At 45.4% G+C, this 71714-nt stretch overlaps 1 protein-coding gene across 1 annotated transcript; it reads right to left on the bottom strand.

Moving 5' to 3' along the window:
* Window positions 1-34785: 34785 nt before the first annotated feature.
* LOC111146819 (kelch like family member 38) lies at window positions 34786-43818 on the bottom strand. The gene is made up of 4 exons (XM_022502515.1): window positions 43632-43818; window positions 41625-43206; window positions 37510-37615; window positions 34786-36386 (listed from the first exon to the last, which is right to left on the bottom strand). Exons 2-4 carry the CDS (start codon window positions 42975-42977, stop codon window positions 36097-36099), a joined length of 1749 nt encoding a protein of 582 aa, XP_022358223.1. The 5' UTR covers window positions 42978-43206; window positions 43632-43818; the 3' UTR covers window positions 34786-36096.
* Window positions 43819-71714: the final 27896 nt, after the last annotated feature.

Genomic DNA, 71714 nt, shown 5'->3' with positions numbered 1-71714 from the left:
CTCTGGGATCATGACCTGAGCCGAAGGCCGAAGGCTTACCTGACTGAGCCACCCAGGTGCTCCTACCTTATTTTCAAGGGGGAATTTTACCATACAGTTTTGAGCCATATACCTGGTTACATACTTGTTGGGTGATGAATAATGTAACATTAGTCTTGACTTTCAACCCAGATTGGGATACAAGGGTGTCATGATTCTTTACCATGGTCCTGACTCATCTTCTGAATGGTAAATCTAAGTTCTGCCTCTTTTTCCATTTAACCTAACCAGGCACCTGCTTCCCTACCAGAACCTGCTATTCTCCCCTCGCCCTGGGAGCATACCAAGTCAGAAGGAATCATAGTCTCTAAGTCACAGAGGGTGAATGGACTGAGAAGTACAGGGTCTGTCTATCCCATCATGGAAGAGCTGAACATAGAAGCAACAGCAACTTTGTTATATAATGATAGTAATAGTCACCTTTCATTGAGAAGCCACTAGGTAAGCACAGCTTAGCCACTGTGATAAGTATTTTCTATAGATTTGTTCATAGGTTTATGTCTCTCATTTGTCTTCACGGGGAGTTGTGAAGCCTGGTTCTCAGAATTGGGAGAAGCTTTTTCATTGAAGCAGAGCAGATTGCCCAGGACACAACCGAGAATGGTGTTAATATAACATAGGAGAAATAGGAGGCGTGGGGTTGGCCAGGGAGGCTGTAAATATGGTATTGTATTGGAGGAATCTCTGAGAAGCATTCTCTGAGCCATGCAGGATGAAAGGCTCTTCATTTGCTGATTTTGTTGGCATCCTTTGTAGAAGAGGACCTATGCAAAATAATAGAGGGACTCAACTTCATTGTGTAAGGCCTGGTCCAAAGTAGTAGCACTCCTAAGGCCCTTTTAGTACTCAGAGATATGGCTCCCTGTTTCAAGTCTTGGAAGGAAGAATTATGGGAGCTTGGAGTAAATGCAATAATAAATAATATCATGGAATCAATTAGGGATGTCTTGGGCTACTCATGCATTTATTATCTCCCTTAAGAACTCTGGAGGAAGGCATTCCGAAGTTGGTTTTCAGCTCTAGGGTCTCATCAAGGATCTAGGGTCATTTGACATTTTGCTTCTCTATCTTTAGCTTTTGAACATTACCTTCATGCTCACTACTTCATGGTCACAACACGGCTACTATAGATCCAGGCATGACATCTGAATTCAAAGGAGAAAGATGAGAGAAAGAATATGTGTGTGCCTGTGTGGGGTGGGAGCGCTTATGTGTATTATCTCCTGGCCGTCCCCATTATAAGAAAGCAAAAATTTTTCTGGAAGCCTCCCAGATGACTTTTCTTAATTTCTCATTGGCCAGAATTTGTCCATTGGTCAAATGAATATTCCCAGGCCCAGGAGCGTCTGGGAAAGTGAGTATCTGGCAGAGAGGATTAGGATCATCATGACTAGATCAGGTCGCTTTTAATTCATGGTCTGGGGCAGGCACAGGGCTTTCTTGAATAAAACTGTTTTTTCTAAAAATTTTTAATTTTTAAAAGATTTTACTTGTTTATTTATTTATTTATTTATTCATTTAGTTATTTAACAGAGAGCTATAGAGAGAGCATAAGTAGGCAGAGCAGCAGGCAGAGGGAGAGGGAGGGCCAGGCTCTCCAGTGAGCAGGGAGCCCAATGCGGGGCTTAATCCCAGGACCCTGGGATCATGACTTGAGCTGAAGGCAGATGCTTAACTGACTGAGCCACCCAGGCGCCCCAAAACTGGGGTTCTGATAAGGAAGAGAGGCGTCTGTGTGGGGGTATCTTCCATAATAATAGCTAGCATCATCTCATGAAATCCTCACAATGCATCAGCAATTATACCTATCCCTATTTCACAGAAGGAAGCTAAGAGTTCGAAAGGTGGTGATTTTCATCTGAGGTCATGTAGGATATTGGGGTGTCCTTATGGGGTGTCTTCATGCCCTTAAGGGCCAGCCCTTAAACCTCCTCTGCGCTCCTTTTAGTGCCTGTGAAGCAAACTGAAAGTTTGCTGGTTAAATAATGGAATGATGGTATATCCATTTCAGGTAAGAGGGTCACGAATTGGGATCTTGTACTGGGAATATGGGATCAGCATATTTGTTCCACCGGAGAGAGAAGTTGCTTCCCTGGAGGAAGGTTCCTGGACTTCATAGAAATAACTAGATAAGGACTAGCCCCAGGAGGGGATTTCTGGCCATAAGCAGAGGCTCTGAGAGAAGCTCACTGGATCATGGGGTCTATCTGTATCTGCTGCTGTTGATTTCCCCAATGGTCCCTGTGGTGTGAGGGGACATTCTCCAGGTGTGATCTACAACTCCGGAGAATTTCTGTTTAATTTGAAGGAAATTGTCATGTAGGAGAGGAATTGACTTCCTCCGGTTCCTTCCTGAGAAGACAATTAGAATAAATTAGAATTAGAACCAACTTTACAGGATGAGTATTTTATTGGGCAAGAAGTATAGGTTTTTGTCAGAAGAAAGATCTGGTTTTGGATTTTGTTGTTGGGAAGATGAAGTGAAATAACGCACGTGAGGAGCTTAGGACAGTGTGAGAACATAAATGCTCCCTGTCTCGAATCAAATTAAGGTTGTCCAAGTATAGAATTGAACACCAATGAGATTGAGATCTCCTTATTTCCCCAGTACTCAAACATTTAACCCATTATTCAGCATTAAATAAGAGCAACATTGCCACCACCGACAACCAAATCATCCAACATTTATTGAGTACTTACTCTAAGCAACTCTGTCTTTTACTGAGTATTTATTTTGTACCAGGCACCATGCTATGCATTTTACACGAAATTTCTCATTGGATTCTTTATGGCAATTCCAAGAAGTAGATACTATTGTTATCCCTATTATACAGATGAGAAGATTGAGGTTAAAAGGGGCTGAAAAACTTGGCCAAAGTCAGCCGGTGATGGAGGTGGGTTTTTGAGGCCAGATCTGTCTTTTGCCGTGGCTGTGTTATTAACCAGCAGCACACGTGGTTCTCTGAAACGGACCCTTACTTAGATAAGGATCGCAAGAGATAGTGGTTCCCAGGCGTTCCTATGTCTTATCAGTTAATCCTGTCAAACATCAGGGGCCTATCTTGACAGATCCGTAAAGCCCAGTTTCCCCCAGGACTTCCATATCTTTATAGACATTAAAAAATACATTTAAAAGCAGATAAAATACTATGCCTTGTTGGAGTAAACTCTATTGCTATCCCTTTAAAACACGAATGAAAGAATTGCATCAGCAGTTGAAGGTGGTATTAAGAGTGAATGTGAAGTTTGCTCCTGTCTGTGCTCCCTCCTTGCCCAGAAGCCACCCCCCTTGCCTCTTCTCCCCATGTTATATCCAGTTGACAAAGCCCCAACTCTCCTCCGATTCTTTACCTGCATCCAGCATCTGAACCAGGCTAGAGAAAAGCCCTCAGTATGCTGACCAACCTCTTCTTAAATTGAGGACCATAATTTTTAAGAGGGCCCTCTGTCATACACAGCCATTCTACCCTATTTCTCTGGTCAATTTCCATCCCATTCACCCAGAGGGCTACTTTGCCACTTTCACCTCTAATCTCAAACTCTCCCTTTCTCACTCTCACTCCGGTTGAGAAAATAGAAACAATTGCCAAAGAACTTCCTCATCTCTCCACTACCAAACCTATGATATCCTGGCCATTGCCCCCATGTGCTCTGCCTTTGTTCTCTGTGGTCCTTGCTTCTTGGCCAAAGTGCCCCCTTGCACTCACGCATTGACATCTGCCCCCATCACCTTCTCCAGAACTTAGCCTTTCCAACCATTCCCTCTTCCTTCTGGATCACCGTGTTGCTCCCTTCCTTTTGGATGATCTCTTTCATCATAGAAATACACCATAATACATACCATCTTAAAAAAGAAAAAAAAAAGTATCTCCCTTGACTTCTTGTCTATCTCCTGCTACATTTCTGTTCTTCCCTGAAAAGAATTATGGGAATTTTTGTATACCTTCACTGCCTCCATTTCTTCAGTTCTCATTCTCCTTTCTCCCCCATGGGGAAGATAGGTTGTTGCCAAATAAAAGGTGAACGATCATGACAATTTTATATAGTGGGAAGAGCTATGGAGACATGCACTTTATGGAGCTGGGCTAGCTTAACCTGAGTGGTCCCAGAGGCCCCACAAGGCAGTGACTTCCGGCAGTGACCATTCAGTGATGGCAGAGGATGTGTCCAATCATAATCATGCTTGAGAAACGTTTTTGTTAATGGCTCTTTCTTTTTTCTTTTTTAAATGATAAGATATAGTGTGCACAAGTCCTTAAAGTCCCTATACCACACACACACACACCCACACACACACACACACACGCACACGCACACAAAATTTAAATAAACTAATATAAATAATCTTATAAAGCAAACCTTTATGTAACTAAAGGCCAGGTCAAAAAATATGACATTGCCGGCATCCCTGAGTCACCCCATACACCTGCAATGTACTCTTCCCTTTCTAGGGCTAATTGCTCTCTGGGTGTTTTTCATAATAACTTCCTTGGTTTTCTTTCTGAGTCTTATCACTTAGGCATGAACCTTTTAAACAATATAGTTCAGTTTTTCCTGCTTTTAAATTTTATACAAGTCGTGTTGCATTCTTTTGGGTCTTATTTAATCATTCAACATTATGTTTGTGGTGTTTTCCATGTTGTCTCTGATAGTTTGTTCATTTTCATTGCATCCTATCAATACACTGCAGTCTCTTGTCTATTCTACTATATATTTTTTAAAGATTTTATTTATTTATTTGACACAGAGAGAGAGATCAGAAGTAGGCAGGGAGGCAGGCAGAGAGAGAAAAGGAGAAGCAGGCTCCTTGCTGAGCAGAGAGCCCAACACAGGGCTCCATCCCAGGACCCTGAGATCATGACCTGAGCTAAAGGCAGAGGCTTAACCCACTGAACCACCCAGGCGTGGTTCTATTCTGTTATTGATGAACATTGGCTTGTTTTCAGTTTGGGGCCATTATGACCATTCTTGTATATGTTTTATGGTATGTGTTTGCTGGATTTCCTCTATGGCAGATCTTAGAAATGGAATTGCTGCTAGATGATGTATTATTATGTGAATCCACAACTTTGCTAGTAATGCAAACTTTTCTCCCCTCTTTCTGTCTTAAAACTGTTCTTTTAAGAGTATTTTTGATCTTAAAACACTCTCTTCAGGGTCACCAGGCACCTCCACTTTGCCAAATCTACTGGTTGATTCTGAGTCTTCATCTTGACCTGGTAACAGCTTTTGATACAAACACACCCTTCACCTGGACTCTGGCTGATTCTTTTGCCTATTTGCTGGACTGACCTCCTGTTCCCAACCTGTCAAGCCCCATGTGGGAATGCCAGACTAGTGTTGTCCATTCCTCTGCTTATTCAAGGAAGCTAGAGACCTTATGCTTATGTGAAATGTCTCAATTTTTAATGATGGAAATGAATTTACAAAATTTTATAAATACTACTCAGGCCAAACAAAATGTATCTCTTGGCCAAGAGCCTCTTTGAAAGAATTGGAAGAAGGAGACAGAGAAGATGTGGTTGTACAGGTAAGAGGAGAACCAGGAGATTTTAGTTCATGAAAATCAAGGGAATGGGGAGTTTCTAGGAAGAGGCAGTGAGTACTAGTCAAATATGGGAGAGAGGTTGAGTCAGTTAAGGCCTGAAGAATGACCAGTGGATTTCATTGTCAGGAAGACACTGGAGATTGAAGAAAAAATGGGTTCAGGGGCATTTGGGACATGTAGAATCCAGACTGCAGCGTGTTTAGGGGTAAATGGGTATCAGTGTAAGGAAGGCATCAAAATGTTTATGTGAGGATGTTTTTGGCTATAAACAATGAAAAAACTTATTTAAGATGCCTTTAAAAATTAAGGGTACCTGTTAACTCTTATAACAAAAGTCCTAAGAAGGGATCATTTATGGATTGTTAGTTCAATGGCTCCATTTTGTTATCATGGACCCAGATTTTGTCTGCCTTTTGGCTTTGCTTCCATTAGTGCGTGTCAGTCAGTCCAGCGGACATTCACATCATGGACACCAATTTCAGAAAACACATCCATATTCACCAATAGTCACAAGAAGAAATGCAGTATCCCTTCCTTGTGTGTCTTTTTAAGAGCTAACAGATTTTTTTTTTTCCATAAGCCAACCCCTCCCCAGCTGACTTCCCCCTATATCTGATTGGTCAGGATTATGGCATGTGCCCATGGCTAAACTGAAATGGGCAAGGGCCATAAGACACCATTGGACAAATCCTGACTCCTGGCTTGGGCTTGCCTCCCCTGCCATCTGGGTACTATGAGCAGGGGAAAGGGAATATGGCTGTTGTGTAGACGGGTCCTCTCAAGATCCTCAGAGGACCCCCAGGAGTCAGTGCCCTGGTCCAAGGGAATGATTTTCATAGCCAAAGCTGAGCTTGGGTGGAGCTCTCTTGAGGTAGAGCTGGGAATACCCTTTTGTCTACCTCAGCTCACACCATTCATTGTGGTAGGGTGGCCTCCTTCGCCTTCTCATTAGGCTAATTCCTGGAGACCTAGCATAAGCAAATGGACCATTTTATTTCATTTAGAAACTGGCTTTTATAATCCATACTCATATGTGTTTTATCTCCTTGAATTGTCTGGATGGTGGCGGTCTGATTAAAATGTTCTTCCTACTGATTCATTCTTGGTTAGTGGGTGGGTGAAGGGATGGTATGTTTACCACAAAGAAGGTCAAATCCAGCCAAGTAAGATGTGTTTGTTCCTTTCCAAACTTACAAAGGGAAATGAAAAGCTAAGGACGGTTATTTTGGGAGAACCAGTCTCTGAATCCTAGTTCACAAGGAAGAAAAAGGCTTAAAAAAAAAAAAAAAAGAATGAATGAATCAGTCCCAGGTGTTTTCCACATTTTTGAAATTCACTAAATAATTTCTCTGCTACTGACAGGGCCACCCTGACATTTTAGTTTCAAAGCGTCCTTACCTTCCTTAGATTTGGAACTAATCTCCAGTAGCAGTGCTTTTTTCTTTGCTCTCTGACTGGGAACATTTGTTTTAAAATTCACACCTATGAATCCTAGATCACCTGCACCCTGAGCCCAAGGTCATCTGCAATAAGATCACCTGCAACCTGAGCCTCAGATCACCTGTGTCCTGAATCCCAGGTGAAAATGATCACCACAATAAATGTAGTTAACATGCATCACCTTACATAGTGACACAGCCTTTTCGCTGTTGTTGTTGTTGTTGTGATGAGAACTTGTACAGTCTACAATGCTAGCAACTTTCAAATAGGCAGTACTGTATTAAGTGTAGTCTCCATGCTTTAAGTTACATCTCCATGATTTATTTATTTATTTATTTTTAAATTTGGAGAGGCTACCACCCTTTTTTGTCCCAGGAAGGATCACAAGGGTTGTTTTCTTATTTATGTGAATGTAAAGCTGGTGGACACCCTTGGTCCAAAGAGCAGACTGTAGCAAGACAACTTTAGCAAAAGTCATCTTTCCCCTCGAACACAAAGGTCTGGGAGAAGAGGTGAGAGACCTGTTTGAGGAAAGAGTGGGGCCCTTTGGAAAGGAAGGAGCTGACATCCCAGCTTCTGAAGTCTTGAGATGGGAAGTTAGGGAGCTCTTTCAGGGTAGACTGGGACGGCTTTGATCAAACCTTGTGACAGGCAAAGGAAGGGACAATGTGGCTCTTGAAATAAGATTATCTCAAGCAAGGGGGCACCTGGTCTGGGTCTCCAGCTACACACAGGATCTGAGGTTTCGTAGGGGTGGACTAGACCTGCACTGTCTTTGACTGGTGCTGGACGTTTCTCTAGACCAAGCAAGCTGGGTTGGCCTGTGCTTAGGCTTTGGACAACAGTGGTTTAGCAGAAGTATGGAAACCACAGAGAGGCACCTGCTCAGAGGGCAGCCCTGTGGGGTGGGCCGCATCTGAGTGCAGTCCTGTGACAGCACATAAACGCCATCTGTTCAGCTGTGTGGGCCCCGTGGTCCACAGCGACACCGGAAGGAGTGGGAAGTGGAGGGACTAGCTTCAGTTCTCTGCTTGATATGGAAAAAGGAGGGATCCTGCCAGCCAGAGTCTGCCTTCCCCCCCACACCCCAACTCCTTTGGACGACGTCACCAGAGTCATGTCCTGAAGAATGGGATAACAAAGTTTCTGCCAATATTGGCATGTAGGGGACTGAGTTACTAGTTGGAAAAATAAAAGCAAATGAGGGCATTTGATCCCAAGTTGATGAAGCAAGTGGTACTGAATAGAGATGTATGTATTTGTAATTACCTGCTTTTGTGTCTTTTTCCTCCACTAGGCTAAGGGGAAGGAGGAAATCATGTCATTTACATCTCTGAATCCCAGCACTCAGTGTGGTGCTTGTCCCTCAATAGGCACTAAATAAATGTTTGTAGGCCTACGATTGATTAATAAATGGCTACCTTGAGTTTTGCAGATTTAAATTGATATTTTAAGGCTGGGAGTGATAATGTAGGAAGGTCCCACCTGTGTGCCAGGTAATGGTGGGTCCTACAGAAAATATAGAGGTGAACCAGCTCTAGTTCTTGTCAACACAGACTTTCCCTATTGAAGTAGGGTAAGACTTATTGTAACAAATCAAATGAAGCATCATGGAGTACAGCAGGGGCTTACGGAAGCTTCCCGGGTTATTTAGATCAGGGCTTGATAGGATGAACCTAATTTCAACATGTAGCCATGACAGGCATTTCAGACAAGGAAATGGCCAAGCAAAGGCATAAAGATAATATTTTTCAGAAGTATTTAAAGTGAAGGAGGAGGGGCTCCCAGGTGGCTCAGTGGGTTAAGCATCTGCCTTCGCCTCAGGTCATGATCCCAGAGTCCTTGGATCGAGGCCTACATGGGGCTCCCTGCTCAGTGAGGAGTCTGCTTCTCCCTCTCCTTCTGCCTCTGCCTCTCCTCCCAGCTTGTGCTCTCTCTCACTCACTCTCTTTCCAAAATAAATAAAATCTCAAAAAAAAAAACAAAAAACAACCAAACCAAAAAAAAAAAAAAAAAACAAAAAAAACCCCACCAAAATGAAGGCTGAAAGGCAGGGAGCAGAATGCTATCACTGGCTCACTGATAGAGCAGTTGGGAGAAAGACTAGACTATATGTTAGAGAAAGAGGGTGTGTGAATCAAGTTAGGCTAAGTTATGCTGTAGTAACGAATGACACCAAATCTTAGTGACTTTTATAATAACAAAGGTTTTTTTTTTTTTAAGATTATTTATTTATTTATTTGACAGAGATCACAAGTAGGCAGAGAGGCAGGCAGAGAGAGAGGAGGAAGCAGGCTCCCTGCTGAGCAGAGAGCCCGCTGCGGGGTTTGAACCCAGGACCCTGGGATCAGGGCCTGAGCCGAAGGCAGAGGCTTTAACCCACTGAGCCACCCAGCCGCCCCCAGAGGGTTCATTTTTGTTTAAATTTTATTTATTTGAGAGAGAGAGAGAACATGTGAGAGACAGCACAAGCGGGGAAGAGGAGCCTAGAGAGTGGGAGAAGCAGACTCTCTGCTGAGCAGGGAGCCCGATGCTGGCTTGATCCCAGGACCCCGGAATCATGACCTGAGCTAAAGGCAGACACTTAACCGACTGAGCCACCCAGGCGCCCCACCTTTATTTCTCACCCATATTACATATCTACTGTGGATCACCTGGAAGCTTGGGATCTCCTGGATCTCAGGATGACAGAGAAGTCACCACTTTGAGCATAGGAATTCAATGAGGCAGAAGGAAAGTGAACTCTGGAGAGTCTCTTCTGGTAATGTCTGCGGGAACACATCACTTCTGGTTACAACTGATTGTTGTCTGGAATTGGTCACGTGACTCTACTGCCCACAAGGGGGCCAGGAAGTACATTCCTGCCATGAACGCAGAAGGTGGAGAGCCAGAAATACCTGGTAAGCGGCACTAAAGTTTACCCCAGATGGCGAGAGGGACCCCACCTGGGAGGGTAGGATCCTGGGCCCACAGTTCATGCTCCGTTGGTGGGGTGGTAATGGTGGCAGGTTTGTGTGTATTGAGGGGCTATAGTGTATGAGTAAGTATATGTGGGGGGAAAGGGAGGCTTGTCTCTTTTCTTAATTTTTAATTTTTAAAGTTTTCATAGTTTCTTATTATATTTTTGTACCAATAGCTAACCCATACACCTGACTTGGTTTTCCTCATTATGGCCTTTCCTCATTTTGAATTTACACAATATTTTCAGCGTCCCCTCCCTCCCTTCATCCTCCCCACCCTCCCTTTCTGCCTTCCTTCCATTATTTATTCAAACAAACCTTTTATTTTGTAATAATTTTAGATTTACAGGAAAGTTGCAAAGATAGAGAGAATTCCCATATTCCCTTCACCCAGTTTCAGTTTCCCCTGATGTCATCTTCCAATTCTGTGAGACTTCTTTACGCTTTAAGTTTTTTTTTTAATCATTTTTATTTATTTATTTATTTATTTTCAGCATAACAGTATTCATTGTTTTTGTACCACACTTTAAGTTTTAAACCCCTTGAGGACTACTTCCTGCCTGACCTAGTATTTCTCTGGTGTTTCTCAAAGAACTGTGGCTAGTGGTGGTCCCCGCTTGAAGGCTTAAGCGTGTTTTCTGTTGATTGTGGACATGTCTGGGCTTGCCTAGAGGCCAGGAAGGCCAGTCTTCCACAGGTCTGTGAGTAAGAGGGATTGAGGGGCCCTTTGGGAATGAGAGAGAGGGAGGTGGAGGTGGCCAAGCAGTTGGTTTAAAGGCGATGGGTTGGTGTTGGAAGGAAGGAGGCTTCTGAGCTCATCAGGAAGTGTGTGGTTCAAGAGCTGTCTCTCTTTGGTCTTTGGCCAGGGGGAGGCGGGGTGGTTATGTGACAGTCACAGTCGGAGCCTGTGAAGAACAGTGAGTACAAAGGCTGTAGTCCTCCGTGAAGCAGAACTCAGTGGGGTGTGGAAGCGGTGTGGGTGAGAGGACATTTTGCATTTGAGATGCAAAAGGCGGGTGGGGGCGGGGTGGCCTGAGCAGAAGGCCAGACCAACCTGCATCTGGATGGAGCAGGACTTCCAGGGCCATTGCTTTGGCAAGAGACAGACCCTATATGAGAGCTCGGAAGACAATGTTCTCTAGCTCACGTGAGCATGTTCTTGAGGACAGTCTGGGAAAGAGCTGGGCGGAGGCGGTAGGTTTAAGGAGTCACAAAATTCCTCGCCATATTCTGTGTGGTTGTTGTCACTGAGACCCTGTTGTACTCTCAAGGCAGTTGGCTGGGCAAGTATCTGGATGGTGTTTTGGTTGGTTGGGCTCTGGATGCTTGTTAAATGTTGTTGACTCATTGCCCATCACCCTCTCAAGAAAGGGAAAGTCCCCAGAGGTCACGGCCCAAAGAGATGAGTGTTTTCTTAGCCTGGGCTCCTTAAAGATACAAGTCACCCCTTGTGACAGTTGGGCACCTGAAGGCCTATAGTAGACACCAGTGGTCTGACCCCAAGACTCTCTGGCTGGGAAGAGGGGCTTTCATGTGTGAAGGGAACCCCAGACCACCCAAAGGAGGAGCTCAGGAGGTGGGGAGGTTTGATGAACACCACCCTCAGGAACAGAAACAGAGGTCCAGAGATTCCATGGACTTTCGGGGACTATCCCAGAGACGAGTCAGGCTAGGAGCTCAAGAACTGGGTGGAATTCTGTATATTCTAGAAATTATCTGTATTGTTGCTTAGTGAAGCTATGGATTTGTCTTTGGGAGCAGCAAGGGGTTGGGATACAAACCCATTCTCAGGGGAGGGAGAGCCTGTAGGGTTCGCTGTGGAGCAGCAGTGTGAAAGAAAGAAGTCCCTGGCCCTGGGTGGGAAATGCTGGGTCCAGCCAAGAACTGACCTTGAGGCTCTTCCTTCTTTGCTGGCGAATGGCTGTGTTGATCTGCAACGACTCAATGAGAGTCAGAGCCCCAATCTCTGCTCCCAGCCTGTTCATTCTGATTAGTTATGCCATCTTGGTCAAGGGCATCGCCATCTCCTGGTATCACAGACCGGAAAACTGAGTTGCTTTTGGGATATGCCCTTCAGTACTAATAAATTTGTGCTGAGGGCCAAATCTTCTGTGCATTGTTCTGGGTGCTTTATGTTTTTTTTTTTTTTTTTTTTTATTGTTCCTCTATACTAATCTGGTGAGATGGGTGTTATTACTCTTATTTTACAAATGATGAAACTAATGCTAACAGTTTAGGTAGCTGATTCAATCTTAAAACTACCATGTCCGACATCAGAACTCTCGTTGTCTCCACAATCCCTGTGTTGCTTTTTAGTGTTCGCTGTCTTTTCCATTCTATGAGATCAATATTTCTCCAGAATGGGCTCTAGCTACATGCCCCCGAATCACTTAGGCTACCATTAGGAAGGATCGCCAATGGCGTCCAGACCCATGGAATCAGGCTGTGGAAGCAGAGCCCATCCCTTGCCTATGCAGCAAGTTGTGTGAGTGGCTCTGATGTCATTCATGCTTACGTTCCCCTCCTGTGGCCAGTGTCCATCTCTGAGACTGGTTCGACTTCTAGGACCGATTTCAAAGTTTTTGCCACGTGCTCTGTATGCTGCTGTAAGGGAAGAATGAAACAGATGAGTCATGGGTCAGCACTCTGGGGTTGGCCCTATGTGAGGTCACACAGAACAGGAGCGGCAGGGTCCCCCAGACAAGCCACAGGTCCACAGGATGATGGCTTCTGTACCATCTGGAGACCATTTTTGCTAACCATCGTCATCATTTAGTGAAGATGTGGCATGGGCTCCAACTGGGCTTTGGGGATTCTTACAGAGCAAACTTTGGCCCACAGATTGGCTATTGAAGTCAACTGTGGCCATTTATTATTTACTCTCTGTCAGCCATGAGGCAGGTGTAAAGTGGTCACGTGTATTACCTCAAAAGGCTATGAGGTATATATTAATATTTTCTCATTGGGTCGACACAGAAACTGAGGTTTGGAGAAAAAATTAAGTCACTTGTTTAAGTTCAAGTGGCTCATAGGTATTAGAGTCCGAATTCAAATCCAGCCCATGGAACATAATGTTTAGTGGCTGTTTGTGCTTCAGGATACTGGGTCTTGGGATCAGTGAGGTCAACTGCCTCCCGATAGTTCTGGCTCAGCTCTTTGGCGCTTATGTTTTGTTAAGCCTGAGGCTCTGCTCTCTGCTGTGGGGCCCCCACAGGGTGAGACGAGTCCCAGAGACTCACAGTGTAATTAAGAAAACAACTCATTTGCAAGAAGCTGTAATAACTCAAATGGGCTGGCTGGGAGTTTTGCTCTGTGAGTGCGTGTGGGTGAGGGTATGTGTGTGCATATATGTGCATGTGTGTAATGGGAGAGAAGGTATGAGAAGAAGACAGAGCTGTGGGGGAGGAGAAGTGATGTGGTTCCAGGACCTGGTTCAGAGGACACAGGGAACTCTGGGTCCTCCCTGGCTGGTGAGATAAGAGGATTCTGTGTGTGGAGGTGATGTTCGGAGTCAAGTGGCCGCACATTAGAATATCTGGGGAGCTTTTAAAAATACCAGTGCCTGGGCCTTGCCTAAAGACATTGATTTAATTTGGCCAAGCAGGGGACTGGAGATGGACAAGTAGTTTTTAGAAGTCTCCTTTGTGATTCTAATGACTATCTGGACCGAGACGTGGGCAAATGCATGCTCTTCCAGCATCTCCTGGGCTGTCCCCCGTTTTGAATCCAAGCCACAGCTCTTTCAACAGACTTCTTGGTGCTGGGCCTCCTTGTTCTCCCTTTCGTGTGACTGAGCAGTCAGATGATCACGTATATGCCTACAAGGAGAAGCCACCACCTGTTGCTGTAAATCGAGCGCAATTTCATCATCCCTTTGCCCCATGTATTTCCAGTACATCTGGATGGGTAATCTGTTGTTTTCTGCTTTGTAGCAAACTTGCGCAGTCACAAGGGGATGGGTGCTGTGGGACTGCTGGGGCTTTTGCCCTGTAAATATAGGCTGGGTGAGTTTATTTATAGGAAATTATGATGATCACTTTTGATTGTTATTGACCAAGGCAGGTTTTCACATGCCTCATCTGTCCTTAATTTGTTGTTGGGGAAAGACTTACAGATAAATCACTTTTGTAAAGGCCCTAACTGCTTTAGAAAAATTCTAACTGCTTTAGAGAAATTCCCCTATGTGGGGGCTTCTGTGAGGTGGGAGGGAATGGTCAGAAATCGCCCTGGAGCAATTAGAAAGTTGAAGATCTAGGAGAGAAGAGCTATGTTGCTGTATTTGACAATGCATGAAGGTGGTGGTCTTCAATCTTGGCTGTACACTAGAATCTTCCAGAGAGCTTAAAAGTAAAAAACAAAGTCAACAAAAACCCCACATCTCAGGCTGTACCCTGGAACCATTGACTAAGAGTCTTTGGAACATGGGACCTGACATCAATATTTTTTTAAGCCTCAGAAGATTTCGATGTGCAGCCAAGGTTAAGAACCACTGTGTGAGGGGATAAGAGAGGCTTAATAAATAAGAGGGTGACCCAGCAAGCTGCAAGGAAGAGAGAAGAGTAAGAAGTCAAGGTTAGAGACAAGTTACATACAGCAGCTTTGGAATGTAATAACTAAGTCCAGCCAACTCCAAGAACTCAGCTTAGCCTTAAGAAACCGATGGCCAATCTCCAAATATCCTTGCAATCCCCAGTTCACAAGCCATTTGTATCATGAGGCTCAGGGTCCATGTGAGGGCTGATGATGAGAGCAACACCACACTTCTTCTCTACCTCTTGGCCCAGGGAGGAGGGGTGAGGGGATTTCAAGATCACTCTGATTCCCTACGCAGCCAATCATCCCAATGGATAATGGCCAAAGAGTGTTAGGAAAGTGCAGGGGGTGGGGAGGGTGGGATTGCTCTTTGTGGGTATGGCTGAGAGAGCCCTGGCAGAGGGATCAAGGGACACAGACAAAACACAAATCCATCATCCAAGGTCCTAGTGAACAGGTGTGGTCTGTTTGGTCTGTTTGTAAGCAATCACCAGGGACACTTTGAAAAGATGCTTTATTTTGAGATAATTTAGAATGTACAAAAGAGTTGGAAGATTCCCGTACAAAGAACTCCCACACCATTAGCTGGGACTCACTAATTGTTAACTTGTAACCATGTATACTTTATCACTCCCCCTCTCTGTCTAGATGTATACATATTTTTCTGAACCTTTGCCCCTAAACACTTCATTCAGCACCTATTTCTTATGAACAAGGACATTTTCTCACATAACCCCAGAACTGTGGAACTAAACGAAGACCCACCAAATGAGAAAAGCAAAGACTATTCCAAACTGGCTACAGCGAGAGAATTGACCACCATCACTTGAATCTTGGCAGAGACTCAAAGGCAGGCAGAGACACGGGCAAGCTCTACAGTGGAGGAAAGGGAAGGCTTCTGGTGTGTCCTGACTGGAGGCTGTTGGCACGAGGAAGCTGGAGGTGAGCTAACTAGACGTGGGGGGTCCATGTGCTTGGTCAAGAGTGCGTGTTTGACTTCCCCTGGTTGGTCCTAAGTTGGAAGCAGGGACAAAAATCAGGGAAGCTGTCAGTTATGAATCAGGTCCTAGCCATTTGGGGCTGACTGTTACAGAAATTACTGTTAGGTTTCCTGGATCGTCCCTGCAGATACCAATCTGGCTTCTGCAGGTCTGACTTAATAGGGCTGTTTATTGTAGGTAAGGGGTTGGTTTCCTCGGCAGGTTGCTGCCAGCTGTCGGTCAGAGTTTTGTTTTTATCCATGGTCTGGCCACTGTCTATTGGGATATTCAGCCTCACCATATAACGGACAACTTCAGATTTAACTTCGGGGTAAAACGCTGTTATCTAGAAAATGCTCCATATTCAAATTTTGTCAGTTGCCCTCATCCTGTCCCTTATGGCAGTTTCCCCTCCGGATCCAAAGTGCAGCTGACGATGACGTCCCACATTTCGTGGTCATGCCTCCTTAATCCTTTTTAATCTGGAAGAGCTCCTCAGCTCTTTTTTATCTTTCCTGACACCGATTCTTGGGAAGTACCCAGGCCAGTTGTTCGTGGTGGGGAGACCCCTGAAGACACGCGCATATCCCAGCTGACTGTGAAAACTGTCCACAGCCAGGGACCCTCTGGCTGTGGCTCCTTGGCCCTGTTCTAGAGCTCCAGGGATTGTCCGGGTGGACGCAGCTCAGGTAACCGGATCTTCGGCCCTTTAGCGAGGACGTGGAAAGTCACGTCTCCATGCAGGGCAGAAGAGAAGCTTGTAAACAGAGAGTGGTACCCACGGTTATGTCCTTTAACAGCTAATCCTTTGCAAGGCCAAGAGCATTTGTGAAACATGTTTTGGTTCCGTTTGCGGGAATATGTTCTTTCATCAGATCAGCTGCCCACTGCATTTTGCATACATAGACACTGGGTTTCCCTCCTTCTCACCTCTCCCCTCTGTCTCCTCCCTGCTGCAGGTTCTCATCTCTGCAAAGATGCCAGAAACATTTTCCATGCCCCAAAGGGAGAAGGTCAGGGCTGCTGTTCCTGCAGGATGGGGGGGACAGTGGCAGCCGTTTGTCCCAGGCCTGTGTTTTTTAAGAACATCAGAGACACAGAGAAGGTTTTGTTTGGGGCCTGAATAGCTTTGGGGGCAGGTCTGCCACTCTGAAAACATTCACCCCTCAGTCACTCCAAGCTGCTGTCAAAGAGTGATTTCTGGATCTGTCAACAGCCTGGGTCGTAGTTAAAATTCCCTCTATCTTCATCCCTGCGAATACATTGAGCAATAACAAGCTTTTATTTATGGGGAATTGGACTAAAATAAGTGTGCTCTGTGTGGCAGTAAGACCGTGGTCTTTGGTGTTTGGACGTTTGGCTTAACCCTTTCTTTGCCCCCTAGCCGTGTGTCCTTGGGCGAAGTGCTTTGCTTCAGGTTCTTTAGCAGTGAAAGTGGGTGGAAGAAGTTGTTTCAGTGTCCAGTGAGGATTAAATGTCATGAAAAATGACAGCATTTAGCACAGTGGTTGGCAAATAATAGGCACTCATCAGGTTGTTAATCATCACCGTGACTTTGTCAGTAAGCAGAAAGTTAAAACCCGCTTGCTGGAACTCATTTTCCATGGCCATTGTGGAGAGAAAGTTTCGCTGTCACTCAGGTATGAATTTAGATCCTGGCTGTGCCCATCTCCGGCTGGGTGATGTCGAGCAAGGGAAACTTCTTTGAGGCTCAATGTCTCCCCTATGGAATGGGAACAGTGTCTTCTTTGCAAACTGATCACATCTAACAAGAGAACCCAGTACAGTGCCTAGTGCAGAGTGGATGCCAGCAGAGGAAAAAAATGGGAAATGGGGAAATTTAGGTTTTTTTGTGCCTTGTCTGTGATTCCTCTGGAATGGGGGTCCAGAGTCTTATGCTTTTCCCTGATCCAGCAGGGGCTTCCCACCACATTCCTCTCCTTCCTTGAGAAACCCCCATCTTCTAGATCATTCTCTCCTTATCACCCTACTTAAATTACTGGTCTTTTGTGGCATCCTCTAGACCTGTGAGAAAATGGGCAGGCTAAGCCAGGCGGCTCATTTGCGCTAAGGGGTAAGTGGCTAATTGTGGATTAATGTGTCAGTATTTTCCCAGGGAATTTACTTGTATTTTAAACAGAGGCTTTTACTCTTGGAATCCTATCCATTTTAGGATAAGATCATTTTCTGGGATTGTACTCCTCATTTTCCTGTGAAGGTGAAGACCCCACGGTTAACAGCAGAACCAGGGGGCAGAAGCCAGGTCTTCGGATTTCTAGTTTAGATTTCTTCTTGGGGGAACAGGGTCACCATGAGAATCTTGGGCTTCCAGGTAGCTGAGCTGGTAGAGGAGTTTGGTCAGCTGGACTGACACAGGGCCTCCTTCTTCATGATGAGCCAGGGCCAAAGGCTGTGATGTGCCTTGAATGTGAACCACCCACCAAAATGTGCCACAGAATCAGCCAGTAATAGCTTGGGGGGGGGGTGAGTTTCAGATTTCCCCTTTTTAATTTAATTATTGAGGTGGTTTTATTTTCTGGATTAAAAAAAACTTTTGTTCATTTGCACAGGGAAAAATAAATAGATTCTAAGTTACAGGAAAGGTCATTTTTATTCCAAAATCCAAACATATTCAATTACACCCTCATTAAAAAAAGAAATCTCCACTCCCCAGTAACTGAGTTTTTCTCAGGGGCCCCAACGGGGTTCCTGTAACTCCTCTGGGCGTCTAAGCGTGCCTGGCAGACAGAAGGGGCCATGCATTGTTTTATACCATCTCAACTCATGGCCAGAGAGCCTGAAGCTTCAACCGCTGGGTCCCCTGAGGGATTGCTTCTTTGAGGGTCCTGTGAATACAAACCTGAAACCCAAAGGCTGGTAATAAAATCATCTAAAATCATCTATTGGACTATTATTAGTATGGTGGTGAGGTGTGGGAAGGGTCCAGAGGGAATGGAGGTTGGGAAGGGTATGTTTTGATGGAAGGGTTGGGCTCGTTACAAGAAGACTGAGGAAGGAGGAGCGAGCACTTCTAGAGTTTAAGTTATTTCCTGAATGAGCCACTTCTGGGTGGGGAACCTTAGTTTAGGGAACAACCAAGGCATGAAGGGCAATATGGAGAGCGAAGGCAAAGGAAGGAGAGAGGTATTACTAAGAACAGATTTGAGAGAAGTTGCTGAGGTGAATTTCACCTCCTTTCTGAGTGGGCTGGCATTGCCTCCCTACTTGAAGGCTCCAGGCTTATCACTCTGAGACCTTTCAGATGCCTCCTCACACAGTATTTGCTTTTGGGCTGGCTGCGGAAGAGGTGAAGAGTCCACCAACTCAACTTGTAGAGATATTTTCCCCTCTCTTTTTCTTGTTCCCAAATAAACCTCCAAGCAAGAAAGAACACACAGACCTTGACCCGATTCATGTCTAACCAAAGCAGGACTGTGGGAGTCCAGTGCCTATAAATCAGCTTTCCTCTCTGAACGCCTCAAAGAAAATCTTCCCCAAGGCAGTCGCCTCAGTCAGAGTTCACACACACTGACCAGCCCTTTGAAATTCTGTCTGCAGATAATGGCAGTCACAGTTGGCCGGTCTTACTGAGAGAATCCCGTTGGCTGTGATATAACCCAGAAGAATCCCCAAGGTGGCTGATGAGATTTGCCTTCTGGAGGAAGAAATATAATAAGGAATAGACCACATTTAACACTGTAGTTTAAAGAGGGCTTTAATCCTGCAACCCTGGATATTTTGGGATTTTACTTCTAGGAGGAGGATTGTCTTCAAGTTCAGTTTAGAAGTGAACTGGTGGTTAATGGGGACTCAAGCATCATTTCTTCTACTGACTTTTAACTGACATGGACTTTTCTTAACCTTGAGGTCCAGTCAGATTTCAGGCAACAAATAGCTAACCCTGGTTTGTCCAGAGCTCAAGTCAAGGCCAGTTTGGGGACACAGGGTGAGGGGAACTCTAAGTGTATGTGTGTTTTCGTTCTCTAAGTTGTGTATTCAAGTCATCGTTTTAGTCCATGATATCAGAATCACCTGGGACACTTGCTTAAAATATTTGCTTCAAATATTCATAGGTTCTGCCCAGTCTGACTGGTTCAGAAATTTGGGGGAAAGGTGGCAGCTTAGAAATTTACATTTTACACATTTTACACAATTTCTTCATTTGAATCTAAAGTACATCGAAGGTTGCCTTTAGTGAGATTCAGCTCCTAAAATTTCCATTGCCTGTTTATCTCCAACCTAAATTTCAAATTCTTGGGAGCAAAAGACCAATTGTCTTTATGTTTCAGTGATATGTTTCTGAATAACAAATTACCCCAAAATTTATGGCTTAAACAACAATTCTATCTCATGATGTGTGAGTTAGAATTTAAGCAGGGCTCAGCTGGTGGGGTGATATGGTGCTGAAGGATCCACTTCCAGACAGAGCATTCCCATGACTAGTTCATTGTTCCTAGTTGTCAGCTAGGAGTTTAGCCAGATCATCCATGGAGAGACCTCAGTCTCTTTCCTATGGGCTTCTCTGTGGGGGCTTTTTGGCTTCCCCACAATACAGTAGCTGGGTTCCAAGAGCAAATGCTTTGAGGGACAAAGATGGAAGTTGCGAGCTTCTTCTGATATAGCCTTAGATGTCAGAGAGCATCACTCTACCATATACTGTTAGTCAAAAAATTCATAACTACCAACCCAGATTCAAGCATAGACAAAACACACTTCCCCACCTCGATGTGTGGAGTAGTATGTGCGTACAGAGAGGAAAGGAAACAAGGATGGCTATCTTTGAAGACTTTCTGCTGTGCCTTGCTTGGGTCAGTTATCAACTTCTGTACCAATCAGTCATGGACACATGGATGAGGGACATAATACAAATTTAGTCACTGGGGGCTCAACTTGGCATATTGAGGAGGGCACCCATTGAAGGGGAAATTGTTAAAAATCTTGCAGGCACTCGAAGGGATGTCTGATGATTATGAAATCTTACAGATCATCTAGCTTGAGCATTCACTCAAATTAGGAACTGCCTTTGGGCATTGGCTATACAGGAGAGCTAAAGCTCTTCTGACCTTTCCATGAGGCACCCTGTTCCATTTTCAGACAGTTATAGCTATGTAAACTGGATTCTGGTTCTCTGTAATAACCACCAATTATCCATTAGAATAACACTCAACTATGGATTGATTTTCTAGACCGCAAGTTTCCCCACCAGGCTTAAACTCTTTAAGGCCTGAGTGTGTATATTTTGTGTATCCAGTCTTAGTCCCTGGCATACAGTAGGTGCTAAGTAAATGCATGTTGAATGTTCTTAAGTGAATAAATACATTTACTCTTCCTCATCTGCACAGATAGCTAAGTTGGTTTTGATGTGGATCTTGAGTTCCTATCTAATAGTTCATCATTGGTCTCATATTTTCTCCAAGCAAAAGCCAACTGAAATAAGTTATGGTTAAAATGCAGGTGAGAAATCAAGTGAATGCTGTCCTAAACATTAACAATAGAAGCTAAGTTCTTTAAAATCATAGGAGAAATTTTACCATTTTGGAGCCAGGATTGAAACAACCATGAACAAAAGCATTATGTGCTTTGTTGTTGTTTAGTTTAAAGAAAAAGTCAGTAAACTTTGCCTCTCAGTGTCCTGGCTGAAGCCTGCCTGCCGCCTGTTTTGGTAAGTAAAGAATTATTGAAATACAGCCAAGTCTGTTTGTTTTTTTTATTGTCTGTGACTGCTTTTGTGCTCCAACGGCAGAATCAAGAAGTTGTGACAGACTACGTATCCTCTCAAAGTCTAAAATATTTACTATCTGGCCTTTCACAGAAAAAGTTTGCCAACCTACGGTGAAGGGCTTGTCTTGTTCCATTTGGTGTCATGAGAAAATACCATAAACTGGGTGACTAAAAAGCAACAAACATTTATTTCTCATAGTTCTGGAGTCTGATATTTAGGTGCCAGTGTGGTTGGGTTTGGGCTATCTTCCAGGTTACAGATTCCCATTGTAGCTACAGAAGATACAAGAAGACGGAAATTGGACGAGGGAGTGATGTGGGGTCTCTTTTATAAGACAGTCCCATTCATGAAGGTTCCACCCTAGGATCTTATCACCTCCCAAAGGCCTTGCTTTCCAGTATTATCACATTGGGCCTTAGAATTTCAACATGTGAATTCTGGAGGTGGGGGCAGGGACATTCAGACCATTGGAACCTTCAGACCATTGTAGGTCTCTTCTTGATCCCCTTGATCTTGGATCTTGGTTATTTTACTTGGAAATGTTGAAGGAATCTTATCGCCACATTTCTATATTTCTAGATGTTTTTTCCCAACTGAAAAGAACTCTTCCCCAGCTTGTCTATGGTGGGGTCTCCAGTGTTGCTGAACTTTTAGATAAAAACAAAGTAGAAGTTCTTTACTTGAGCAATTAATAAGAATAGATCTTAAACCAGCATAAAGAGCAGAAGACTTTTAATCTAAGAGAATGGGTTTGGGACCCATCAAAGTAAGCCCTGTAGTAGACATTTATTATTATTATTATTTTTAAAGATTTTATTTATTAATTTGACAGAGATCACAAGTAGGCAGAGAGGGAAGCAGAGAAAGGGCTAGGGAAGCAGGCTCCCTGCTAAGCAGAGAGCTGGATGCGGGGATCAATCCCAGGACCTGAGATCATGACCTGAACTGAAGGCAGAGCTTAACCCACTGAACCACCCAGGGGCCCCTGTAGTAGACATTTATTGTTCTTTGGTTGTCTAGGTTGCATTCCTCCTTTCTTTGGGTAATAGCATTTTACTGACTTCTGGGTAATTACTTCTCCCTACTAAGTGCTGTCTTGATTGACTCAAGGTAACTTGCCCTGCCCTACCCAAGGTTAGACATATGACTCAAACTAGGGCTCTTTGACCCAAAGAATGAACTGTCCAAAGAGGGACAGAATGTCAAAATCGACTCATCCTAGTAATGGTGGCCTGCATGACTATCCTTCTCTTCTGTTGCTGAAAAGTCCCGGGGATGCTCTCGTCCCTGCCAGTTTACCAAACTTTCCTTTAATTCTCTGAGCTACCTGTATTTTTTCAATACTTCCCTCTCTAATCAAAGTTAGTCAAATTCTCTTTCTCACAACCAAAGACCCTAAGTAATACAAATAAATAATAATAAGCATATGAAAAAAAGAAATGTTCCAAGAAATACAAATCAAAATAAATATTTATAGCCTGTAAAATTAAAAAGAGACTCAAACAATGATGATATCCAGTTGTATCAAGGATATAGTAAGACAGGAACACACAAATTTCTCTGAGATTGTAATTGATGTTAACTTTCTGGCAATTATTTTTTTATGATATGAGCCAAGAGAATTAAAGAAGTTTATACCTTTTGACCTAGAAATTCTGCCTCTTGGCATTTGTGCCAACAAAAGTACAAGAAATGGAGATATAGATTTATGTAGAAAGCGTTCAGTGTTATTTTTAATAACAAGAGACGGGAATTTACTTAAATATTCAATATATTAGAACGGTCAAGTAAATGAAGGAGGTGGTATTATGTTGTAGTTGAAAGTATGGGCTCTGAAATTGGTCAACCTGGCTTTAAGTCTGGCTTTAAGTCTGACAGTTGTGCAGCCTTGGACAAATTACTTAGACTTTCATCTGTAAAGTGTAAACAAAATGATATATCTAACTGTGGTAGCCAGCCTTCTAAGATGGTCCCCTTGATAGCTGCTTCCTGGTATTTGTGTCCTTGTGTGGTTTCCTCTCGCATTGGAGAGGTTGGCCGGTATAAGCAGTAGGATATTGTGAAAATGATAGAATGTGCTATCTGAGTCCAGGCCATAAAAGCTATGTGGCTTCCATCTTGCTCTCTTTTGGATCACCTGCTATGGGGAAATTTAGTCACCATGTTGGGAGGGCATTGAAGCAACCCTATAGAAAGGTCCATGTGACAAGGATCTGAGGCCTCCTGCCGACAGTCATGTGAGTGAGCTGTCTTGGAAGTGGATCCTTCAGCCTTGTCAAACCTTCAGAAAAAAATATGCTGGATAACTGGCTGACATCTTAATTGCAATTTCATGAGAGACCTGTGGCCAGAACCACTCGACTGAGTCACTCTCAAATCCCTGGCCCACAGAAACTGCATGAAATAGCAAAAGTTTATTGTGTTAAGCCACTAAATTTTGGCATAAATTGTTATCCAGCAATAAATAACAGTTAACTTCGCTGATCCTCAGTTTATTCATTTGCTAAATGGGGACAATACTGCCTGCCCTAGATTTTTGTGCAGAATAAATATGATTAGTGAAAAATTACAGCTCTACCATCCTTACCTGAAGTCTTAGGAGCAAGATACGTTTGGGTATTAAGAATTTTTCAGCTTCTATTAAAGTAATAAGATGCATAATATACTGTATATTTTGAAACACCCCGTTGGGGTCTAATTCAGTACCTCATAATCAAACAATAATATTCTGGTATGAAAAGGTATGAATATGCACCTGAAATGGATAAATAAAGGCTAAAAATAGTCTCATGTCAGTTTTTCCTGTCAGAATTTGCCGCCAAATAAATTTGCTGCCAATATACAAAAGGAGCAAAGAGGCCAAATTGGCTTTCAGAGCTTTTTGGATTTCAGAATTATGGTCAGAGATTGTGGATTTATATGGATTTAATCATCCCAGGTTGAATTCTTTCCGAAAACCAGCTCCTTATCTTATCTAGTTAGTCTCTGGTTATCTTTCTCCATTTATTTAGATTAATGAGGAAGAGACGAATGTGGCCTCCATTACTCTTTGGAAACCCTAAGAGTGGTGGTTGACACACTGAAAAAAATCAGCGTTCCAACCAAAGGATATTTCCCCTTATGAATTTAGTTCTCGTTTCTGGGTGAACACCTGATAGTCATGACCCCAGAGGATACCAGTGAATCATCCAGTCATGGGGTTTAGAGATGATTCAGCAAGATTGAAGTGGTATCAGGAGTGCTTTTGGCTGAAGATCTGGAAGGTACTGATTACACATCCAATTATGCAACTAGTCCTGAGGCTCGCATTGTGGTACAACCTGATTCTCACCCAAACTAAGCATGAAACAGGGCCCTCACCTGGTAGGGCATGAGCTGCTGCCCTGGGAGATTTCAGGCCCTGGGAGTCTAGGGAAATTGTTCCTGCCAAGATGGGTCACCTTCCTGTCTGCAGCAAATGGAAGACGGACTGAGAGCCAGCTCTGTGCATTTTTTACCTTCTCAATAACATTCTCTTTCTCTGAAGCAAAGGTCAGGGGTGCTTTGGGAGAACCAGAAACAATTCACTTCTCTTATCTTCTTCAAGTGTTGTCTACTTTCATACTATAAGGGGGGTACTTCTCTGTGCTGAATCAATTCCTAATGTTCAACATTCAGTAATTAGGGGCTCATTCAAATGCAGTAAAACTTATCCCCTGCCCAGTTCTTGTAGGCAGAATAATGTACTTGAATTAGAGGTCATGAGCTTGGGTTCAAACTGCATTTCTGCTACTGACCGTGAGCCTGGCCAAGTCATTTTATCTTTCTGAGCTTTATTTTTTTTTAATAAAATCTTTTTTTTAATATTTTATTTATTTATTTGACAGAGATCCCAGGTAGGCAGAGAGGCAGGCAGAGAGAGAGGAAGGGAAGCAGGCTCCCTGCTGAGCAGAGAGCCCAATGTGGGGCTTGATCCCAGAACCCTGGGATCATGACCTGAGCTGAAGGCAGAGGCTTTAACCTACTGAGCCACTCAGGCACCCCTGAGCTTTATTTTTATCAATCAAGTGGGGAATGAAAAGGAAGGGACCCCATTAGCTTTAATATTCTATAGTTATCTTTGAGAAGCTTATTCCTTCCATTAACTCTTCATTCATCCAATAAATATTTGCTGAATACTTACTGTATGTACTATTCTAGGCATTGAAGATGCACTGCCTTTGTTGTTAGTTTACATGCTAATATGATAAGGCAGAAAACATATAATTCTTAAAAGAGGGAGTAGAGGTAGTGATAAGTGTTATGAGTAAAATAAAACTAGATAAAGGACTAGAGAGTGAATGTGGGGTGATATGGGAGAGTATCCATGACCATACTAGACAGTGGTCGGGGAAGGATTCTTGAGGGAGGTTGCATTGGAGAAGAAACCTGATAATCACTTGATAATATTTGTTGAATGAATGAATGAACAAGAAGGAGATAGTCATGGGAATATTTGGAGGAGAAACATTCTAGGCAGAGGAAACAGCCAATGTAAAGATCTTGAGTTGGGAATGACCTTAGCACATTTGCAGGCTAGAAAGGAGGTGGTGCTGACGTATAGTGAGGAGAGTGAGTGGGCAGCAAAAAAGCCAAGGTAACTAGGGTCTTGTAGGTCAGGTTTAAAAGTCGGGTTTTATTCTGAGTGCAAAGGGAACCATTGGCAGAGTAACATAACCTGATTTACACTTTAAAAATATCATTCTGCAATGTGATACCACTTTCCACGCACCAGAATGGCAAACAAAAAAGACAGACGATATTGAGTGTTGTTGAGGATATGCAGCAGCTGGAATTCTCATTCTCTGCTGGTGGAAGCAGAGATTGGTATGAATAGTTTGGGAACAGATTGGCCATATCTATAATGCTGAACATAGGCATTGTGACTCTGTGACTCAGCAATTTCATTCCCAGTTACATACTCCACAGATAGGTGTACATATATTCACCAACAGATATGCACAAGATAAGTTCATTACAGCTTCAAATGGGAAACTATACAAATGCTTATCAAGAGTAGAACAGAAATGTGAATTGTGGTATCATAGAGTCAAATATGATAAGCATCAAGCATGGGCAAACTGTAACTACCCATAACCACATGGATGAATTTCACAAAATTAATGTTGAGCAGAAGAAGCTGTATTGAAGAGTTCGAGCTATCCAATCCCATTTACCTGAACTTCATAAACAAGTACAACTAACCTGAGGTGTTGGAAGTCCAAGCAGTGGTTCTGTTGGAGAGTCTAAGGATGAGTAGAAGTGTGAAGGGGCCTTTGGGGTGCTATAATGTCCTGACCTGGATGTTGGTTATATGAGTATATTTGGTGTCTTTATCCAGTCATCCCTTTACCCTTGCTTCCCTGGCTAAATGGATCTTGAGCCCAGAGGGGTAGAATGAAGAATGTAGGAGGATATTTATCAATGGCTGCCATCTTTTCCATCTACAGTTGCAATTTTCTCAGGAGTGTTGGGCAAATGAGATTCATGCATTTTATAGGCAAGGCATTGCTGCTTAGTGACCTGCCCAAGAGTCCTCTCTATAGGGAGAGCTGAACCTCAAATCCAGGTCCTCAGATGTTTTTCATAAGGCCTGCTGCTGTTTCTGGTTCTCCATGTTGCCTCTCCGGATTGGACCAACTGGTCTCTCAGGCCTCCTTCCAACTCCGTGACTCAGAAATGTTACATTTGCATTTGAGAATTTGAATCTAATCTAAGAAAGTACAGTGCTTCAACCATTCTCTTTATTTTTAGAGCCTTTTATCTAATTTTTTTAAAGCAATGTTGTTGATTAAGGGGATAAAAATATTATAAGTGGAAAAAAAAAAGGTGAAGATATCTGTTAAACTCTGAGGGAAGAAATGATAGTTTTCATTGTTAGATTTTTCTCAGTCCCACTGCATGGACATATGGAATTTTATGTGATACATTTTTGCTTTAACCACAAAATTTCATGAATTTTTAGTCATTGAATAATGAAATGAATCATCATTCTAGATGAAAAGGAGGCAATTTTGAGGGCAAAGTATTTCCCTGAAGACATTTTGAGAAACTAAGGCCTTGACCACATTCACCGCAACTGAGCTTTTCTGCGCTCATTGTCCTATGACTTTGGTATGGAAGAGCATGTCATGGTGTCCCCATAGGATGAGAAGCTAGTGGCCATATACCTCAGATCTACTTAGTCTTGTTTTCTATTTACCTACAGCTATAGGTAAAAGCTAAACATTGCTAATAGGCAAGTGAGAGAGTTTTCTTTCTGGCCAGTGGGGCAGCAAAGCGAATAGCATTTACTGAGTGCCTACTGGGTGGGCCCTCCACTACCATTTTGTTATTTAGTCAAGTGGAGGCTGTTTATTCTTCCACATGTAAGGACCTCATAAATATGGAAGTGAAGCTTAAATTTTTTGGTTGTGGGAAACCATCGAAAGGGTTTAAGCAAGAAAGAGATCTGGCCAGGATTATCTTTTGGAAACATAAATCGATCTATTGCTTCCCCAGCCCCTCTAGGATTACCTCTAGCAGGGGACAGTGAGTTAGACAAGGAGACTTTAGAGCCAGGAAGAGTGGTTAGGGGTCCTCTTCTATAGTCTGGTGAGAGATCATTGCATCCCCAGGCAAAACAGCTGTGAAGCTTCCTCACCTCGTCCCTCTCATCCTTTCTTCTGTCATTGTCATTTACAACGCCATTGTAAATTTAAAGTGTCATTGACATTTAAAATGTCATTGTACATTTTGCTTCTACATCTGTTATTATCCCCACCATTCATGGTTGCTACTTTTGCTTTAGACATTTATACGGTTGTCTTGGGTGCTTCCCCCTCGCTAAGCCCTGAGAAGAGGAAAATATCATAATGCCTAAAATATAATTTGGCAACCGTGTCTTAGTGGGGTTGAGTGACTTGCCTAGGATCTTCTTTCACGTGGGAAGATCTGGAGGGTGATTGCTCAGAATTCTGTGTCTCATCATCATGTCCACTGAGGAGATGGGTTAAGGGCAAGTGCCTCTCCACCCCCACCCCCCGCTCCGTCCTCTGGGTTGGACACAGAGATGTGAAGACCTGGAAATTGGGGACATTGTCTGTCATGAGTCCCTAGAGTGAGGGACAGAGGGGAGATGAGGGGTTAACCTGGTCCCAACCTGCCTTGTGAAAGAGTTGGATGGTGGAGGAACCGGCACGGGTAGCAAGACCTTGAATACCTTTATTTCTTCTAACATTCTCAATTTATGTGCGGGGCCATGAAGGACCAGAGACAGGAAGTACAAGATAATAGTAATTTTTGATAAATTATTGAGTGCTGGCTACTTTATGAACATGACCTCTTTCAGTCCTTGTGGCAATCCTATGAGGGAGTATGTTAATTTCCTGGGGCTGCTGTAATAAATCAACACCAATTTGGGGGCCTAAAACACCAGAAATTCATTCTCTCTTAGTTCTGGAGGCCACAGCCACAGTGTTGGCAGGGCTGCCCACCCTCAAGGCTCTAGGGGAAAATCCTTCCCTGCCTCTTCCAGCTTCTGGCAACTTCCCATATTCCTTGGCTTGGGGGCTGCAGAATGTCATCCACTGCCCTGGGCTTCACATAACCTTCTCCTCAACATTCAAATCTCCTTCAGCCTTTCTCCTATACAGACACTTGTCCTTGGATTTAAGGTCTGCCCAGATAATCAAGGATTATCTCATCTTGAGATCCCCTGAGTAGCTACATTTGCAAGGACCCTTTTTCCTGATAAGGCTATATCTTTAGGGGGTGAGGCATGATTCAACCCACTACAGAGTAACAGAATCATCATTTCTAGTTTACCAATAAGGACACAGAGAGGTTGGTTAATAAGGAACAGAAAGGTTGGTTTATTTTCTCTGGGCCACATAGCCAGTGAATTACAGAGCCAGGCTGAAACCCAGACATGTTGGCTCAGACTCTATTCTCATCCACTCACATCTGCCTCACAGGCTCCTCCAGTGACATGAAAGGTCATGTAACAGCCATTGTTAGACGTGTTTTCAGTGGTGGCCTGGGAGTTTTAAAAGTGGTTCTGAAATATGGGTCCCTAAGATCAGACTATAAGCAAGATCGTAGATTCCTGGTGCTTGTACAAACCCCCAGGGCAAGGAACACTCATCTGTGACTCTGGAGGGTGGGAACCCTGGGGCAGTCTTCCCCTTCCTTTGGTTTTGTAATTTCTGCTGATGGCACAGGTGCCCTGTGGGTCAGCCAGGCTAGCAACCATTCTCTCTCTCTTCCTTGCTCCCCTCCTCACCTTTTTCCATGTCCAATTAGTGCCTGTGGATTCCACCTCCTTGTTTCCTGTGTCCTCCCTTCCCTTTACACTTCACTGTTACGTTTGTGGTCATACATCATCATCCCTCCTGGGGATGGGAATAGCTTCCCATCTGAACTCTCCAGACTACCCCAGCTTCTTCTGGTTGCCGGTAGAGTGATTTTCCTACAGCACTCACCTGGATAAGAGCCACTGTGCCCTCCCATGCCAGTCAACCCCTTCCCAATAATTCTCCCCTTCCCCCATGCCATTCCAGAAACTTACCTTCTCTCTCATTTGTGCTCATCCTAAATGCCTGGATAGCCATTCATTCATTCATCCATTCATTCATCCATCCATTCATTCAACAAGTCTTTGTTGATTGTCTTTTCTGTGTCAGGTGCCAGGGAAACAGATGTGAACGGGGCAGCTGTGTTCTCTATTCTTCGGCAACTTCCATTTGTGTGGGAGGGTCAGCTAAATGAACTCAGGAAAGCAAATAAAACAATAAATAATTATGATAAAAGGTATGAAGGGAAGAAACAAAGAGCGAGAGAGAGAGCAATGCAGTGGGTGGGGTGGGGGACCCATTAGGGTGGTCAGGAAGGGTGCTCAGGAGAAGCCAGAGGTTCTTGTGTTAACTGAGCTAGGTAATGCCACTTCAGTGCTTAGTAAACTGGCAAGTCCATTAGCACTCTCAGTTTTGCTCCTCAGATAAGTCAGTTAAATAAATCTATACTCCAAGTAGGGATGAATTCCCTTTTATCCTCAAATACTTGATTAAAGATAAATGTCTCAGAGACTCTGCTAATGAATTCTGTTGTTTTTCTCCTTGATCTTATCTTGAGTGTAGGTATCTCCACATTGCTTCCCTTCCAACCCTCTTGGGAAGGTTCTGATATTTACAGTTGTCCTGAGATAGCCCTCTTGTCTCTGAATGTGTGCAGGGCTGATGGGACCATTGGCGACACTGCAAAGACAGCCCCTGAGTAGGAATAAGGCAGACCTTCCTGTCTGCATCTTTCTAACTTAGAAATGCCTCAGACTCCTGAATCCCTGGCTGTGTCCTCCAAGCACCATTTTTTCTGGACCGCTGGCTTGTTAATGGGAGTGTTGCCGGGGAATTCTGGATTGCAGGCCCTGGAATTCTAATTGAATCAAATCAGTGAAATCGGGAGGAAGAGAGATTTGCGGGTATCTTTAGGGAAAACAAAAACCAAATTCCCCACATGAGGAGAATAACGTGGCATTTGAACAGGAGCCTAGAATTCCTGTAAGACTGCATGACAGCTGACATTTCAGAAACCAGACTCCCTTCCCCACAGCATCCTCAGCATTGGATTCACTCTCATGACGTCACCCAAAAGGCTTATGTTGGCAAGATCAAGAAGAGGACATTAGCGGCGACACTGTGTTAACAGATGAGTTCTTACATAATTTCTTATGCCTGACCCGAATTCCTTCTTGATGGGCATTTGGCCAGTATCGTTCACCCTGGCCTTTTGGGAAGCTGCCTGGAAGCTGTGTCTTCTATACACTGGCCTTGGGGTCCTTTCAGTGTTTGCTAACCCTTGTGAAATGGTTGAGTCAACTTTAGTGCACATTTACTGAGTATCTTTGCAGTGCCCGGCTCTGTGGGGTTGGGGCTGGAGTGGGGATACAGAGATGAAAGACACAGTCCCCGCCCAGGAGATGCCCCGGAGAAATGGGGAGAGGAGGAGGAGTACGTGCTATGTGGCTCTGCTTGGGGCATGGGTGGAGTCGGGGGGGGATGCCTTCTTGTGATGGCATCTGCAATGGGCTGAATAATGCCTCCCCACAAATGCCTGACACCTGGAACCCAGACTGTGACCTTATTTGTAAATAGGGTCTTTCAAGATGTAATTAAGGTGAGGATCAAGGCGACATGCTGCTAGTTTAGGGTAGGCCCTAAATTCAGTAAGAGACAGAAGAGGACACACTCGGAAGAAGGCCTTGTGATCCCAGAGGCAGATTCCAGGGTGATGGAGTTCCAAGGTAAAGCATGACAGTTTATCTGATAATGAAGCCTTTGCATCCAGAACAGCCCGTATCCTCTGGTGACATTTAGGGCCCATTCAATTGTGCACCTGCTCATTCATTCTGCAAACGCGTCAGTACCGTTTGTGTGCCAAGTACTGACTGAACTTGGCCTAGAGGTTCATAGGGACCAAGACTCTGTGGGCCTCCGTGAAGAGCTCCCCTTCTAGGTCCGGTAACAAGTCTCTATGGTGTTACAGTGTGGAAGGAGCTGGAATAAAGAGGTGGGGGGGAGAGTGTAGAAAAGTTGGAGAAGTTTCCATGGAGGAGGTGAAGGTTGAGTAAGAGATCAGTAGGCAGAGCAGGGAAAGGCATCCTGGTCGAGGGAATAGCATGTGCGGAGGCACAGAGGACAGCATGGCATGTTGGGGTGAGGCAGGGTTGTGTCGATATCCTGAGAAGGATGAAGTATCTGAGTAAGACCTGTCGTAGTCCTCATCCTCTGGGACCCTACAGATTTTTGTTACAGGTGGTGAAGGTGAATTTAGCCACTTTCTTCCTCTGGATGCTAGCTTCTCTGCTGGCTCCTCTTGTGCTCACTGGTTTATGTTGGGACAGGGTTTTTGATATTTTTGTCAGTGTTTTCTAGCTTAGCTCTTATTCCACTTCATTTTTGCCCTTTCCCTTGTTGCCTGTCGAGATGATTAGTCAGACTATCTGACATTTTTTTGCTTAATATGTTTCAGTTTAACTGCTGCTGGCTAAATATACTTTGACCTCAGCTCTGGGCCATGACTCTCTCCTCAGCTAGTGAGACGAAGGAAGCCTCATGCCAAAATTTTCTGTCGCTTTCTTTTTGGACTGGGATAGTCCTCAGCAGATTGGAAAGCATCCATTCTGGCCTGGGGGTGCGTTTCATAACCCAGTTCAGATGTGGGGTTTGGCCAGGGGTTGCCCAGGTGTATGAACACACCTGCCACGGAGCGTCTTACCTGATGCACGAAGCTGGCCTGCCATGTGGGTCCAAATGTGTTCGGCCCTGGTGCCATCTTTCTTTATAAATTCCAGGGGACAATTGACTTTGCTTTTCTGTGCCCCAGGGAGACTTGGATAGGCTCTGAGCAGCCACAGACTCGGACAGCTTAGTATATTTTGGATTAAGGCGAAGGGGAAGGAAAGTGGATGCATTAGCAAGTCTCCGACAGAAGGAATTCTGGAGGCTGCCGAAGGACTTCATAGATGGCAACACTCCCACTTCCAACTCCGGGCAAAAAGGGCCATCTAGGATAAGCTCTCAGCCTCCAGGCCTGACCTAGGTGGGCCACGCTAATTCTCTCTCAGGGTGGGAAAGGGGAAGGGGAAGAGGGAAGGACACAGTGACCCCTTAGCAGAGGATCTGAGGTGCTTACCCCAGGAACTATCCACAGGAACGTCTGAGTTTGAAATGGAGCTTCTAGAGACAGTGTGGATTCAGCAAATTCATTCTTTAATCCACTCGTGCTATACTTACCAGGGATCTATAATATATACAGTGGATGGTGAGCCCAGCCCTGGGAATGTGGATGAGGATAGGGCAGATAGGAGCCTGGAGGGGAAGACAGCGATGAGGGTCTCAGAGGGGATGTATAGGGACAATGAGGACACTTAATGGGAGAGAGAGCCCACCCAGGCTAGGGTAGGGGGGCACGGAAGGCCTCTGATGCGGTGAATTTTAATCTGGCAGGTAAGGTATGAATTGAAATGAAGTCAAACACAGAGGCGAGAGAGGTGTGTGTCAGACGAGAGAGGCGGGAGTGAGAAGGGGAAGTGATGAAGGCTGGCTGGAGTTGGGGGGGGAGCAGTGGGGAGCAGGAAAAGGCAGGGCCAGAGACAGGTGGGTGCTGGTGGCAAAGGCCCTGGAGGGGAGAGAAAGGACTGGGGCTCTATGCAAAAGTCTCTGGGAAGCTGTCAAGTCATTTTAAGCAGGTGAGGGATATGAACGGGGTTGTGTTTTAAAAAGATTAGCTTGGCTGTTGTTCGAGGAAGGATCCGAGGTGGACAGGCGTGGAAGCAGCAAGGCCACTTAGGCTGGGCGACAGTGAAGAGAGAGGGACTGAGGTGATGGCTGTACCTGAGAGGACGCGTGCACAGATCGGATCATGGCACCGAGGAGAGGCATCTCTGAGCAGACACCTGAGGAAAGGGAGGGAGGGAACCCTGTGGGTGTGGCATCCAGGCCAAGTATGTTCTGGCGCAGGGCACGGTGCGTGTGAACACAGACGTGTGAGCCCAGAGGCCAGTGTGGCCGACACCGAGTGGGGGGACACGGTGAGAGCAGAAGGGGAAAGGTGTGAGGTGGGGGGACAATCTTGTGGGTCTCTGGAAGGCATCAGAGAAAGCTGGGAAGGCTTTGGAGAGGTTTTTCTTTTCCTTTTTTTTTTTTTAAATTAAAAATTTTTTTACTTTCGTTCCAGTATAAGCTTTGGAGAGTTTTCAACAGGGGAATGACCTCTTCTGACTCACATGTTTGTGAAAGATGCCCCCAGCTGCTGGGTGGAGAGAGATTTGGGGGTGAAGGCGGAAGCAGAGACACCAGTGATGGGTGTAGATGAGAGAAGATGGAGGCTTGGACCAGAGTAAGAGCGGTGGCTGGTGGGGCTGCTGGGTCCAGCACTCCTGAACCAAATGGAGTGGGGTGTGAGGGAGAAGAGCCAAGAGCAGCGTCCAGGTCTTTGGGTCTGAGAAGCTGGGAGACAGTTGTTTCCTTCTCTTAGGCTGGGGAGGCCTACCATGGGAGGAGTTGGTTTGGTAAGGAAAAAGTGAATGTGAACACATTGGCTTTGAGGTGTTTAACATCCAAGTGGAAACATGGAGTGAGCCCTGGAGTCTGGAAGTGGAGAACAGTGGGAAGTCTGCAGCGCTCGGCGGGAACGAAAAGCCATGCACGAGGGGGCTCGCTCCCCTGGGCCTGAGGGTAGAGGCGCGGAATGTGTAAGGGCTGAGCACTGGGGCGCACACCATTTACTAGTGGGGAAAGAAAGAGACAAGAATTAAGTGCATAGAGTAGGGAGAGAGGGTGAGTGGTGTCCCAGAGGCAGAGTGAGGAAGGCATTTCAACATGGAGGGAGGGTCATCTGTGTGGTGCGCTGCTGATGGGTCCAGTCAGGTGACAAATCAAAATGCACTGCCTGTTAGGTGCTGGAGGTGTCACTGGTCACCTTTTCCAGGGAGATGTGGGATCGAGAGCCTCAACAGAGGGGTTCAAAGAGAATGGGTTGTAGTAAGAGGCCAGTTAACTGCTAAGGTGACAGCATCCAGGATGAGGAACGGGGGCTGACAACCTGGGCAGGGTGTCTAGACCACGGCCACATGGTCTGGGGAGCAGGGCAAAGTTTCAGATCCCAACATGAGGAGCTGAAGTGCAGGAAGAAAGGAAAAGTCCAGAACATGAACCTGGAGAGCAGGGTGGGGAGGAAGGTTCCGGCTTGAGGGCTCTCTGGTGCCCGGCTCAGGGAAGTGAGACCCATTCCAGATGCTTCCATAGCTGGGGAGAAGACTGCCAGGTGATTATAGTGTGCTGCCATCTTCAGTTGATTCCGGAGCTTAAGACGGTGCCAGCTCGGGAGGCACTTTGAGACCAAGAGCGCTGTTGGGGGGCATTCAGCCCTGGCATGCACAGGGCAGTAATTGCTGGGATCTCTGAAGGAATTTGTTGACTTTCCTCAGAAGAGTGATTCTCATAACATTTACCAAAATGAAAATCCTGATGAATTCTGCAGGTTTATAGCTCCCCAGAGGTTGGAGAAAAACACAATTTGGCACTAGAAACAAACTTTATTCTGGCTGCATGGATAATTTTGCAAACACTAGATACTACGTTGCACACATGTTCCTCGAATTCCAATTTATTACATCCACAGAATGCAAAGAAACACGGTCATGGCCCATTTCTCACATTGCCACCTGGACCCTGTGCCAGGGACCCCTTTTGCTCTAGATTCCCACGATGCTCTGGGCAGATGTGGTTTTGGTCAGCGCAGCAGTTCTTTCTTTGGGAAACTGCTTCTGTCTTGTGCTGTGTAGTTTGGATGAGCTGTCAGTGGTAACGGTCAATGTGACTTCTGCCTGTAGGGATGTGCTCTGGGATCACACAGTTACAGAAGCACAAGCCCCGGAAACAGTGATTGACTCAAGAAGAAGGCATGGAATTAAGAAACAGCCAATTTGGATTATTTTCAAGGTTAATATATAGATAATGGTGAAGTTCCTTCTTAGAGATGCAACTTTAGAAAACACTGAGTTTATCAGTCGCCACTGTCTTCATACTTTGTAGATACAGAAGCTTGTTTGTAGCATGACGTCTAACAGAGATGAGGTAGAGAAGGAGGGAAAGTAGGGGGAGAAGGGGGGAGAGGGAGACGGGGTGGGGGTGTGGAGAGCCAGAGAGGGCCAGAGAGTTCTACCAATAGTATGCCTGGTTCTGGGCCTCCAGGCTCTGGAACTTTTGGTCCTGTGGGCACTCTCTGCATCCTTTTGGGGTTACACTCCTTTGAGTTGGGTTTCTGTCTCTTACAATAGAAAGCATCTTGACTAAGACCCACAGTTACTTGCCAACTTCACGGGAAGGTGGGGGTGTGGGGTATGCACTGGAGAGTGAGGCAAGCGTGGTCAAAGAGTTTGTGAGGAAGCTGTCCCTGGGACGTCCAGGTGTCCGTCTCAGGGTCATAGCAGTCAAAGGAGGCCAAGTCCTCGATGCTGCAGTCTGTGGTCAGCCGCCGCCCGCCCGTCACATAGAGCTTGTTCCCCATCACTGTGGCCCCGTGGTGCATCCTCCGGTCTTTCATGTCCGCACACTTGACAAATTTGTTGGATTGAGGGTCATAAGCAAGAATCCTCCTTGTGTAACCTGAAAACCAATGGCATGTTGGCAAGCTCAACATTGTTCATTTGGGACAGGAAGTCTGCAGTCTGGAAACATGTCTGTACTTTGCCTTTGCCTGGTACCAAGGCTGACCTCTGAACTAAGGTATAGAATGTTTTGATAAACTGCCCAAGGTCCAGTGTGTGGCGGAGCTGGGGTTTAGACTAAGATCTGTCTGATTCTGGCCCCTGTATCCTTAACCTCAAGTTAAGGCAGCATTAGATTGGGAGCAGCCTCCTGATTCCAGACCTTTTTCTATCTTTTTTTTTTTTTTTTTAAGATTTTTTATTTATTAATTTGACAGACAGAGATCACAAGTAGGCAGAGAGGCAGGCAGAAAGAGAGAGGGGGAAGCAGGCTTCCTGCTGAGCAGAGAGCCCGAGGTGGGGCTCGATCCTAGGACCCCAGGACCACGACCTGAGCCGAAGGCAGAGGCTTTAACCCACTGAGCCACCCAGGCGCCCCGAGCTTTCTCTATCTTATTGGCTTTTTCATCTCTCTCACATGTTCCCTTCCCCCCGCAAGAGCCTTAATAATCCAGGGAAGGAGCCTTGGGAATTCAGGAACAGTTCCCACCACAGCCCTATCTGGTCCCCACCACTCCCTACTTTTAGGACCCCCATTTTACAGATGTGCAAACAGAGGCACAGAAAAAGATTAACAACGTGCCAAAGAGTATACAGCCAGTGACAGAGTCAGGATTTGAACCCAGGTCTGACCCTAGAACTATTCCTCTAAACCAAGACACTCTACTGTAGTTACAGAGAAATGATCCATTAGCGCCTAATATTATTAACGGTAGCAAACATTTTTTGAGTATTTGCCATGTATCTGGGATAGTGCTAAGTGCTTTAGATATGCGAGCACATTTTATTATCACAACAATTCCGTGAAGTGGGTATTATTTCATTCCTTGTTTACAGATGAAGACAGGGAGAAACTTCTGGATGAGAAAAGAACTTTGTCAAGTCATCCACACTCCCCTAGTTGGATGGATGTGCTTTTAAAAACACTGTTTTGTAGAACAACATCTGTCTATTTAGTGACCCTTTTTCCATGGGAGATGCCAAGTTTGTGTCCAGCCTAGCTATCCTCTGTTCCAACTCACCTCCTACGATAACAATCTTCTCCCGAAGCACCACGGCAGGGGCGCACACATTCTTGATCATCCTTGTCTCCATTTTGAACCATGTGTTTCTGGAAATGTGATAAACCTGAGGGAGAAATAGAATCATGGTGCTGCACCGTAAAGTGATATATATTTTTTAAAAGATAGAAGTAGTATTTAAGAGAGTGAAATAAGATTGTTTTTCTTTTCACTTTTTAAAATGTAGGTAGGTGTATTATTATCAACAAAATGTAATTAAATAACAGAAAGTATCTATTACTAGAAACTGGTCTTTATGTGAGACCATGAGATCCTCAGCTATGTCTCCACAGAATGGACCGAGAGTTACGCGTTGTGGTATGTGTTTGCTTACCTTACTTGGAACATTTTTTTCTTTTTAATGGGAAATGGAGCAACTTGGGTATTCATAAAACCAGTGATTTTTCAATCATTTCTATTTCCGGCTCATGTTTAAATTTCTGAATGTTCCCGTGTATCAGAGAGGGCCTGAGAGCCAGGAATGCATGTGGGGCTAAGTGAGGAAGGCTTTTGAACAGTTCATGCCTAAAAGTCATTAGAATCATAGAGGAAGCATGAGAAAAAAGTAAAAGAGCAAGGAGGTAGGGCAGGGCTCCTTGGCCACGGTCTGAAATAGCATCGCAAAGCATTATTCCCAGAACATGTCCCTTTCAGTTTAAATAAAGTTCAAATATCAAATATAAAGTAGTTCACTGCTAGCAAAATTTAGCACAAGAGATTTAGGATGGATTTCATATAAGAAAAGAAGGGGCAAAACATTTATTTGCCAAAGAAAATGGCATTTTTTTCTATATAAAATTTAATTGCTACCATATGAAAGACTCTATTTTTTATCATATTACCAAATTTGATCTTCACAACCATCCTATGAAGTAGGTACCATTACTTGCCCCCATTTTTCACATTAGATCATTGAGGTTCAGAGAGACTAAGTGACATGCTGAAAGTCACATGGCTAAGGAATGGAAGAGCTAGTCTGGTTGAGCCCAGAGCCCAACTTCTTCTTCTTCTTCTTCTTTTTTTTTTTTTAAGATTTTTATTTATGTATTTATTTGACAGACAGAGACCACAAGTAGGCAGAGAGGCAGGCAGAGAGAGAGGAGGAAGCAGGCTCCCTGCTGAGTAGAGAGCCCAACGTAGGGCTCCATCCCAGGACCCTGAGATCATGACCTGAGCTGAAGGCAGAGGCTTTAACCCACTGAGCCACCCAGATGCCCCCAGAGTCCAACTTCTTAACCACCACAGTCATGACTCTGCCTGGGGCCATATAGGTGTCGCCTTTCTTGATGGCGCATTTTGAGACCGAAGATCTCTCGAGGTCTTTCCATTCTTGAAGCTGATGAAGCCTAGATGAGGTCATGTGCTAGAGACAGCCTGTTAAGCCTCATGGTTTCATCTGAAAATACGTAGATGACACTGGAAAGTGGGATCCTTGGAGTTAAAGTAAACACTGAGTGAGTATTTGCCTCCTGGCTCTCTGTTCTTTGTCAGCAAGTTTGGGGTATGGTTTCAAAGATAGATTAAACATCTGCGCACAATCCTCATCATACCCCCAGAGAGCTGGGGGCAAGGATAACAAAGATAGTGTTTGACCAGTGGAGGAAGTGATATTTTGTTATGATGAAGGATTTGCTCAGTGCCATCCAGAAACAGAGATGAGAAAGGCGGCCAGGGAGAAAGGTATACATACACACACAAATTACACAGTGATACCACTGTTCAATAGTTCCTAAAAGAATGCTTGTGTGCAGAAGAACCATCCCGTAAAGAAAACTGAATCTGTGCCAGAAAATCCAACCTACTCCATCAAGCAACCCCCACACATTGATCTCATGCTATAGTTGAATGAGTAAAATCACCATTTCAAAGCCAAGGCTAAGTAGATGAGAAAAGCTTCCATGAATGCTTTTCCCCTTTCCCGTTCTCACCACTGCAGTGTAAAAGGATTACTCACATGGTAGTGGGTTTTTTCCCCACCTGCCTTTGCAAGCATCTTGTTCGATGGTACCATTCATTTTTTGATACGCCAGCTTGAAAGCTTTTCTGAGATTTGTATGTATTCTCAGGAAATCAATAACAACTTTGCAATGTGAAGTCATTAGCATTTTTTGTTCACTTCATTTTGAAAAGTACTTTTTTAAAAGAGGGAGGGGTTCTAGCTTTACATAGAAGCCCTCTGTTACGTCCACATTGTGTGGCCAGAGCTTGGTGGGGAGCCGCCATGTCTCTCTTGGCTCAAATATATGAGTGGGACTTGGAACAGGCTCAAAATCTGCCTAGATGGTCAGAGAAGAGCTGAGAATACGGGCTGGGGAAACGAAGGCAAGACAAAACAGGGATTAGATTGAAGCTTGTTACTTTTCTCTGTCTCCACTGGCACCAGCTTAGCCCAAGCCACTGTCATCCTGGCTGGATCTCTAGAACAGTCCCCTGCTCTCCTCCCTTTGTCCACATAGGCCCCTCGAATCCCTTTTGCACAGGGCATCCAGAGGGAGCTTCTAAAAATGCAAATTTGATGACTTCAGCCACCCTATTACTCTTAGGCTACAACCCCAATTCCTTGACAAGGCCTAGAAAGCCTGCTGGGTCAGCCTCATGTCCACAAACACCTATCCCCTGGGAATGTTCCAGAATTTCTATAGTAGGGGCTCAGGGGCAGCAGTCTGGGTGAAGGGGGGGCACTCAGGGCAGCTTGGGAAGGGGGCTGATGGAGAACATGTGAGAACTAACTCCTCTCCTCCCCACCCCAAGCTCCACTTAGATATACCGCCTTTTCACCTCCCGCTGTGTCCCAGCTACATGGTCAGTCTGTTAGTCCCTCCAGGTGTTGGGCTGTGCCCTTCTCTGCTCCAGAGCCTTTGGTTCAGCTGTTTCCTTACCTGGGACCACCCCTCCCTCAACAGAGGACTCTGCCTCTGCTCAGAGAAGCTTCCTGCCCCTGTCTCCATCCAAGTCAGGTCCTTCTATCTTCTCAGTGATTCTCCCTCTTCATTTACTCGTCTTCCATCTTCTCTTGCCTCCCTGTTCACGTCAGCTCAAACCAACCTTGAAAGTTCACACCATCCCTAATTCCCTCTAGACTGGCTTAGGGCATGTCTCATGCTCTTAAAGCACCCCTCCAGTCAGCACGTGAATTGTAATTTTCCTGAAGCTCCTGGAGGGTTAAGTGCATGTCCTGCTCATGCCCATGTCCCCAGGGCTCTTAGAGGGGGCTTGGGCTCGAGATAGCTCTTATCTGTGAACATAGCAACTACCAGGGAGCTCCTTGATCATTGTTAAAGACAGGCTCATTATTCATGTTTTTCATATCATGATGTGAACTGCAGAGATTAGAACTTGCATAAAAGACTTAATATTCTGAGATTTTGCTTTCTGTTGGTAACACTTCTCAGAGAGCTTGCTAGTGATGTTAGTTAGTGTCTACCTGTCATTTAAGGCCAGGGTTCTCCAACCTGGCTGCTCCTTAGGATCTCCTGGAGACGTCTGTAACAGGTATATGTCAGGACCCCCACAAAGAGATTTTGATTCAGCTGATCTGTGGTTGGGCTCCTAGGATTTGGTCACAGACTGTAGACCAATGCTTGGGACTCTTCTTCTAAGGCCTTGCTGATTTGGGTGAGAGGATCTGCAGATTTCCTACAGAACTTCACTTTCTGATATTCCATGTGTTCTAGCTTGAACTTTTTTTCATTTTTTTTGAACTTTTAGAGATACTAACTTTATCTCTAATAAAATTAGAGATAAACTCTTCATGGACAGGGATTGTATCTAACATTCCTTTGTGTGTATTTATCTTACACAACCAGAATTCATAAATGGATAAAGTCTTACTGAATTTAAACTTCCTTCTTTCCTCCCTCCCTTCCAACTTTCCTTTTCTCCCTCCTTTATGTTTTCTCTGCAAAGGATAGTGAGTACGTGGATTATAGGTATGTGTGCATACACTCATGCAAGCAGGTATCCATGAATGTGTATGTGCATGTATGCACGTGTGTTTATATGTGTACACACACGTATGGATATGTGTGCATGTGTGCAGTCATGCACTCTCATGATGGGAAGGACCAGCCATTTACCTGGATAAGGCGTACAGGATTCTGCATGATGTCCTCTCCCCCAAAAAGGTAGAGTCTTTGGTCTTTCACAGCAACCGCAGGGTGGAGAACCCCCACGGGCATGCTGGCCATGCTCTCCCAGATGTTGAAGATGCTGTTGTATCTCTCCATGGAGCCCATGACCTCCTGCCCTTCTCCGATACCCCCAATGGAGAAGATGAAGTTCTTATGGGCAGTGCTTCTATGAGAGTAGCGGGCCACCAGCATGGGCTGCCCCAGCCTCCATTGGTTGAGCTTCAGGGAGTAGATGTAGACGTTGTGGCTTGGCACGTTCTTCCCTGGCCCGACAGCCATGCCTCCTAGCACATAGATGTTTCGGTGCAAGGTGACTGCTGAGGCCTTATATAGGCGAGTTGGGAGTTTAGCCAGGTTCTGCCACTGGTTGGTCTGTCTGTTGTATAGTAGAACGTCCCTGGTGGTCTGCTGGTTGTCCTTCCTCCCACCCAAAATGATGAGAAAATCCTGGTAAGAGGTTCTTGGGGGGACGTGCCATGGAGGCTGGAGGTCTGGGGCACTGGTGGTGCTGTACGTGGCAAACATCTGCCTCTTGGCCATCTCCAGGATGGTCTGGCATGAGGGCGAGGACTGCAGGAGGGCATCGTTGGCGATGAAGTGGTGGAAGAAGGCCGGGTGGATGTACTGAAGCCTGACCTGCTTGAACAGCTCCTGCACGTGTCGTTTCCGGGCCTGGAGGTCATGCTTGATCCAAACCATGAGGGCCTCGAACACCTTTTCCTCCTCCCCACAGAGCCCGTCATCCCCCAGGTAGTCTCTCAATTCCAAAGCACAGAGCTCCTTCAGGTCGGCCGAGGCAGCCACCTCAGGGAAACATGTCAGGGCCACCTCCCTGGCTTTCTTCTTGAGGGTCTCACAACTCAAGATTTCGGAGAGTCGGATCATGCCCAGGCAGTTGCTGGGGGTCAGCTGGCTCTGGAGGTAGGAGGAGCAGGCCTCCAGCAGCTTGGGGTACTGCAGCATGGAGGCTGCCTCCATCAAAGGCAGGACGTTCTCAGCCATGATGGGCACCTCCCCTGTGTACACGTACGAGATGATCTGGTCCAGAGTCGCGGGGTCGATGCCTTTCAGCTGGACTTTGGCCTCGCTTCTCTCCCGGAAGTTGCTGCAGAACATGGCCCGGAAGTAGGGGCTGCTGGAGGCCAGCACACTTCGATGGCAGGGGACCTCCCAGGTCCCTGCACAGATGCTCACATCCGTCAGCAGCCTGTTTTGCCTCAAGTCATTGAGCTGCCTCAATAAGTCAGAGGAGAAGTCGTGGTCTTTGAAGAGCAGCCCATCTGGCGACTCCTCATCCATCCTAGAAGGAGGCGGAGAGGTCCCAAGGGGAGGCGTGTGCTGAAGGGTTTAGCTGTGGTGACTCCAAGACTCAGTGTCCATTCACTAAGGTGCTGTGGATATTGCCAAGAAGGTTGCTTAGTGAAGATTGGAAAGAGAGGCCACCTACACCCCACACCTCACAGCCAACACTCTCTTTTTGGTTATGGTTACTCCCAAAGGTGATAGGCAAAGAGCATCTTCAGATAATCTTAGAAAAACAAAAACAAAACAAAACAAAAAAACAATTACCGACACGGTTGGAAGTTACCTGATGGTCAGGGGCTGAAGCAAGGTGACAGTCCCTGCATTTGACCAGCCCAAACCTGTGAGCCCTGCTCTAGCTTCTCAGCACATCTGTTATTCAGTAAACTCATGTAAGCATCTTTCTGGGTGTTAGTCATTCCCCGAGGAGTCACTCTGGGGGCGTGGCCCTCTGGCATCAAGAGAGTACTGAAGGACGAAAATGGGCCTTTGCGATTTATTTTTTAAAAACATGACTTCACAGAGTCTTTGGGGGTTTTGTTTTAGAATGTGATAAAGAGAAAGCAGAGACCAAACAACCCTCTGGGCAGGGTTTCTGAGATGACAGCTAGCAGTCTACCTGCGGAAGAATTAGGCATTAGAGATCTTTACCTTGGTTTGCCGCGGTGACGTCCCCCAATGCCCAGTCCACCTGGTCCCTCCGGAGACCTTCCACCTCTGGCTCCAAGTGAAACCATAAACCCAGGCCTTCCTTCAGTTGGCAAATGATTTGTCCTGGGAGAGTTCTGGATTTGTTTATGCAAACGGTGCTTTCGCAGTTTTCTAGAACTTTGGGAAAGAAGCACCGGGCAGGGAGACAGTGTATACATTCCAGGGCTAAGAATAGTTGCATATGTACTTTCCACTGTTGTGACATGTGACTCTCCAGTTGCCTTTTGCAGCAACCTGAGGGCCTGCCGGGCCAGCGCATGCCCACATGCCTTGTTTCCTTGGTAAGTGTTTACATCGGCATAAATAGATCTGGAGGAACAGCTTCTCTTAGAGAAGACTTTGCTGCCCACTTGGACACATCTCGGGTCCCTTGTCCTAAAAGTGCCTGTGAATTCTAGATGTCTGTAAACAGGTTGCTGTGACTTGGGACAGTCACTGAAGATAGTTCTGGGCAAGTTGAAGGTGACGGATGGTCTTAGGGAGGCCGGAACGTGCCCGAGGATACTGTTCCGTGGGTCTTTATTTCCTGCTGTCTGCTGGCAGGATCGTCGAAGAGGGCTGTGCTTTCTGCCTGCAGCCTCCGAGGGGATGGAATGTATGACAGAAGTTGTTTTTAATATTTGTGGAGCACCCCAGAGTTCCCAGATGCAAGAAAGATCAAACCTTTGTTGGTTCCGCTGATGCCAGGGGCTTCTGTTGTCAAGTGGCAAGGGTCATACTCTTCCAGGTCATTCCTGCCTCTCACAGGCATATGCTGATAGCTCTTCAGGTTCTTTTTTTAAAAAAAGATTTTATTTATTTATTTGAGAGAGAGAAAGAAAAAAATGAGTGGGAGGAGGGGCAGAGCAAGTGGGAGAAGCAGGCTCCCTGCTGAGCTGGGGACCTGGGGCTGAATCTCAGGACCCTGGGATCATGACCTGAGCTGAAGGCAGCCACTTAGCAGACTGAGCCACCCAGGAACCTCTCTCCGATTGTTTTTTTTTTTTATGGTTCAGGCTGGCTTTTCTCTTTTACTTTTCCATTTTCTCCCATCAGGGAGGCTTGAGCTGGAGGCAGGAGGTAATGCGCGTCTCTCCAGGGTGTGCCAGAGAGAGGGAGAGGGGGAGGGAGAGGGAGAAAGAAGAAAAGGGGGAGGAGGGGGAGGGGCAGAGAGATAGGGGAACAAGCTGGGGGAGGAAGAAGGAGGCAGAGCAGGGGAGAGAGGGAAGGAGGGAGAAGGAGAAGGAAAGAGAGGAGGAGGCAGCCCCCCAGTGTAAGAATCAGAGCCACGATGGAGAGCTGTGGAAACACAAGGCTGATTAAAAGGGACCCGGGCTCTGTCCTTTTCCTCCTAGCCCCCAGGAGATACTGATTGAGTGCCTCAGCAGTGAGTGGCAAGGAGACCTGATTTTCTCCTCTTCTCAAGTCTTGCTTGGACTATTGCAATGGCCTCCTGTGTCGATTTTTTCCCTTTGCTCCTAGTCTCTCTCCCTCCAATACAAGCACCCTGAGTAACCAGCAGGGTAACCCTAAGGAAGGCAAAGTAGACTCTACCAGCCCCAGCACCACGTCTTCCGGTGGCTCCCCAAGTCTGCAGGATTAAGCCCAGACTTCAGCAGGAATCAGATTGGTCTGCAGCCCACCTTGAGAACTGTCTCCTGCCACGTCTCTCTCCCACTTACATTTTTCATTCTACCTCTAGGAGACAAGGTGCAGGTCCTTATATGGGTCTGGTGTCTGGCTGGGCCGGCCTTGCTTTTAGGGTACCACAGAGCATGGTGGAACCAGGAGGGTCTCTCGTGCATAGCTGCAGATCACAGGGTGACTCATGACCCCAAGAGTCTAGGAGATCAAAGTCATGTAAGTAGAACCAAAACATGTCACTGGGGCCAGGGACTCAGAGGCCAGGATTAGGAGCAGAAGACCAGAGGCAAGGGGATCAGAGACCCATGGGAAGTACGGGCGAGGAGCTAGAGAAAGGGACTGTGTAAGAGCTGTCAGACCTGCAGATTATCCCTGCACTTTGGACATCTGCTGCTATGACAGGTGAGGAGCCAAATTCCATAAAAGGCCTGAGGCCCCTGTGTTTCTTGCTTCTGTGCCTTTGCCTGCTCTTTCTTCCCTTTGCCATCTCTCCCATTTTCACCTCTGAACTGCCGCTCATCCTCTGAAGCTAATTTATTATATCAGCTTCTCTGAAGGTCTTCCTTGACCCTCTCAGATAATTAGTATCTCAGCCCTCTGTACTATTTTCATTTCTTCTGCATACTTCTTCTTCCTTTTTTATATTTTTTTTAAGATTTATTTACTAACTTTAAAGAGAGAGAAAGAGAGAGTGCTGGGGGAGGGAGAGAAGAATAGAGAGAATCTCAAGCAGACTCCCCACTGAGCATGGAGCCCGATGCGGGGCTCCATCTCACAACCCTGAGATCATGACCTGAGCCAAAATCGAGAGCTGGATACTTCACTGACTGAGCCACCCAGGTGGCCCCCCCTTCTGCATACATCTAATATATTGGCCTCATGTCCTCATTGTAGTTATATTTACCTGTCTGCATCCCCCTTATTAGAATAGAAGTGTCTGGACAGCAAGAACTTTGTCTCAGTTGTCTCTCTCTAGCCCTGGTGCCTGGCCAAATGGCTGACACATAGCGAGTAAATTATGTATGGTTCTTGAACTGAGCATAACAGAACTGAGATTAGGAAAGGAGAAGGAGCACTGTTAGGTGGACTTCATACCCCCCCCCCACACACTGCATAGGTTTAGCAACATGGCCATGTACCCCTTGGTTCACGTCCATTAGACTACACTGCAAATGGTGCTCCAGAGTAACCTGGATGTCTGTCCTTTCAATCAAATCCAATAACATGGTAAAGAGAAAAGTAAAATACCACAGAGCAAGAGTTATTAAGTTCAAGGTGGGGAACAGATCTGAGGTCTTCCCAACCCCTATGCTAGTGCTTTAGTCCTTGGCCTCCGAGTCAACACAAGGGAAGAATAACTTCCTTATTGCTCTGAAATGCCTGTCTTATTGCTCCTCCAGCTAGTGAGCAAACTAAGGGTTTGTTGGGAGGTTATAGGTAGGGATTTCTCAGAGTGAACTAATATGGTGCCGTCCACTAGTGGGCAGCTTGGAGCTTCCCCTACGTTCTCTAACTAATTAGACCTTCTGGAATCCAGCCCTGTCAAGTGTTCAAAGGAGCCCTGGTGTGCAGTATCAATGTCTGACCAACTTTAATAAATCCTCTGGCTTCTAAGTTTTAGAAAAAAAAACAGACCCATTCCTTTGGCCTGGTCTGCTAGGAGAACTTTGGCCCTACATTAAATGTCAGGAAAAGACAAATCGAGTCTTGGTGTTTACTTCAAAGAAAACATACACAAATAACCCAACCCTAGTCCAAAACACGTTATCTACCACCCACATGTAACCCCCACCAACCTACTTTCAATTCATGAATCTATTTGTCTTTGAGAATTCTACATTTTTTGTCTTAACTTTGTGTCCTGACTTTCTCTGGGAGATGTCTTAGTTTAGAGTCTGAACATATGGGAACCCAGAATAAATGAGGAATTCAGACCCTTGACCCTTTCTTTGATGAAAGTCAGTAGCATAATGAGTCAGGACTTGGACTTTGAGGGCAGAGAGACTCAGGAGAATCGACATTTCTTCTCAGCATCCAGATGGTCTTGGGCAACTAATTTATATTCTTCCAGCCTTACTTTGTCCATCTGTTAAATGGGGACAACCAACCTTGTCAAAAGAAATAATATATGTGAGGCATCCAGGAAAGTGTCTGGCACAGTGCAGGTTCACAGTAAGTTATGGTTAGTATTATATTGTTACTCTGAAAATAATCTCATGAGATTCCTGTGGGTCTTGGTGCTCAGTTTTTAGCATCTGATTTGGTCTCCTACTCACTCTAGCTGTTTCCTAGGCCTTGAACAGTTTGCTATGTTCCTCATTATCTACTCAGCCTCCAGAAGTCCTGGATTTGTTCCAGTCCAGATTCTGCAAGGACTATCTGTGTGTCTTTGGACAAGTCACTTAACCTCTCTGTACTTACTTTCTCTCCTGGCTGTGATGGTGTAGGCCAGGTGACCTCTGAGCCCTGCTTCTTCTAGATCACCCTGTGGTTTGTGTCCTGAAGTGGCCAGAGAAGTGACTGTTAAGAGGTTGATCCTCAGCAAAGGGACCTCCTCTGAGCTTGTATACATCTCTGGCCTCCACACCAGTCAAGCTGCCAGCTGGCGTTCTTTACATCTTGCTGTTTCAAGTAAATTCACAAAGCTGTAAGTTTCCTCATAGAGTTTTGCCATGCACATGACAGGGCACTTGGGCTCAGGAGGACTCTTTCCTGTCTGGGTGCCCTTGGCCCGGATCCCCATGTAGAGGCAGGCTGATTTGGGTCAGTAGAAGCTCTGACAGCTATAGGCTAAGAAGCCACAAAATGTGCCCCATTCTGCCTAGTCCTCCTAACACCCTTGGGGGCAGATGTTGCTTTCAGCAACAAACCAGGGTTATGATGGTTCCCAGGAGCTGGGTTTCAAGAATGCAGAAATGTGCACTTAAAGGCTTTGGGACACCTTCTTGGGGACTGGTAGGCTGCCTCTGCTGGCATCAGAGTATCTCCTGTTCCCACAGGTGAAGAGAAAAATTAGATTTCAGTGAACTGGATCATTAAAAGCTGTGGGAAGGAACTTGACTCCCGCTCTATGATTAGAAACTTTTCTGTGTATGTGAGTGCCTGTCTATCGGTGTCTGTATCTATCCGGCTGGAGGTGTTTTTTTAAACCAGCTTGTAGAAAGCTGAACAGGGACTTTGTACTCCGGACAATGGCTGAAAGAGGGTCTGCTCCTTGATCCCAGGGTTGCCATGACGACTGTCCTCTGGGAGCTAAAAGTCCAGGGCTACTTTTACTAGGCCAGTAGTGTAAATGACTGCAACCCCAACTCTTCTTCCACTCTGCCCTCCCCACCAGAAAATATCTTTTTCCCCCATGGGAGGGCAAGGGAGAGAAAGAGCTGACAGAGACAACATTAGGACTGTTGGTGGATTATTGGTGTATAACCCAGCTGTCTGCCCTGCCTTCTCCCCACAAGCTAAAGTCTGACCTCACACTTCATTTATGCCACTGATCAGCTTTCTGGGCTCTAAGTCAAATCGGGAAGAAAGAAATAATGTGATCAAGGATGCATTCATACTCTCCTGTTTTAGGACTGTGAGTCACAAAGAATAATACATGGCTTTGGCCCCTCTGCTCCCCAGGGCAGTCACTCCCTGATGGTGAGACAGGCATTTAAGCAGGAACAACACTCCCTCCAATTTGCTGCTGTGATATAGAAGGTGGATAACCTACAGAGGAAGAGTGAACTTTATTTCCTTAGAGGTAGGATTAATTAGGATCCCTAGGGGAAATGCAAGTTGAGCAGGTATGGGTCTAATTAAGTAAAGGTCCCTTCATCTATCTGTCTGTCCATATATCTATCCATCCATCCGTTTTTTTAAGATTTTATTTATTTATTTGACAGAGATCGCAAGTAGGCAGAGAGGCAGGCAGAGGTGGGGGTGGGGGGGTCCGGGGGTGGGAAGCAGGCTCCCTGCTGTGCAGAGAGCCCTATGCGGGACTTGATTCCAGGACCCTGGGATCATGACCTGAGCTGAAGGCAGCTGCTCTGCCCTGATTTCAGCTCTGACTGGACTCTGAAAATCACTTGCCTCCTCTTGCCCCTAGGACCCAGAGGTAGTAGCAACTTCCTACTGCCTTTCCCTCTTGTAGGCTCCCTCAACTCTACCCACACCTCTGCAACTGATCCCTTCATTAAAACCTCTGAAGTTAAACCATTTGAGCAGAGTTTGGTAACCTGCTGGTCCCCTGCGTGAAACAAATTGGGAACTGATTTCATTTTTCTGAAGCATAAAATGATCATTTTATTCATTTTATTGATGCAGTCTTCATTTTCCCAGAGGCTGTGTAGTGTGTTTCTTGAAAAAGCAAGGATTCCTACAATATTTAAATCAGTTTGATCTACAAATGTTAGATTTATGTACAACCTTCCAGGAAGAAGGCAAGCCAGAAATAATATAAAATAAGGGGGGGGGGGCTATCTTAAAAGTCTCTTTTACCTAAGAAAGTTAGGAAAATAGACTTTTCTCCTAGCATTACTTATGGCAAATAACATCATTTTTTTTGGTTAAATGAGAAAGTTTTTGCCTGTCATCAAGTTATAATCCTCTGGGATATGCAGTAATCATATTTATTCCATCATTTATTCCTTCTTCAAGCTTTTATTTTGTACTTAGACAAAGTCCTGCCATTGGGGAAACAAAGATGAATGGGGCACGGCCCTTGCTCCCTAGACATAGGCTAATTGCAGGCAGAGAGCCATGGGTAAATCCATTCCAGTCTTTGCTTTTGAGTGTCTCCATAAGTAAAAAACAAAACAACAACAACAAAAACAAACAACAACAACAAAAAAAAACAACTCCCCAAAACAAAAAACGAACTTTCATTCATTCAACAAGTTTTTGTTGAACACTTGCAATGTGCCAGTGCTAGGTTCTGGAGGTATAAGACTGAAAGGAAAAATGCAGAAAACAAAGTCTCCAAAATACATGAAACGAAACAAAAACAAAGCAAAAAGAGAAAACCCAACAAATAAATAAAACTGCCCAAAGGACCAGCACTCCAAAACACATACTCAGAGGGTCTCCGGCAGTCATGGCATTTACAGTTTAGGGAGCTAGTGCAGAGCTGGTATGAGGAATAAATGAGATGTTCATGGAGCAGCAGGCATGTAGTAGATGCTTAATGAATGCTAGAGATTATGAGCATCTACTGGGGAGACAGACCTGTTGCGCTGAAATGGATGTGTAGGATATCTGTGCAAAAGAGTAGAGGAGCATAGAGGAGGAAGGAACTTACTTTGTTATGGCGAAGTCATGGAGGATTCTAGAGGAGAGGTGGCAGCTGAAGGACAAATCTCATTTCACCATAGAAAGGAAAGGGAGGATGACATTCAGGCAGAGGGCGAAGCTGTGCAGGAGTGAGAGAGCCCTGGGTGTTTGGGAAAAGCTGTTGACTCAGTGTTTTTGGAGCAGAGGTTGCACAGAAGGAGACAGGAAATGAGTCTGGAAGGCAAGTCAGAGCCTGATTGTGAAGACCCTTGTCTATGATATGGAGGGCAGAGAGCCCTTCGGAAGGAAGGTGAGCGTCTTGCGTAGTGCTCAACCCTACAGCGCTGGAGACATGCCGGAACGAGTGTGTCTATCCCTGTGGGTGGGAACTCTGTGGTCTTGTGCTCTCAACAGTTTTGAAGTCTGAAGCAGCATTAGGAGTCCCTAAAGCTGGGGAGCCCAGTGGATCCAGACAGCTGTTCCACAGTACATTCTCCAAACGTGGTATAGGATCACGTGTTTAAATGGCACCCCTCCTCAGCAAGACTTTTCCAGAGAAAGCACACAGATCAGATCATGTGTGAAAAAATCATTGTATTTGTGACGTAGCAAAAATATAAGATACAACACGAAGACCACCACTACAAGCTGCTGGGATTGGAAGGTGTCAGAGAATTGATGTCAAGTGCTCCTTTATTTTTCTTATCTATCTTCCAGAACCAAAGGGAAGGCACAGGGGCCAAACAACAGATCAACAGTCCATAAAATAACAATTTATTGAGCACATAGAATGGACCATGTATAGTGCTAGCTGCTGTTGATTCAAAGATCAACAGCAAAATGAGATCCCTGGTCTGGGAGGAGCTCACAGACTAGCGAACGAGACAGTTGTGTCTTTACACCGAGTGTCTGCCTTGTATCAGGCAGGGTGTTGGTTTCCGTCTGCCATCCCGTAACGACCACGAGAAGCAAGTATAGTCATCCTCACTCTCAGCTGTGAGAACGAAAGTTTCTGGAAGCCGAGGTATTGGCCCGACGTTTCATAGCTGGGATATCACTAAGGATCCCTGCAGGGAACAGATGAAACACTCAGGTGGGTAAGTGAGAACAGTTCATTAGAGGGACAGTTTACAATGGTGTGGACAGGGAAACCAACAAGGGGTGGCGGAGCAGTGTGGGGACAGCGGTGGGGAGGAATATTCCCACGGTAAGACTGCGAAGAACAAGTGGAGGAATTAGTTACAGGAACCTGGATGGTTGTAGGAGAAGCCGCCAGAGAAGACCAGTGGCCTTTGATAAAAGATAAGGTCAATCCCAAGACTTGGGACAAAGGAGTCAAAGGGGAGTAAGGACCTTGACCTCACTTTCTTCTTACCGTTCAATCTCCCACCCATTGATAAACCCAACTAGGAAGCTCAAGGGCAAGAATGCCACTGATGCAGCCTCCTGGGGCCCAGAACAAGGCAGAGAAGGGCAGAGTGTTGAGTCTGGAAAGGCGAATGGGAAATAGCCAACACAACTGGTGAGGCATAAAGAGGGGGTTGAACCCCCCACTTTTTCTGACTTTCTGGCTCACCTTCACAATTACCTGTCTGCAGGATTAAACAGCACAGGAAAGTGGGGTGGACACGTGTTTTTTTTTTTTTTCTTTTAAAGATTTTATTTATTTATTTGACAGACAGAGAGATCACAAGTAGGCAGAGAAGCAGGCAGAGAGAGAGAGAGGGAAGCAGGCTCCCTGCTGTGCAGAGAGCCCGATGCGGGGCTTGATCCCAGGACCCTGGGATCTTGACCTGAGCCGAAGGTAGAGGCTTTAACTCACTGAGCCACCCAGGCGCCCCACACGTGTTGTTTTTAATGTCCATTGTCTCCCTTCTTTTGGTAACAGCACCCCTCCTTGATACTAACCGCGTGTGTGTGTGTGGAGGTGACAGGGTGGGCACGTGGCCCAAGTGAAGCAGTTCTCCACAGAGCAGGTTGGTGGCTTGGTGAAACCCACCCTGAATGTTCAAAATGTCACAACTTCCTGTGACTAGCACCAAAGGTACACTCTCCACAATGGGGACAAGGGGGTTTCAGGCTACAGGGCGTGCTGGGGGAGCCACACCTTTAGCCAGCCTGTTTCCTCTTAGGAGATGCATTTGGGTTTGTGGTGATGGGATTCTGCCCATCCAGGGTGAGGTCCCATTGAAGCTCCTGATTTGCAAAAAGTGCCTTTGTTGAGGTAGTTCGTGTCAACCTCACATTGAGGTTCTTTTTTAAAAAATTGTGTTATGTTTGGCACCATACAGTACATCATTAGTTTTTGATGTAGTGTTCCATGATCCATTGTTTATGTACAACACCCAATGCTCCATGCAATCTGTGCCCACCTTATTACCTATCACCGGGCTCACCCATCCCCTCACTCCCCTCCCCTCTAAAACCCTCAGTTTGTTTTCAGAGTCCACAGTCTCTCATGGTTCATCTCCCCCTCCGATTTCCCCCCAATTCACTTTTCCTTTCCTTCTCCTAATGTCCTCCATGTTATTCCTTATGCTCCACATGTAAGTGAAACCATACGATAATTGACTCTCTCTGCTTGACTTATTTCATTCAGCATAATCTCCTCCAGTCCTGCCTATGTTGATACAAAAGTTGGGTATTCATCCTTTCTGATGGAGGCGTAATATTCCATTGTATGTATGGACCATATCTTCTTTATCCATTCGTCTGTTAAAGGGCATCTCGGGACTTTCCACAGTTTGGTGACTGTGGCCTTGCTGCTATGAACATTGGGGTGCATGTGGCCCTTCTTTTCACTACATCTGTATCTTTGGGGTAAATACTCAGCAGTGCAATTGTCGGGCCATAGGGTAGCTCTATTTTTAATTTTTTGAGGAATCTCCACACTGTTTTCCAAAGTGGCTGCACCAGTTTGCATTCTCACCAACAGTGTAAGAGGGTTCCCCTTTCTCCACAACCTCTCCGACATTTGTTGCTTCCTGCCTTGTTAATCTTGGCCATTCTAACTGTGTAAGGTGGTATCTCAATGCGGTTTTGATTTGAATTTCCCTGATGGCCAATGATTATGAACATTTTTTCATGAGTCTGCTAGCCATTTGTATGACATTGAGGTTCTGGGAACAATTTCTTACTGGGCCACGAACACCATCTTGTTATATAGTTATCTATCTCTCAATCATCTCACATAAATATAACTTGTTATGTAATGCCAGGTATCACAATGGGCATTAAAATTATAGCCATGAAATGATGACCAAGGTGAAGGCTTCTGTAGCCTTTCTAGAAGGTCTGGGAGGGGCTGAGTGCAACCCTAGCCAATCATTGTCTTGGATATAGTGAGGCATTCCGGGCATGTGACCCAAACAGAGTGAATTGCAGGACCCGTGTTATGGTGCTAGGAAGTCTCTCTTCTGCCTGGGTTGCAGAGAGGGTGGGACATGCTGGCAGCCTTCTTGTTTCCAACAGAGAAGCTGGAGAGAATGGAGTTAACACAGAGTATGGCTGGCTGAGGATACAGACTTGGGTGACCAACTAATCCCAGACTGTCCTGTGGTTAAAACTTAAAGTCCCACATCGTAGGAGCCCCCTCAGTCCTGGGCAGACTGAGACAGTCTCTACCTCAGGGACAGAGCGAGGTATGTCCTGGTGACATCATTGGAGCCCCAAGTCCCAGCCCTGCTTCTGGACTTTTACTGGCTTCTTTCTTTTGCAACCAGATGGGTCCCGACTGAGTCAGGAATGGGCAGCTTACGGGATAGGAGCATGTGGGTCATTTAGACCAAATCATTAAAGTCTTCCAGTACTCCTTGATTTCCCCATCTTTAAGATGAGTGGCTGGATGACTTTTATGTCCTCTCCCAGGCCCACAAAATTGATGCCTCTGTTTCAGCCCAGTCTTGCAAACCCCCACCCCCTCCACCTCTTAACATTAAAACAAAACAAAACAGAACAAACCTGCTGTGCTGAGCGTTCCAAGATCCAAGCAGTTTGCTTGAGCCGATGTTATCATCCCTTGGCAGTTTTACCTAGATGAAAGTGAGGACTATTAGAATATCTCCTTGCAACTTTTATGTGGGAAGAGGGCTGGAACACTAGGCATGAAATGGTATTTATTTTGCTTGTGATATGAAACAGCTGGAGAGTCTTCATGAATCAGGTATGTTGCTCTTCGGCAGGGACAAATCTTGGGCGAGCTTCTGCAGGCGACTGAGGCAGAATGTGTTCTAAAGATTTTATTTATTTTTTTTGACAGACAGAGATCACAAGTAGGCAGAGAGACAGGCAGAGAGAGAGGGGGAGGCAGGCTCCCTGCTGAGCAGAGAGCCCGATGCAGGGCTTGATCCCAGGACCCTGGGATCGTGACCCGAGCTGAAGGCAGAGGTTTAACCCACTGAGCCACCCAGGCACCCCCAGAATGTGTTCTAAACCACAGCTCTCCTTGTCTGGGAGGCAGGATTCCTGGGTCCCATAGCAAGCACTTCATTACTTAGTGGTTAAGAGTTGATGATACATTTTAACATATGTATTCCCTTCACCTGTAGCATGCTTCCCTAGGTACTGGGTTTTATTTGACTAATTTCCACTAATTCTTCAGGTCTTTTATTAAATGTTGCTATGGAGCTTTTACTGGCATGCCTTAGAACAGCTTGGTTACCGTAGTAATCATGGTGAAGCAGGATAGATGTTGGCTGTCAAGCACACCATCTCATTCCCTCAACCCCCCCACCCCCCGCCTTTCTGCAACAGCTCCTCCTTCACTTTTGGGGCAAACTCCCCCTTTCCTGTGTGGTTCCAGTGGGGCTGTTAATCACATGACCACTTACCTCCCTATGCGGGTTGCCAGGTAACCATGCTGAGCCAATCACAGTCCCCATCCCTTATCCTGCATGGTGATTTGTCCATAGATGGGCATTAGGCATGTGACCTAAGTGGAGACAATGAGAGTCTTCTCTGGAATTGACTTAGGGGAATCTGGAGAGAGGGAGGGTCCTTGCGGTGGGTCTGCTAAATCAGAAATGTGTGCACCTAGGGATACCAGAGGGTGTCTTAGCAGTACTGAGAAAAATGATGGGCATTAAAAGGGAAAGAAGTCAGGGCACAAAGGGAACAGTGATGAATGGAATAGGAATGGGAGCCCTCTTTAAAGAGATCCTCCAGACATCATGAAACAGACCCTTTTCCAGCATACAGTTCAGTGGTTCTTGGTGTAGTCACAGGTTGGTGCAACCATCGCTACTATCTAGTTCCAGAACGTTTGCATCACCCCAGAAGGAAACTCTGTCACCTTTAGCAGTCACTCCCAAGTACGTTCCCCCCATCCCCGGTGCCTGGAGACCACTCATCTCCTTTCTATCTCTATGGATTTGCCAATTCTGGAGATTTCATCTGAATAGAATCATACCGTCTGTGGTCTTTTGTGTCTGCTTTCTTTCACTCAGTGTAATTTTTCAAAGTCCATGCATGTGGCAGCATGTGTCTGTGTCTCAGTTCTCTTTATAGCTGAATACTATTCCCTTGCATGCACATACCACATTTTGTTTCTTCAGTGTCTGTTGCTATACATTTGGCCTGTTTGGGTTGTCACGAATTATGCTGCTATGAATTTTCCCCAGAATCTCACACAATTTTAATAAATTATTTCCATGACAATTTGTTAATGCCTGTCTTTCCCATCAGACTATTATGTATGAGCGCAGAACAGCTTACATAGTGCCTAATGGTTAGTAGGTGTTCAGTGGTTATGTAATAAGGGGAAGAACATAAGAGTATGATCCCCATTTTACAGACAGGGAAACTGAGGGTTAAGGAGATTAACTTGTCTAAGTCATGCAACTAGTGTGTCCATCACAGTTCTTCACTATAAACAACAGAAGCCAACTCCGGCTGATCGAAGAAAAGGACCTTATGGAAAGCCTGTTGGGGAGTGCACAGAATCACCAGGAAAACCCAGGCTTACAAAATGAGCTGGAACAAGGGAAGCAAGATGGCGGTCATGGCCAAGGCCAAAATGATGCCTGAGGAGCAGCCTAGTGAGGGCAAGGCTGACCTCCCCATGTTCCCCCCCAGAGCAGAGGACATTACCAGCACGACACTGCTACCATCACTGGCTCTGGATACCAGTCAGACATCGCTGCTACGGCGACTGGCCTCACCAGAAGGCCTTTTCTACTGTCCCTACTTCTTTGCAGCACCAGCTTCTGACGGAAACCCCTGGGTCCATCTGATCGGCTGTGACTTACCGCAAGGAAAGCTGGGAAAATGAATGTCTGGTCTTCTCCGCTTTTATACTTTAGGTGGGATCTGCCTTACCCCAGGACTCCTAGTGGGGGAGTCTCTGGAACAGGAAGATTTAGTGTTGGGTGGAAAAAAATAACTTTAGTAATAGGCGGAGAGCCAGATCTCCAAATTGAATACACTGTAGTTGTTTGATAGCTTCTGACAAGATGCCCAGTCCCCTGAACCTTTGAGTCAGTGAAACCCTTACTTTTACCGTGTTGTTTGCCATCCAGTCCCCACTCTCCAAATGTCAGGGTCAAAACTATGACAGGTCGTCATGTGCTGAGGGAGGCCTGTTAATTTCTTATCTATCCCCCACCTTTTATTTTAAAAAGCAAATCCTGGGCGCCTGGGTCGTTCAGTCGTTAAGCGTCTGCCTTCGGCTCAGGTCATGATCTCAGGGTCCTGGGATGGAGCCCCGCTTCAGGCTCCCTGCTCGGCAGGAGGCCTGCTTCTTCCTCTCCCACTCTCCCCTGTTTGTGTTCCCTCTCTCTCTGTGTCTCTCTCTGTCAAATAAATAAAATCTTAAAAAAAAAAAAAAAAATAAAAAGCAACTCCTGCCAGAGCACAGTACCTTTTTAAGTGTAAGCAGAGCTGAGTGCCTAAAATAAAGCAAAACCAAACAGTACCATACCAAACCAAACCAAAAATACCTAGAAAAACACGAGGACCTCAGCCTCTGATCTTGTCATGCACATGTGATTGGGAAGTTTTCCTGACGGCTGTACCTCTGTGCCACCCTCTATACCAAAATGGACTGTATTGAGAAACACGTGGCTTTTTCCTTGTCACTGTCCCCAGGACTTGTCATGCATGAACCACCTGTGGCATTTCTTCAACATCCCCTCAAGGCACGCTGGCCCTAGACCTTCCATCTTGGGGCCCATGGAAACAGACTGGTGGCACTATCTGAGAGGCCCCATTCTGAATTAAGTAGTCTTTGAGGAGATCTGGGTAAAAAATGCACCCGCTCTCCTTTGCCCCCCGGGACGCATAGATAACGAAGCCACACAATCATTCACAACCACTAAGGGGGTGCTAACCTCTCTGTATTTAAGCCAAGAGACCTCAGGTTTGCTGGAACATAGGGGGTGGACATTCCAGACAACAAGGCTGTCTCTCCCTGTTACCTTGGGCTTTCCAACTGGTGGCAGGGGTGGGAGGTGGGGGTGGATCTTAGAGAGAATCTGGTTCTCCCCTGGCTATTTTACAGAAATTGGGGCCTGGAGAGGTAAAGCACTTGCTCCAGCTGACATAGCTCACAAGTGACGGGGCCAAGGGAGAGCTTTGGTTCTCCATCTCCAGAACAGACATATAAAAGTAATAAAATGTTTGTCCATCACAAGCGTGTTATGACAACAAGGAAGAAAATAGATATGGAAGTTGTATTAGACACATATTAGGTAAATTTAGCAGACCCCGAGCAAGTGTAATTTCTCTGCACTTCTATCTTCTCACCTGTGCAATGGGAATAATCTTATTGGTACTGGGTTACCAGGTTGTGGGAGGATGAGCTAAGTGAAAACGTGTAAATTGCTCAGGGTAAGACTTGGCACATTGTGTGTGCTAAGTGAATGCTAGTTATAAATATTGGTTTCTTGAATCTGTCACCCAAAGGAAGCTTCAATTAGGTCCTGCTCCTTGACTGATAAATTAAAAAGTTAATTATGTGGCTAACTACTCCCCTCCAAATTTTCCTGTGAAAATCTATCCAAAAGCTAAGTTCTCACTGTCCCATTTTAATGAGCCCCAGAGACAGTGGCAAAGGCTGTTATAGAAACTGAGGAACACGGCTGTGCCGTCTTTTTGTATGTGCAGCTGCTGGGCACCGTCCCGAAGGGTGATTTGGCTTCAAATCCTGGCTCTCTCAGTTGCTGGCTAGGTGTCCATAGGCCAACCTTTTCCTTTCTTTGGCCATCCATTTCCTCAACTTCAAAAAGAGGGAGTGAAAAGGCTCTTCTCAGTTCTAGATATCTCTGTCAAATGTGTAGTTTCTGATCTATAAATTGGGGACAATAACAATATTTCTTTCCAGGGTTGTTGTGAGGATTAAATTAGATAGTGCATAGCGTCTGGTGTCTTATGAGCTCTTAGTAAGGATCAGCTATAATATTAACAGCCATTGGAAGGTGTTTGTTTCTAAAGCTAACCGGTCTTAGCTTCTTTCCTCCATGGTCTTGGTCTTTTCCTTTGAAGCCAAGTACAAAGTTTTGGGTGACTGAGAGTTCTGGTTGGTTGAAGGCTGGTTAATCAAGAGTTGGTTCCCCTCCTGTTTTGTAGCTCATGTGTATTCGTGGACAAAATTCGCAAGGGACCTGCTAGACATCAGATGGTACTTGTCTCAGGCACGTTTGTTCTGGGGAAGGAAAGTGACGTGCGTTGCCATTCAGTGGTCACTGCTCTGAAACCATCAAGGCAATTTGGACTTTGGGAGATCCAGGTTGGATAATCTTTTATCAGAAGTGGAAGCAGCTTTTTCAGAAAATGAAAAAAAAAAAATCTACTATCACTTTTTTTGTCTGAGTGCATCAGAGAATGTATTTTTCTTGGAGATAAATCAAAAAGAGGCAACTGCCCCATCCACACAAAAGTAATAAAAAGTAATAAAATCTCCTGTGAACAGTCACTTCTTAGTAACCTGGACCCAGAAGATGTGGGTTCAAAGTCAAGGGTAGAATGATAGTAGATGCATCACATAAGAACACAAAGAACACGGAGAACTGGTAAAGGATTTATGACATGTTTATGAGACTGAATATTTGCTTTTTAAAAGGTGAAAGATTTATACGATCTGAAGAGAAACCAGAGTATATATTTGCTTTTTAAAGAGCCTCCTTCCCACAGCTTTGCAAGGAAAGGCAGCTCGAAGGAATGTTTCTCCTTGGCGTCCTAGAGAGTGATGGAGGGAAAGAGCAAGAAGGAAGCAGAGGTGCTGTTTATCTGGTGATGGAAGAGATAGTGAGCAAGTGACCTATGTCCTAGCCCCTTTGCATAGAAAGTCAACTCAAGGGTCTTAGTTAGATTCTGGGCTAGTGGTCCTTCTGGAAGGGAGGTGTTATAGTGAGTCCTGCCTCTAGGTAGCTCTTGGGTTCCACGCCATGGAGTCCTTGGCACACTGATAATGGACCCATTTATCTCCCATGGCTCTCAGTTCTCCTTCTACTGCCCATGGTCCACTCTGTAACCTCCCTGCCCACCTCACCAGCCACCCAATCCCCTAAGAGCACCATCTTCTAGGCTTTCCTTCAACATATTCTTTGCCCTCACCATCCTCCCACTTATCAAGCCCATCACTCTGTCTCAGATCAATCAATATTAACGCCTAACTACTGCTAATATCATGCATTGAACACTTACTATGTGCTCATTGCTAAGTGTGCTTTACAAATAATATCTGAAATCCTTACAAAATCCCCCAAAGATGGTTATTCCCAGCTCCATTTTTCGTATGAGAAAACTGAAGTTTATTTGGTTGCTTGACTTATCCAACGTCTGACAACTAACTAGAAGCAGAGCCAGAATTTAATCCCAGACCCTCTCTCTCTCTAAGATCTGGACAATTTGCAACTCAATGTATCAAACTATGTGGCACTATAGGACTTTTCTCAGAACAAATATACGACATAGAAGATAAATGATTGGAGGTGGAGCTGTTCCATGGAGAGCAGGGATGGACGCTCATCATATGTCGACCGACTTTTGTTTTGTGTTCACGTCCAAGGTGAATTTTATTTATTAATTAATTCAACGGGATTGGATTATTTTTGAGTGTATACCTTCTTGTTGTAAGCAAGTCCCTTGTTGTAAGCAACTAATCCACCCTCCTTGGGTTTGTAAAATGGGAATAACAAGGCCTCCTGGTTTGCTGAATGTAGGTTTAGAGTGGGTAATTGTGTAAGGTGATGGCATGTGGGAGACCGATTCCAAGATAGTAAAGACTGTTTTCTCGTTTATTGAATGACCTAAGAGGGTGTTGCTTTCTTTAAAGACACCAGAACCCAGGTGGACCTTAGAGGCTCTCCTGCCTTGCATAGCAGGGAAGGTCCCATCCACCTGGGAAAACATAAAGGGTGCTAGTAAATGTCAAGTCTGGGAAGAGACGTGCACAGCTGCTCTCATGAGCCAGCCAGTCGCACTACCTTTGAAATGGAACATTTTTATTCCAACTTCCCAGGTGCTTTGTAAAATCCCTTAGTTCAGTTGCTTTTTATGACAACTCAGAAGGCTCTGATGCTGACATCATCCCAGACAGTGGATGGCTGGGGGATGGTTATTTTTCCTAAAATTTCTTTCTCAATGGCTGGATTCCCTGAAGGTAGTATTCCTGCTTCAGGTTACACTTTAGGGAGTGTCTTTCCCCTGGAGCAGAGCCACGAGTTGGACTGCAGAGAGGGACTTGGGCCAGGAAAACTGTACTAGGGACGGGGCTGAGGCAGAGAGAAAATAACCATGGGCCCTTGCAGCTGCCACTCAAAGGAAGAAAGCTGTTCGTTCTTTCTCTCTTATATCCTCTCCTCCATATGGTTGTCCTTAACAAGAGCCATGGAGGTCTCCAGTTACCCCAGAATATTTGTTAGTGTTCCCAGCAGATGTGTAAGAAGGAGAGTTGCCAGAAAGGGCCTCTGGTTATACAGACATTTCCCATGTAGAGTAAGTGACTTGGGGAAATTGTATATGCCTTTGGGCTGAGCTAGGTCAAGTGAGCGCAGCATGTACAAGTATTCTGATAGGGCATAGAAAAGCTGGGAGGGTCTCATGGGTCTTACTTAGAGTCAGAGCATTTGAGAGCTTGGATTCAGGAGACACTCTGAGGCCCTGGGAAGTTGTGACTTGCCCTGACAGGTGTCTCTTGAGTCTATTAGTCTGTTGAGTTTATTAGTCGAGACACCTGGCTGCGAGTGAAAGAGACATGAGGAAGAATTAAAGAGCAGAGGGAATTTATTGACCCACATGCATGAAAAGCCCAGGAGTGGCTCTTGGGCTATGGGCATGGCTTCAGATCCCTTGTGACTCTGTGTCTTTCTGTCCATTTCACATCCTTGCTCACTTCTGTGCTAGTTCAACACCAGGCAGGCTTGTCTCAGTGGTGACCAAGGTAGCCAAACTTTTGTTGAACTCAGAGCTGGTGCTCCTAGAAATAAGGGACAGCATCATTTCCAAAATTCCAGGCCAAGTACCAGGAATGACATGATTGACCTTGTTTGGTTCACACGTCCATCTCCTGAAGCAATTGCTCTACCCAGGAGAATTCTGATTGGTACCATCAGAAGCTTGAGAGGATGGGGCTGTCCCACCTCTCTCCCAGGCTCTCCCACCTGGACTGCCCAAGGGGTATGGGGATCCCTCAGAGATGCTGGGCAGACAAGAATCTGTATGCCATTGGCATGGCAGAACTGAAGGGCCATGACAACTGCTCTCTGAGGTCATAGTCTTGTTGGGGAGTATGGCTTGTCGTCTGCTTTTCTTGTAGAGTGATAGAATTTGGTTGCCTGTGGTAAGCAGAATAATGCTCCTCCAAAGATGTCTATACATCCTACTCCCCAAAAACTATGCATATTTTTATGTTACATGGCAGGGGGAATTAAGGTTACAGATTAATTTAAGGATTCTAATCAGGTGGCCTTCAAATAAGATTATCTTGGATGAGGCAAGTGGGCCTAATGTAACCATGAGTCCTTTATTAAATGGGGGGAGAAGGTGGCAAAAGAGTCAGAACCTGAGAGATGGCATTGCGAGGAAGACTATTCTGGCTTTGAAGGTGGAAGGGAGCTATGACCTAAGGAATGTGGGTGACTTTGAAGGTAGAAAACGCTAGACTTGGATTCTCCCCGAGAGCCCCTGGAAAAGAATCTAGTCCTGCTGATTTTAGTCCAGCGAGAACCGTTTCAGACTTCTGATCTCTAGAACTGTAAGAGAATAAATTTGTGTTGTTTTAAACCATTATGCTTGTAGCAGCCATAGGAAATTAACACACTGGCCAGAATAGAGACATTGATTGACCTTCTTTGCATCCAACCATGGCTACCACTGAGTCCTGGGTGTAGGGGGAGTGGCTTTGTGACATTTCTTGGGACTCTCAGGCAGCAGGCAGTGCCCTCTCATCTCCCTCTTTATCTCTTCCATCCTGCTCCCTAGACGTGGAGGCCAGCTGGACCACCAAGATGAAGCCATACTCTATAGAAGGTGGAGTTATGAGCTGGAAGGAGCAGAGCCACAGAGCAGCCTTGAAATTTCTACCTTAATGCTTTGACATGAGTCATGTCATGAGTGAGAAGTCAATCTTTATCTTGTTCAAGCCACTGTTATCTTGGGGGCCTTCAAAGACTCACAGCCGGAGCCAAACCTAACTATTTTGGAGAGAAAAGGCATTAACACTGACCTGTCAATGGATCAAGTCTCTACAAGGTGAGAGCATCCCAAGGGTGTTCTAAGGATGATTCGGGAGTCCCTCCCTGATCTGTAACTCTTTCCTGGGGCCGCCAAGGTCTTTTCCATCTGGGGCTGCCATCTCGGTTTCGCAGCCCTCAAAGTCATCCAGTCTCCTTTGCTGTTAGTGCCTGTTCTTCAGCAGCGACCCTCACTGACCCTGATTCAGCTTGACCCTCTGGCTCTCTGAACCCTGTGCTGTTTTGGTGAGCACCCATGATGCAGTTCTGGCCCCAGGAAACTCGCTCTTACCCTGGCTGGCCTCCCCCGACCCTACATCCCACCTACACACAGGTAAATACGAATGCAAGATTTAACTAATATTGAAGACCGTGTCTCTAGGTGTCTGTGTGACTTCAGAGGACATCATAGTTCTAATAACTAACATTTACTGAGCGCTCACCATGAGACAGAAAACTGACTAGTGCTTTATATTTGAAGTGCCTTTAATCCTTAGAATAATACTAGGGGCAGGTACTAGTGTTACTTTACTTTACAGGTAAAGAAACTGAAACTGTATTAACAGAGAAGTTAAATAACTTGTCTGAGGTCATTCAACTGCCAAATGGCAGAACCAGTGTATAAACCAAATGGTCTGATTTTGGAGCCCATGCTGTGATACATTAGGTGTGCTGTTTCCCAAGCCCAGGTACTTTCATCTTCTGAGTAGCACTCTACTTCAGCAAAAGGTTTAAAGGATCAGAAAACCAGGCAGGGTCGCCCCCTATGGTCATGTGGACTGGACACTGCACAATTCGGGAGGTACCATTCACATTGGCAGCTATGTTAGTTGCAACCCCTGGAGTTGTGCAGTAGACAACCTACACAGCTATACGTGGCCACTCTAAGGGCTTACGTAAGCTGATAGCAGAAGGTCACATGGAAATGCCAGGAACTCAGTTGGGGAGCTATTAAAAACTGTGCTTGGGCATTAGTGTTGAAGATTAGGAATCAGGGAAACAAGCCAAGGTAATGGGAGATAGGAACGCAGAGGACTTTTGCTGGGACAGTCTGACAAAATCCACTGGATAGTTTCTTTCACTCCCAGACCTGCATTAGATGATTCTTTACAAATGGGGGAGGAGTTAGTTTTGTTGTTATCATAGAAATAATACATACTAATATATTTTTTTAAGATTTATCTATTTATCTGAGAGAGAGAGAGCATATGAGAAGGGTGGGAGGGGCAGAGAGAGATGGAGAGAATCGCAAGCAGACTCTCCACTGAGCAGGGAGACTGTCACGGGGTTTGATTCCCACAGCCTCAGGATCATGACCTGAGCTGAAATCAAGAGTTGGACGTTCAACCAACAGAGCCACCCAGGTGCTCTTAATACGTGCTTATTGATGGACATTTGGAAAATGCAGAAAAGCTTAAATAAGAAAATAGTAGTCATCCATTGTTTATGACCCAGAGAGAGTCCCTGCTAATATTTTGTTATATTTCCTCCATATATATATATATATATATATATATATATATATATATATATAGTATGTGTTCAATCATGTTAAAATATTAACTTGTACTATTTGTATAATTTTCATCCAGTCTTCTGGAATGGTTCAGATGGGACTGGGCTGACTCTTGCTTGTCCTGGGTCATCTTTAGTGCTCCACCTGGCTGCTAATACAAGCTACTGGGCGATTCTTTCCAAAACTAACAGGATTGAAGGAGAGGAGTGGGAGTGATTGTTGGGACAGGAAATGCATCCCAGTCAAACCCAGGGTCTTGAGTATCGAGGGGCCACTGGAACACAGGGGCTGGCACAGAGACTCATGAGCCCGTTTGAACACTTGGGAGCTTGTTGACCTTGCAGGTGATAGACTGGTCCTTCTGAAGGAGACCTTTGAGGTGATGTGGTCCAGCCTCCTCCCTTGACTTCCTTCCAGGAATCCAGCAGGTCCAAAACTGCGTGCTGGGGAAGGCCGGATTTACCATCTACTCTGGAATAAAGACATGTTCCATGCTTAAAGCAGCATTTTGGTCAAAGGCTGCACACTGTCATCCATTTAGATTCATAAGTACCTTAGCTTCCTTAAGGCTCTGAGAAGGCCTGCTGCAAAGAAACCTGTTGGAATTGGCTCAGTTCAGTGTTCCCTGAGCTTGTGTAGACAAGAAGTTCTTTCCACATTAATCATCTAGTCACATCCTAAGGAATATCCTTGGGGAGAGAGAGGCTGTGGTACACTGTACTGGCTGTCCACTTAGGCCAGAAGGGACACCTGAGGACATAAGCAATGTCACACTGGGTCAGAGCCACAGTCCTTCTAGCCCAGGAATGTACTCTCTGTTAGGGCCACCAAGGAAAGTGTTGCAAGAGCATGTGGCTGCCCTCTACTGAGGCCAAGTTTAGAGGCTGGAGACTGGGTCCTCCTAAAGGGCTTAATAGCTTCATACGACACTGCTGTCCCCCAAATGGATTTCAACTTTTGAAAACTTCAAATAGTTTATACTAAATCAATTCCATGGGTGCAAATTCTTGTGTGTCTTGTTCATGGCTATATCCTTAGTGCCTGGTACACAGCTGACACTCAAGAAAGGCTTGCAAAACAAATGGGATTACATTTCCTATTCTTTTTGAGGGGCGCAGAATTCCTCTGGGAGACATAAAAATCTTGAACTTTCCCTTCCCAGGCTCTCTGACTTACAATTTAGGATTCAGATTACAATTTTCTTTGAAATTTATGTGTGTTGAGTGCTTAACGGATGTGAACCCCATACCGGACACGTTCCCATATAAATAAACTCCTATCTAAACTTTCAACAATCCTGTAAAGTAGGATCGTCTCCATTTTCCAGGTGAGGAGGTTAAGGCTGGGAGACGTTAGGTGACTTGGCTCAGGTCTTGTTCTAAATGCAGTGGCAATGCTGAGATTTATGACCCCACGGCCAGAGCCAGGTCAAGCTCATTAACGAGAGCCTGGGGTGATCAAAGGCCCATGAGACACATGAAGGAGAGGGAGGCCCCAGACGAGGACTCCTCCTGGTTGCAAACGAAGGCACTTCCTCTTCTGAAAAGTACTTTGCAGCAAGGACTGGCCACGAAGGCTGTCCTGCGTGCTAAGCAGGGACCCAGGGCCACCTGTCCTGTCTCGCTGTGGAAAATAATTCTGCCTAAGGCAGAGTGACTCTGAGAATTAGAAACATGAAGAGTTCTCAGCTGATAGAACAGCTGAGGCACTAAGCCTGCCCAAGCCTTGGTTACAGCAATACGGGGCCATAACACAGCAGCCCGTCCTCCCATTGTCCTGTCCGCCCAGCAGGCTGGTGTTTCTCCTTTCATTCAGCCTTGTGAAAGCCCAGGCATTGGTCTCAATCGATTGATTTTTTCAGTTTAACTTAACAATGGGAGAAAACCATTATAACACCTGGTTGCCTCTGAAAATGGTGTCTGTTCCTTTGAGCTTGAGCACAAAGGGATAATTAGGGGTTTTTTTGTTGTTGTTTTTGTTTGCTGTTTGTTTGTTTGTATTGTAGATTTTATTTATTTGAGAGAACACAAGCTGGGGGACAGGAGCAGCAGAGGGAGGGGAGAAGCAGACCCCTGCTGGGCAGGGAGCCCGACGTGGGACTCGATCCCAGGACTCTGGGATCATGATCTGAGCCAAAGTCAGACACTTAATGGACTGGGACACCCAGGCATCCCTATCCTTCTGTATTTTAGAACAGCATACTGTCCTAGCTGAGGGGATGGTCTTATGGGAAGGAAGGGGCGTCTCTGTCTGCCTGCCCCTTGCAGCTGGGGGGTGCCGCAAGGGCATATCGCGATGTTTTTGTTTGGGGGATTTCCTGCCTGTCAGTGCTCATGCTTTGCCAAACAAACTTTGTCTATTTCTCGTGAAACCCTGGGCATTTCCTGCCACTCAGAGAAGTAACCCGATGAACCCAATCCCATAAAGGTGACAGTGGTGTTTTACCCTCTCGGAATGCCTGGAAGAGAATACTAAATCAAAGTAATTCATTTCCAAGAGGGGAGAACCTCAGGTGACAGTGCCTGGTGGATGGAAGAAAGAATCCGGACGTTGAGGCTTGCTCTTCCTGGAGCCCCTGCAGTCAAATGACAGGAGGTGGTCCTCGGCTTAGTCCTGATCTGGGGCTCATCTGACCCGCTCTCTCCGTATGTGATCTGCTCGCACACTGAGGACCCCTCATCTGGGAAGCTGGTTCTGGGTGGTTGGAGGGGAAGGACTGACCTCTCATCTGAGACAAGGCACCTGCAGAGGCTTGAACGTGCAGCCTGAACACTATAAGGAGTATTGTCTCCTGACTCCTGCCCTAGTCAGTGCATAGCCTGGGCTCAGGGTTCAAAAATCAGAAGCTTCCCACAGGTGAGACGAGCTAAGCGAAAACCTGGTACACTTCCTCTATGGCGGCGCTATTAGGAAACCAAAGCAGAGAACATATCGCCGCAAGAACTGGTAGTATGGACAATCCATTTCAATGGCACACATCAGTATGCTAATTTAATTCAAAATTTAGATTGATATACTTCCTTTTGTATAATAAGGCTCAACTCTGTGCAGGCAGAAACCCAGGAGCGCTCTCATGTCCTTCCTCTTCTCCACCCTTGTGTCCAGTCCCGTGTGGAGTCCAGGATGCACACCTGAGTATCTCTGAATCCTCCCTCCGTCATCGTGGTCAGCACCCACCATTGCTCCAGGCTGTGCTGCAGGGGCCTCTGTGTGTCTCTGCTGGGTCCCTTCTAGCCAGTCTTTACTGTGGTGTCTCCAAAATTGTGCACACAATATGACCCGTTGTGAGCAGGCGGAAAACATTAGAACTTAGATTTTTATTTATTTTTAATAAAAGAAGGAATAAAGCCTTAGGAATAAAGCTTTACTGATATTCAACAGATGGATTGACCCTGACCTCTTACCCAATCTTGTGCAAGATAGCCAGTCGCATGTCTCATTTGGTTCAAGAGGTGTCCTGGAGGCTTCCGTTCCAGGTGGGGTTCAGGGAGTATCCCTGTGGTTTCTTCTTTGGTTTCTCTCCCTACCCCCCAGCTTTACTGAGGTATAGTGGACAACTAAAAATTGTATATATTTAAGGTATACATCTTGATGATTTGATATACATATACATTGTGAAATATAATAATCAAGGTAGTTAAAGTATCCATCACCTCGTATAGTTACTTTTTAAGTGTGTGTGTGGTGAGATTACTTAGGATTTACCCTTTTGGCAAATTTCAAGTACACAATACAATATTGTTAACTGCAGTGTAATATATGCACATTGTTGTACATTAGATTTTTGGAACTTACTCATCTTGTGTAAATGAAATATTGTACACTTTGATGGACATCTCCCCATTTCCCCCAGGGGCTGGTAATCACCATTTGACTCTGTTTCTATGAGATTGACTATTTTAGATTCCATGTATCAGTGAGATCATGCCAAATTTGTCTTTCTGCATCTGGCTTATTTCACGTAGCATGAGTCTTCTGGGTCCATCTATGTTGTTGCAAATGGCAGGCTTTCCTTCTTTTATAATACAGCTGAACTGTATTATGAGATCTATCTATCTATCTATCTATATCTATATATCACCTTTTCTTTCTCCATTCATTCATTCATCAGTGGACATTTGGGTAGTTTCCATATCATGACCATTGTGAATAATAAGACAATGAACATGGGAGTGTGGATCCCTCTTCAGTATCCCGTTTTCATTCCCTTTGGATAGATACCCCAAAGTGGGACTGCCGGAACATATGGATCAGGTTTTCTGAGGAATATCTACACTGTTTTCCATAGTGGCTGTCTCAATTTACATCCCCACAAATGGTGCACAGGGGCTTTCTTTTCACCACATCCTTACAAACCCTTGTTATCTTTGGTCTTCCTGATAACAGCCAACCTAGCAGGTGTGAGGTGGTATCTCATTGTGGTTGTGATTTGCATTTCCCTGATGGTTAGTGAAGTTAAACACCTTGAAACAACATACCTGTTGGCCACTTGTATGTCTTCTTGGGACATGGGACATGCCTGTTCAGATCCTTTGCCCATTTGCTCTCAATGTGTTGCAGTGTGACACTGTGGCTTGTATCTTCTCTGGGGGAAACCTGCTTCTGGATTACATTAAGTAGTTTTAATTGAATGATCTTTCAAAGACATGGACAAGCAACTTACAAGGATCCTTGTGTCACCTTTGTAGATTGAAGATAATACTAAAGGCAAGCAGCAAGGAACCATAAGCTAACGGATGAGCTGTTACACCTCCTGGAATCGGTAAGGACAGCGATCATCTAATAACTCTGATGCTGTGCTGGCTGCCCGTCCAGTTCAGAGTGATCAAAAATATATAACGGACAAACATCCATTACTATTGATAATAAACCTCACCCTAAATGTATATTATGCTTTGAGATATTAACTTAATGTAGTCATCATGGTGATTTCCGAGACTTAAAGAAAATCTTTTCCTTGTGGACATTTTCAAACATACACAAAAGAGAAAATATAATCATGAACCTCCACGGCCAATTGCTGGGCTTCTGCGATTGTCAGCCTTCTGTGAAGACAAAACTTTTAAAAACTATTTTTATCGTGAACTCCCTTTAAAGGATTTCGATATTTGTATGTTTTGTAATGTACATGAGCTCTGTGGTGTATAACAAATATTCAGTGCATAAATTTACATAAATCAAAGGCATATACTCAAACACTTTTTGCTCATCAGGATTTTGTAATCAAATGTTTAGAGAGGGCTGCTTCCCGTTGCAATCAGGCCTTTTCTATGTACAAATCTCATCACATTGCTCTGTGCAGCGCGCCCCTTAATGGCTTCCCATTGCTTTTAAGGAAAGCTCAGCAAGGACCCACTTAAGTCTCTTGCCTCCCTCCCCTGCCCTTCTCCTTTGCTCTCTCCCCTCTGATGCCAGTGCGGGTCGACAGAGCAGACTTTGCACAGTGCACATATTGACCCACGTGTCCTTCTGTTTAAAGGGGGGAGGGGCAGAGGGAGGGAGAGAATCCTAAGCAGGCCCCATGCTCAGCGAGGAGCTGACAAGCAGGACTCACTCTCACGACCCTGAGATCATGATCTGAGCCAAAATCAAGAGTCAGATGCTTAACTGGCTGTGCCACTAAGGCGCCCCTTCTCTGTGTCCTTTTGCCTGAGGGCTTTACACATTCTTCTTCCTCTCCTTCCCTTCCCAGCTCCAGCTCCACTTTCTTTGGGCATCCTTTCCTTCCTTCCAGCCCAGGTTGTGTTTCCCAAATGTGATGCATGCTCATGGAATTGACTTCTTTTCCTGCACTTGTCTGTGTCTGTAATATGTGACTATAAACTCGTTATATGACCATGTAGACTCTGTGTAATGATAAGACTCTTTTGAGCGGTGGCTAATGTCAGTGTCTGCCTGTAGACTAAAGTCTCCAGAAGGCTACCTCCCTAGCATCTATGGCAGTGCCCAGCACACAATTGGCATTCGACAAGTTGTGGACCGAAGGAAGCCTATCTTACGGTGCAAGGTTAAAACAGCACAGGGGGAGAGGCGAACCCTGGTAGATGAGTCATCACTACACGAGAAGTTCAGCATTGCAAGAGATAAGGAACAACGTAGGACAACAATCGGAGTTCACAGGCAGTGCTTGGGTGAGTGCCAGACAAGCCCACTGGATGTCAAGTGCGTCAAGTTCAAAGAGAATGGTCTCCGCGGGGTGGGCTGGGCTGGCTTCAGACAGTATGATCTTTTGAAATATAAAAGCCACATGTGAACAAATGCTGACTGACATCCCAGAAGCTGCAATCCTTGCTTTTTGGGATACCGAAAGCGTAATTTAATTTTGATTTACAAGAGTCTCCAGTTCGACCCTGAAGTCATAATGATAATGTCATCTTCCCAGATCATTCCAGCATGAATGAATCTGCCCTTTTCTCAGACTCCGTATTCATTATGGCCTTGAAGACGGAGCCGTGCTTTATTAGCAATAACATCTTCCCTTCGGTCTTGCAACAGTTTCTTCCAGTTTGACTTTTGACTGGGCTCTCACATGGTATTTTTTTGTGGTTTTGTAATAAAGGGACTTGTTTTTTTACATGATCTGGTAAATAGAGAACCAACTCTTGGTATTAATTTAGAAGACTGTAGGCCGATTTGTGAAGCCCAGTCTGACATTCGTATAATCTGATCCTTTCTTTGCCCAAGGGAAGCTCTATTTACATCTGTTTTAGCTTCAACACACACTTGTTTATTTCTCTGGTTTCTTACTCTTCTGCCTTCATTAGAGTATAAGCTTCATGAGAGGAAGGGCCTTCACTGTTCGGTCTCCATTATAACCTCAGCACCTAGGACAGGGCCTGACACAGAGCAGGCCCTCAGGAAATGTTGAATGTTTTCAGAATCTCTCAAGCTTGTAAGTAACTTGAGGAGAGAGGACATTTTTTGTTCTAACCCTTTATTTCCTATGATATTGCCTAGTATCAG

The sequence above is a fragment of the Enhydra lutris genome, unplaced genomic scaffold (assembly GCF_002288905.1).
Source record: "Enhydra lutris kenyoni isolate GAN:26980312 unplaced genomic scaffold, ASM228890v2 scaffoldscaffold14, whole genome shotgun sequence".
Lineage (NCBI taxonomy): Eukaryota > Metazoa > Chordata > Mammalia > Carnivora > Mustelidae > Enhydra > Enhydra lutris.
The sequence above is the reverse complement of the archived record's forward strand: the minus strand, read 5'-3'. Positions and strand labels throughout refer to the sequence as shown.

What these genes read in the sequence shown, in the direction of transcription:
- LOC111146819 (XM_022502515.1), bottom strand. Translation starts at nt 42,977, where the DNA reads ATGGATGAGGAGTCGCCAGATGGGCTGCTCTTCAAAGACCACGACTTC. An exon ending in ATCCTGTACGCCTTATCCAG is followed by an intron (nt 37,616 to 41,624) that starts GTAAATGGCTGG and finishes TTTCTCCCTCAG; the next exon opens with GTTTATCACATTTCCAGAAA. An exon ending in GAAGATTGTTATCGTAGGAG is followed by an intron (nt 36,387 to 37,509) that starts GTGAGTTGGAAC and finishes ATTGGTTTTCAG; the next exon opens with GTTACACAAGGAGGATTCTT.